Source organism: Protomyctophum parallelum (genome assembly GCF_964188405.1).
Source record: "Protomyctophum parallelum genome assembly, chromosome: 18".
Taxonomy (NCBI): Eukaryota; Metazoa; Chordata; class Actinopteri; order Myctophiformes; family Myctophidae; genus Protomyctophum; species Protomyctophum parallelum.
In genome coordinates this window covers 33979744-34051832 of record NC_139716.1, presented here as the reverse complement: position 1 = coordinate 34051832, position 72089 = coordinate 33979744, and the positions used below count along the sequence as shown (strand labels likewise).

Below are 72089 nucleotides of genomic sequence, written 5' to 3'. Positions count from 1 at the left end.
TGAGGATTTGAAAAAATGAAGAAAAAAAAACGATGGGCCCATTGTTTTTTTTTTTTTTTTTTTTTTTTCAAATCCTCAAAAATGATGAAAAACGGCTTGCTATAGTATGCCGTACAGTATGGGCTATAGCCCATGGTCAAAAATGGGATAAAAAACGTCTAAAAATAGACGTCTAAAACACGTCTATTTTTAGACGTGTTTTAGACGTCTATTTTTAGACATTTTTATCCCATTTTTAGACTCTCGTCTAATAGCCCATACTGTACGGCATACTATAGCACGCCGTTTTTCATAATTTTTGAGGATTTGAAAAAAAAGAAAAAAAAAACGATGGGTTATAGCCCATCGTTTTTCTTTTTTTTTTTTTTTTTTCAAATCCTCAAAAATGATGAAAAACGGCTTGCTATAGTATGCCGTACAGTATGGGCTATAGCCCATGGTCAAAAATGGGATAAAAAACATCTAAAAATAGACGTCTAAAACACGTCTATTTTTAGACGTGTTTTAGACGTCTATTTTTTTATGTTTTTATCCCATTTTTAGACGCTCGTCTAATAGCCCATACTGTACGGCATACTATAGCACGCCGTTTTTCATCATTTTTGAGGATTTGAAAAAAATGAAAAAAAAACAAAACGATGGGTTATAGCCCATCGTTTTTTTTTTTTTTCTTTTTCTTTTTTAATCCTCAAAAATGATGAAAAACGGCTTGCTATAGTATGCCGTACAGTATGGGCTATAGCCCATGGTCAAAAATGGGATAAAAAACATCTAAAAATAGACGTCTAAAACACATCTATTTTTAGACGTGTTTTAGACGTCTATTTTTAGACATTTTTATCCCATTTTTAGACGCTCGTCTAATAGCCCATACTGTACGGCATACTATAGCACGCCGTTTTTCATCATTTTTGAGGATTTGAAAAAAATGAAGAAAAAAAAACGATGGGTTATAGCCCATTGTTTTTTTTTTTTTTTTTTTTTTTTCAAATCCTCAAAAATGATGAAAAACGGCTTGCTATAGTATGCCGTACAGTATGGGCTATAGCCCATGGTCAAAAATGGGATGAAAAACATCTAAAAATAGACGTCTAAAACACGTCTATTTTTAGACGTGTTTTAGACGTCTATTTTCAGACATTTTTATCCCATTTTTAGACGCTCGTCTAATAGCCCATACTGTACGGCATACTATAGCACGCCGTTTTTCATAATTTTTGAGGATTTAAAAAAAATGGAAAAAAAAACGATGGGTTATAGCCCATCGTATTTTTTTTTTTTTTTTTTTTTTTCAAATCCTCAAAAATGATGAAAAACGGCTTGCTATAGTATGCCGTACAGTATGGGCTATAGCCCATGGTCAAAAATGGGATAAAAAACGTCTAAAAATAGACGTCTAAAACACGTCTATTTTTAGACGTGTTTTAGACGTCTATTTTTTGACATTTTTATCCCATTTTTAAACGCTCGTCTAATAGCCCATACTGTACGGCATACTATAGCACGCCGTTTTTCATCATTTTTGAGGATTTGAAAAAAAAAAAAAAAAAAAAAAAAAAAAAAAACGATGGGTTATAGCCCATTGTTTTTTTTTTTTTTTTTTTTTTAAATCCTCAAAAATGATGAAAAACGGCTTGCTATAGTATGCCGTACAGTATGGGCTATAGCCTATGGTCAAAAATGGGATAAAAAACATCTAAAAATAGACGTCTAAAACACGTCTATTTTTAGACGTGTTTTAGACGTCTATTTTCAGACATTTTTATCCCATTTTTAGACGCTCGTCTAATAGCCCATACTGTACGGCATACTATAGCACGCCGTTTTTCATCATTTTTGAGGATTTGAAAAAAATGGAAAAAAAAACGATGGGTTATAGCCCATCGTTTTTTTTTTTTTTCTTCAAATCCTCAAAAATGATGAAAAACGGCTTGCTATAGTATGCCGTACAGTATGGGCTATAGCCCATGGTAAAAAATGGGATAAAAAACGTCTAAAAATAGACGTCTAAAACACGTCTATTTTTAGACGTGTTTTAGACGTCTATTTTTTGACATTTTTATCCCATTTTTAGACTCTCGTCTAATAGCCCATACTGTACGGCATACTATAGCACGCCGTTTTTCATCATTTTTGAGGATTTGAAAAAAATGGAGAAAAAAAACGATGGGTTATAGCCCATCGTTTTTTGTTTTTTTTTCTTTTTCTTCAAATCCTCAAAAATGATGAAAAACGGCTTGCTATAGTATGCCGTACAGTATGGGCTATAGCCCATGGTAAAAAATGGGATAAAAAACGTCTAAAAATAGACGTCTAAAACACGTCTATTTTTAGACGTGTTTTAGACGTCTATTTTTAGACATTTTTATCCCATTTTTAGACGCTCGTCTAATAGCCCATACTGTACGGCATACTATAGCACGCCGTTTTTCATCATTTTTGAGGATTTGAAAAAAATGAAAAAAAAACAAAAAAAACGATGGGTTATAGCCCATCGTTTTTTTATTTTTTATTTTTTTCAAATCCTCAAAAATAATGAAAAACGGCTTGCTATAGTATGCCATACAGTATGGGCTATAGCCCATGGTCAAAAATGGGATAAAAAACGTCTAAAAATAGACGTCTAAAACACGTCTATTTTTAGACGTGTTTTAGACGTCTATTTTTTGACATTTTTATCCCATTTTTAGACTCTCGTCTAATAGCCCATACTGTACGGCATACTATAGCACGCCGTTTTTCATCATTTTTGAGGATTTGAAAAAAATGAAAAAAAAAAAAACGATGGGTTATAGCCCATTGTTTTTTTTTTTGTTTTTTTTTTTTTTTCAAATCCTCAAAAATGATGAAAAACGGCTTGCTATAGTATGCCGTACAGTATGGGCTATAGCCCATGGTCAAAAATGGGATAAAAAACATCTAAAAATAGACGTCTAAAACACGTCTATTTTTAGACGTGTTTTAGACGTCTATTTTCAGACATTTTTATCCCATTTTTAGACGCTCGTCTAATAGCCCATACTGTACGGCATACTATAGCACGCCGTTTTTCATCATTTTTGAGGATTTGAAAAAAATGGAAAAAAAAAAACGATGGGTTATAGCCCATCGTTTTTTTTTATTTTATTTTTTTCAAATCCTCAAAAATGATGAAAAACGGCTTGCTATAGTATGCCGTACAGTATGGGCTATAGCCCATGGTCAAAAATGGGATAAAAAACGTCTAAAAATAGACGTCTAAAACACGTCTATTTTTAGACGTGTTTTAGACGTCTATTTTTTGACATTTTTATCCCATTTTTAAACGCTCGTCTAATAGCCCATACTGTACGGCATACTATAGCACGCCGTTTTTCATCATTTTTGAGGATTTGAAAAAAAAGAAAAATGGAAAAAAAAAAAAAAAAACGATGGGTTATAGCCCATTGTTTTTTTTTTTTTTTTTTTTTTTTTTCAAATCCTCAAAAATGATGAAAAACGGCTTGCTATAGTATGCCGTACAGTATGGGCTATAGCCCATGGTCAAAAATGGGATAAAAACATCTAAAAATAGACGTCTAAAACACGTCTATTTTTAGACGTGTTTTAGACGTCTATTTTCAGACATTTTTATCCCATTTTTAGACGCTCGTCTAATAGCCCATACTGTACGGCATACTATAGCACGCCGTTTTTCATCATTTTTGAGGATTTGAAAAAATGGAAAAAAAAACGATGGGTTATAGCCCATCGTTTTTTTTTTTTTTTTTTTTTTTTTTTAAATCCTCAAAAATGATGAAAAACGGCTTGCTATAGTATGCCGTACAGTATGGGCTATAGCCCATGGTCAAAAATGGGATAAAAAACGTCTAAAAATAGACGTCTAAAACACGTCTATTTTTAGACGTGTTTTAGACGTCTATTTTTTGACATTTTTATCCCATTTTTAAACGCTCGTCTAATAGCCCATACTGTACGGCATACTATAGCACGCCGTTTTTCATCATTTTTGAGGATTTGAAAAAAAAGAAAAAAAAAACGATGGGTTATAGCCCATTGTTTTTTTTTTTTTTTTTTTTTTTTTTAAATCCTCAAAAATGATGAAAAACGGCGTGCTATAGTATGCCGTACAGTATGGGCTATAGCCTATGGTCAAAAATGGGATAAAAAACATCTAAAAATAGACGTCTAAAACACGTCTATTTTTAGACGTGTTTTAGACGTCTATTTTCAGACATTTTTATCCCATTTTTAGACGCTCGTCTAATAGCCCATACTGTACGGCATACTATAGCACGCCGTTTTTCATCATTTTTGAGGATTTGAAAAAATGGAAAAAAAACGATGGGTTATAGCCCATTGTTTTTTTTTTGTTTGTTTTTTTTTAAATCCTCAAAAATGATGAAAAACGGCTTGCTATAGTATGCCGTACAGTATGGGCTATCGCCCATGGTCAAAAATGGGATAAAAAACGTCTAAAAATAGACGTCTAAAACACGTCTATTTTTAGACGTGTTTTAGACGTCTATTTTTAGACATTTTTATCCCATTTTTAAACGCTCGTCTAATAGCCCATACTGTACGGGATACTATAGCACGCCGTTTTTCATCATTTTTGAGGATTTGAAAAAAAAAAAACGATGGGTTATATAGCCCATCGTATTTTTTTTTTTTTTTCTAATCCTCAAAAATGATGAAAAATGGCTTGCTATAGTATGCCGTACAGTATGGGCTATAGCCCATGGTCAAAAATGGGATAAAAAACGCCTAAAAATAGACGTCTAAAACACGTCTATTTTTAGACGTGTTTTAGACGTCTATTTTCAGACATTTTTATCCCATTTTTAGACGCTCGTCTAATAGCCCATACTGTACGGCATACTATAGCACGCCGTTTTTCATCATTTTTGAGGATTTGAAAAAAATGGAAAAAAAACGATGGGTTATAGCCCATTGTTTTTTTTTTGTTTTTTTTTTTTTTAATCCTCAAAAATGATGAAAAACGGCTTGCTATAGTATGCCGTACAGTATGGGCTATCGCCCATGGTCAAAAATGGGATAAAAAACGTCTAAAAATAGACGTCTAAAACACGTCTATTTTTAGACGTGTTTTAGACGTCTATTTTTAGACATTTTTATCCCATTTTTAAACGCTCGTCTAATAGCCCATACTGTACGGGATACTATAGCACGCCGTTTTTCATCATTTTTGAGGATTTGAAAAAAAAAAAAAAAAAAAAACGATGGGTTATATAGCCCATCGTGTTTTTTTTTTCAAATCCTCAAAAATGATGAAAAACGTCTTGCTATAGTATGCCGTACAGTATGGGCTATAGCCCATGGTCAAAAATGGGATAAAAAACGTCTAAAAATAGACGTCTAAAACACGTCTATTTTTAGACGTGTTTTAGACGTCTATTTTTAGACATTTTTATCCAATTTTTATACGCTCGTCTAATAGCCCATACTGTACGGCATACTATAGCACGCCGTTTTTCATCATTTTTGAGGATTTGAAAAAAATGAAAAAAAAAAAACGATGGGTTATAGCCCATCGTTTTTTTTTCTTTTTCCAAATCCTCAAAAATGATGAAAAACGGCCTGCTATAGTATGCCCTACAGTATGGGCTATAGCCCATGGTCAAAAATGGGATAAAAAACGTCTAAAAATAGACGTCTAAAACACGTCTATTTTTAGACGTGTTTTAGACGTCTATTTTTAGACATTTTTATCCCATTTTTGACCATGGGCTATACCATACTATAGCACGCCGTTTTTCATCATTTTTGAGGATTTGAAAAAAATGAAAAAAAAAAAAAAAACATGGGTTATAGCCCATTGTTTTTTTTTTTTTTTTTTTTTTTTTTTTTTTTCAAATCCTCAAAAATGATGAAAAACGGCTTGCTATAGTATGCCGTACAGTATGGGCTATAGCCTATGGTCAAAAATGGGATAAAAAACATCTAAAAATAGACGTCTAAAACACGTCTATTTTTAGACGTGTTTTAGACGTCTATTTTCAGACATTTTTATCCCATTTTTAGACGCTCGTCTAATAGCCCATACTGTACGGCATACTATAGCACGCCGTTTTTCATCATTTTTGAGGATTTGAAAAAAATGGAAAAAAAAACGATGGGTTATAGCCCATTGTTTTTTTTTTTTTTTTTTTTTTTAAATCCTCAAAAATTATGAAAAACGGCTTGCTATAGTATGCCGTACAGTATGGGCTATCGCCCATGGTCAAAAATGGGATAAAAAACGTCTAAAAATAGACGTCTAAAACACGTCTATTTTTAGACGTGTTTTAGACGTCTATTTTTAGACATTTTTATCCCATTTTTAAACGCTCGTCTAATAGCCCATACTGTACGGGATACTATAGCACGCCGTTTTTCATCATTTTTGAGGATTTGAAAAAACGAAAAAAAAAAAAAACGATGGGTTATATAGCCCATCGTGTTTTTTTTTTCAAATCCTCAAAAATGATGAAAAACGTCTTGCTATAGTATGCCGTACAGTATGGGCTATAGCCCATGGTCAAAAATGGGATAAAAAACGTCTAAAAATAGACGTCTAAAACACGTCTATTTTTAGACGTGTTTTAGACGTCTATTTTTAGACATTTTTATCCAATTTTTATACGCTCGTCTAATAGCCCATACTGTACGGCATACTATAGCACGCCGTTTTTCATCATTTTTGAGGATTTGAAAAAAATGAAAAAAAAAAAACGATGGGTTATAGCCCATCGTTTTTTTTTCTTTTTCCAAATCCTCAAAAATGATGAAAAACGGCCTGCTATAGTATGCCCTACAGTATGGGCTATAGCCCATGGTCAAAAATGGGATAAAAAACGTCTAAAAATAGACGTCTAAAACACGTCTATTTTTAGACGTGTTTTAGACGTCTATTTTTAGACATTTTTATCCCATTTTTGACCATGGGCTATACCATACTATAGCACGCCGTTTTTCATCATTTTTGAGGATTTGAAAAAAATGAAAAAAAAAAAAAAAACATGGGTTATAGCCCATCTTTTTTTTTTTTTTTTTTTTTTTTTTTCAAATCCTCAAAAATGATGAAAAACGGCTTGCTATAGTATGCCGTACAGTATGGGCTATAGCCCATGGTCAAAAATGGGATAAAAAACATCTAAAAATAGACGTCTAAAACACGTCTAAAAATAGACGTGTTTTAGACGTCTATTTTCAGACATTTTTATCCCATTTTTAGACGCTCGTCTAATAGCCCATACTGTACGGCATACTATAGCACGCCGTTTTTCATCATTTTTGAGGATTTGAAAAAAATGGAAAAAAAACGATGGGTTATAGCCCATCGTTTTTTTTTTTTTTTTTTTTTTTTTAACCTCGTTTTTCATTATTTTTGACCATGGGCTATAGCCCATACCGTACGGCATACTATAGCACGCCGTTTTTCATCATTTTTGAGGATTTGAAAAAAATGAAAAAAAAAAAAAAAACATGGGTTATAGCCCATCGTTTTTTTATTTATTTTTTTAGCTCACAGCCTCAGCCTGATGACCTCAAAAGTCTCATGTCTCCCCTGAGCCATAGGCAGTTGCTTTGGCTTAGTGGTTAAGATGTTGGCCTTCAGTGCAGGTGACCTGTGTTCGATTCCTGGGTGTTACACTCTGATGAACGTGATTCTATGTTCAACTCTTGATTCTTTCAACTTTACTATCTGAAGGCTAACATACAAAAGATCGCTTCAACAGTACAAAGAGGCAGATGTTACTGAGTGATGGTGTAGTAGGGGTTATTCCGCACAGAGAGTTCATTTTCAAATCCCACTCTTCCTAAAGTTTAATGCTAGTTATTGAGCTTCATTTACTGCTATTCTAGCAGTGGCTCACAGCCTCAGCCTCAGCCTGACTACCTCAAAACTCTAATTGTCGTAGTGGTTAAGATGTTGGCTTTCCACGTGGGAGACCAGGGTTCGATTCCCGGCTGTTACACTATCATACAAAAGAAGACCTCAACAGCGCTAAGAAACATCTGATTAATATGATGCTGTGTTATTTAAACTTTACGAACTGAAGGCTAACGAACAAAAGATCACTTCAAAATTACCAGGAGACTTTGCCTGAGAGTGTCTGACTGATGGTGCAGTGGTCTAATCATCAGGCTTTCAGTACAGACATTCCATGTTCAAGGCCTGTTCCTCCCACAGCTCAATGCTGCAGTAATTTGAACTTTTCAAGGCTTGAATAAAAAATAAAAACTCAAAAGCACCAGGAGAAATCTCCTGAATGCCCCAAGGTGCCTTGGCTCAATGGTGTGGAGCGCTTGACCCGTTGCCTCTGCTACAGACAGTTGGCAGGTTCAAGTCCCATGTCATGACGTCAAGGTGCTGGGAAGGACCATCGGGAGACGGTGCTCTCTCCCCCTGTTTCCTGAGATGTAACGGTTGGGGCTTATGTCTGAAAGAACCCTGTCCAGCTGACCTTTTACCATGGAAATGTCGATTAAAAAAAAGGTGAAAATGATTAAGCAAATATACTATAGTGTGTAGTTTTTTCATTGTCAAAAGTCAAGAAAATGACATTGCCATTGTCCAGGATTATAATCGGGCTCCAGTATGCAAATACACAGACTATCCTGTCAGATGATGTACCAAAATGCATTGCTATTTTATTTTTAAACATTTGACCTAATTCTCATCTGTAAAACTTTACGTGGACAGGGTTCTTTCAAACATAACCCCCGACCGTTACATCTCAGGAAACAGGGGGAGAGAGCACCGTCTCCCGATGGTCCTTCCCAGCACCTTGATGTCATGACATGGGACTTGAACCTGCCAACTGTCTGTAGCAGAGGCAACGGGTCAAGTGCTCCACACCATTGAGCCAAGGCACCTTGGGGCATTCAGGAGATTTCTCCTGGTGCTTTTGAGTTAAACAGAGCTAGAATGTTTAAACAGTACTGCTTCGGATCATGTTAAAAGCACCATCGTCCCCGAGGTGGATTCGAACCAACAACCTCTTTGTTTACAGCCAAGCGCACTAGCCCACAGCGCCACACAAGGCTGTTGAGTGTTGAAGCAAAAGTGTGTGTATTGAATATGGATTCGGAGTCCCAGGGGCTTTACTATCTGAAGGCTAACATACAAAAGATCGCTTCAACAGTACAAAGAGGCAGATGTTACTGAGTGATGGTGTAGTAGGGGTTATTCAGCACAGAGAGTTCATGTTCAAATCCCACTCTTCCTAAAGTTTAATGCTAGAGTTATTGAGCTTCATTTACTGCTATTCTAGCAGTGGCTCACAGCCTCAGCCTCAGCCTCAGCCTGACTAACTCAAAACTCTAATTGTCGTAGTGGTTAAGATGTTGGCTTTCCACGTGGGAGACCAGGGTTCGATTCCCGGCTATACTATATCACGCAGTTTTTCATCATTTTTGAGGATTTGAAAAAAAAAAAAAAAACATGGGTTATAGCCCATCGTTTTTTGAAATTTTGAATTTGTCTTTTAACCTCGTTTTTCATCATTTTTGACCAAGGGCTATAGCCCATACCGTACGGCATACTATAGCACGCCGTTTCTCATCATTTTTGAGGATTTGAAAAAAATGAAAAAAAGAAAAAAAACATGGGTTATAGCCCATCGTTTTTTGAATTTTTGAAAAAAAAAATTAACCTCGTTTTTCATCATTTTTGACCATGGGCTATAGCCCATACCGTACGGCATACTATAGCACGCCGTTTTTCATCATTTTTGAGGATTTGAAAATAATGAAAAAAAAAAAAAAAACATGGGTTATAGCCCATCGTTTTTTGAATTTTTGAATTTTTTGTTTAACCTCGTTTTTCATCATTTTTGACCATGGGCTATAGCCCATACCGTACGGCATACTATAGCACGCCGTTTTTCACCATTTTTGAGGATTTGAAAAAAATGAAAAAAAAAAAAAACATGGGTTATAGCCCATCGTTTTTTGAATTTTTGAAAAAAAAAGAAAACATGGGTTATAGCCCATCGTTTTTTGAATTTTTGAAAAAAAAATGTAACCTCGTTTTTCATCATTTTTGACCATGGGCTATAGCCCATACCGTACGGCATACTATAGCACGCCATTTTTCATCATTTTTGAGGATTTGAAAAAAAAAAAAAAAACATGGGTTATAGCCCATCGTTTTTTGATTTTTTTTTTTTTTTTTTTACCTCGTTTTTCATCATTTTTGACCATGGGCTATAGCCCATACCGTACGGCATACTATAGCATGCCGTTTTTCATCGTTTTTGAGGATTTGAAAAAAATGGAAAAAAAACAAACATGGGTTATAGCCCATCGTTTTTTGAATTTTTGAATTTTTTTTTAACCTCGTCTTTCATCATTTTTGACCATGGGCTATAGCCCATACCGTACGGCATACTATAGCACGCCGTTTTTCATCATTTTTGAGGATTTGAAAAAAATGAAAAAAAAAAAAAAAACATGGGTTATAGCCCATCGTTTAAAAAAAAAATTTTTTAGCTCACAGCCTCAGCCTGATGACCTCAAAAGTCTCATGTCTCCCCTGAGCCATAGGCAGTTGCTTTGGCTTAGTGGTTAAGATGTTGGCCTTCAGTGCAGGTGACCTGTGTTCGATTCCTGGGTGTTACACTCTGATGAACGTGATTCTATGTTCAACTCTTGATTCTTTCAACTTTACTATCTGAAGGCTAACATACAAAAGATCGCTTCAACAGTACAAAGAGGCAGATGTTACTGAGTGATGGTGTAGTAGGGGTTATTCCGCACAGAGAGTTCATTTTCAAATCCCACTCTTCCTAAAGTTTAATGCTAGTTATTGAGCTTCATTTACTGCTATTCTAGCAGTGGCTCACAGCCTCAGCCTCAGCCTGACTACCTCAAAACTCTAATTGTCGTAGTGGTTAAGATGTTGGCTTTCCACGTGGGAGACCAGGGTTCGATTCCCGGCTGTTACACTATCATACAAAAGAAGACCTCAACAGCGCTAAGAAACATCTGATTAATATGATGCTGTGTTATTTAAACTTTACGAACTGAAGGCTAACGAACAAAAGATCACTTCAAAATTACCAGGAGACTTTGCCTGAGAGTGTCTGACTGATGGTGCAGTGGTCTAATCATCAGGCTTTCAGTACAGACATTCCATGTTCAAGGCCTGTTCCTCCCACAGCTCAATGCTGCAGTAATTTGAACTTTTCAAGGCTTGAATAAAAAATAAAAACTCAAAAGCACCAGGAGAAATCTCCTGAATGCCCCAAGGTGCCTTGGCTCAATGGTGTGGAGCGCTTGACCCGTTGCCTCTGCTACAGACAGTTGGCAGGTTCAAGTCCCATGTCATGACGTCAAGGTGCTGGGAAGGACCATCGGGAGACGGTGCTCTCTCCCCCTGTTTCCTGAGATGTAACGGTTGGGGCTTATGTCTGAAAGAACCCTGTCCAGCTGACCTTTTACCATGGAAATGTCGATTAAAAAAAAGGTGAAAATGATTAAGCAAATATACTATAGTGTGTAGTTTTTTCATTGTCAAAAGTCAAGAAAATGACATTGCCATTGTCCAGGATTATAATCGGGCTCCAGTATGCAAATACACAGACTATCCTGTCAGATGATGTACCAAAATGCATTGCTATTTTATTTTTAAACATTTGACCTAATTCTCATCTGTAAAACTTTACGTGGACAGGGTTCTTTCAAACATAACCCCCGACCGTTACATCTCAGGAAACAGGGGGAGAGAGCACCGTCTCCCGATGGTCCTTCCCAGCACCTTGATGTCATGACATGGGACTTGAACCTGCCAACTGTCTGTAGCAGAGGCAACGGGTCAAGTGCTCCACACCATTGAGCCAAGGCACCTTGGGGCATTCAGGAGATTTCTCCTGGTGCTTTTGAGTTAAACAGAGCTAGAATGTTTAAACAGTACTGCTTCGGATCATGTTAAAAGCACCATCGTCCCCGAGGTGGATTCGAACCAACAACCTCTTTGTTTACAGCCAAGCGCACTAGCCCACAGCGCCACACAAGGCTGTTGAGTGTTGAAGCAAAAGTGTGTGTATTGAATATGGATTCGGAGTCCCAGGGGCTTTACTATCTGAAGGCTAACATACAAAAGATCGCTTCAACAGTACAAAGAGGCAGATGTTACTGAGTGATGGTGTAGTAGGGGTTATTCAGCACAGAGAGTTCATGTTCAAATCCCACTCTTCCTAAAGTTTAATGCTAGAGTTATTGAGCTTCATTTACTGCTATTCTAGCAGTGGCTCACAGCCTCAGCCTCAGCCTCAGCCTGACTAACTCAAAACTCTAATTGTCGTAGTGGTTAAGATGTTGGCTTTCCACGTGGGAGACCAGGGTTCGATTCCCGGCTATACTATATCACGCAGTTTTTCATCATTTTTGAGGATTTGAAAAAAAAAAAAAAAACATGGGTTATAGCCCATCGTTTTTTGAAATTTTGAATTTGTCTTTTAACCTCGTTTTTCATCATTTTTGACCAAGGGCTATAGCCCATACCGTACGGCATACTATAGCACGCCGTTTCTCATCATTTTTGAGGATTTGAAAAAAATGAAAAAAAGAAAAAAAACATGGGTTATAGCCCATCGTTTTTTGAATTTTTGAAAAAAAAAATTAACCTCGTTTTTCATCATTTTTGACCATGGGCTATAGCCCATACCGTACGGCATACTATAGCACGCCGTTTTTCATCATTTTTGAGGATTTGAAAATAATGAAAAAAAAAAAAAAAACATGGGTTATAGCCCATCGTTTTTTGAATTTTTGAATTTTTTTTTTAACCTCGTTTTTCATCATTTTTGACCATGGGCTATAGCCCATACCGTACGGCATACTATAGCACGCCGTTTTTCACCATTTTTGAGGATTTGAAAAAAATGAAAAAAAAAAAAAACATGGGTTATAGCCCATCGTTTTTTGAATTTTTGAAAAAAAAAGAAAACATGGGTTATAGCCCATCGTTTTTTGAATTTTTGAAAAAAAAATGTAACCTCGTTTTTCATCATTTTTGACCATGGGCTATAGCCCATACCGTACGGCATACTATAGCACGCCATTTTTCATCATTTTTGAGGATTTGAAAAAAAAAAAAAAAACATGGGTTATAGCCCATCGTTTTTTGATTTTTTTTTTTTTTTTTTTACCTCGTTTTTCATCATTTTTGACCATGGGCTATAGCCCATACCGTACGGCATACTATAGCATGCCGTTTTTCATCGTTTTTGAGGATTTGAAAAAAATGGAAAAAAAACAAACATGGGTTATAGCCCATCGTTTTTTGAATTTTTGAATTTTTTTTTAACCTCGTCTTTCATCATTTTTGACCATGGGCTATAGCCCATACCGTACGGCATACTATAGCACGCCGTTTTTCATCATTTTTGAGGATTTGAAAAAAATGAAAAAAAAAAAAAAAACATGGGTTATAGCCCATCGTTTTAAAAAAAAATTTTTTAGCTCACAGCCTCAGCCTGATGACCTCAAAAGTCTCATGTCTCCCCTGAGCCATAGGCAGTTGCTTTGGCTTAGTGGTTAAGATGTTGGCCTTCAGTGCAGGTGACCTGTGTTCGATTCCTGGGTGTTACACTCTGATGAACGTGATTCTATGTTCAACTCTTGATTCTTTCAACTTTACTATCTGAAGGCTAACATACAAAAGATCGCTTCAACAGTACAAAGAGGCAGATGTTACTGAGTGATGGTGTAGTAGGGGTTATTCCGCACAGAGAGTTCATTTTCAAATCCCACTCTTCCTAAAGTTTAATGCTAGTTATTGAGCTTCATTTACTGCTATTCTAGCAGTGGCTCACAGCCTCAGCCTCAGCCTGACTACCTCAAAACTCTAATTGTCGTAGTGGTTAAGATGTTGGCTTTCCACGTGGGAGACCAGGGTTCGATTCCCGGCTGTTACACTATCATACAAAAGAAGACCTCAACAGCGCTAAGAAACATCTGATTAATATGATGCTGTGTTATTTAAACTTTACGAACTGAAGGCTAACGAACAAAAGATCACTTCAAAATTACCAGGAGACTTTGCCTGAGAGTGTCTGACTGATGGTGCAGTGGTCTAATCATCAGGCTTTCAGTACAGACATTCCATGTTCAAGGCCTGTTCCTCCCACAGCTCAATGCTGCAGTAATTTGAACTTTTCAAGGCTTGAATAAAAAATAAAAACTCAAAAGCACCAGGAGAAATCTCCTGAATGCCCCAAGGTGCCTTGGCTCAATGGTGTGGAGCGCTTGACCCGTTGCCTCTGCTACAGACAGTTGGCAGGTTCAAGTCCCATGTCATGACGTCAAGGTGCTGGGAAGGACCATCGGGAGACGGTGCTCTCTCCCCCTGTTTCCTGAGATGTAACGGTTGGGGCTTATGTCTGAAAGAACCCTGTCCAGCTGACCTTTTACCATGGAAATGTCGATTAAAAAAAAGGTGAAAATGATTAAGCAAATATACTATAGTGTGTAGTTTTTTCATTGTCAAAAGTCAAGAAAATGACATTGCCATTGTCCAGGATTATAATCGGGCTCCAGTATGCAAATACACAGACTATCCTGTCAGATGATGTACCAAAATGCATTGCTATTTTATTTTTAAACATTTGACCTAATTCTCATCTGTAAAACTTTACGTGGACAGGGTTCTTTCAAACATAACCCCCGACCGTTACATCTCAGGAAACAGGGGGAGAGAGCACCGTCTCCCGATGGTCCTTCCCAGCACCTTGATGTCATGACATGGGACTTGAACCTGCCAACTGTCTGTAGCAGAGGCAACGGGTCAAGTGCTCCACACCATTGAGCCAAGGCACCTTGGGGCATTCAGGAGATTTCTCCTGGTGCTTTTGAGTTAAACAGAGCTAGAATGTTTAAACAGTACTGCTTCGGATCATGTTAAAAGCACCATCGTCCCCGAGGTGGATTCGAACCAACAACCTCTTTGTTTACAGCCAAGCGCACTAGCCCACAGCGCCACACAAGGCTGTTGAGTGTTGAAGCAAAAGTGTGTGTATTGAATATGGATTCGGAGTCCCAGGGGCTTTACTATCTGAAGGCTAACATACAAAAGATCGCTTCAACAGTACAAAGAGGCAGATGTTACTGAGTGATGGTGTAGTAGGGGTTATTCAGCACAGAGAGTTCATGTTCAAATCCCACTCTTCCTAAAGTTTAATGCTAGAGTTATTGAGCTTCATTTACTGCTATTCTAGCAGTGGCTCACAGCCTCAGCCTCAGCCTCAGCCTGACTAACTCAAAACTCTAATTGTCGTAGTGGTTAAGATGTTGGCTTTCCACGTGGGAGACCAGGGTTCGATTCCCGGCTATACTATATCACGCAGTTTTTCATCATTTTTGAGGATTTGAAAAAAAAAAAAAAAAACATGGGTTATAGCCCATCGTTTTTTGAAATTTTGAATTTGTCTTTTAACCTCGTTTTTCATCATTTTTGACCAAGGGCTATAGCCCATACCGTACGGCATACTATAGCACGCCGTTTCTCATCATTTTTGAGGATTTGAAAAAAATGAAAAAAAGAAAAAAAACATGGGTTATAGCCCATCGTTTTTTGAATTTTTGAAAAAAAAAATTTAACCTCGTTTTTCATCATTTTTGACCATGGGCTATAGCCCATACCGTACGGCATACTATAGCACGCCGTTTTTCATCATTTTTGAGGATTTGAAAATAATGAAAAAAAAAAAAAAAACATGGGTTATAGCCCATCGTTTTTTGAATTTTTGAATTTTTTTTTTAACCTCGTTTTTCATCATTTTTGACCATGGGCTATAGCCCATACCGTACGGCATACTATAGCACGCCGTTTTTCATCATTTTTGAGGATTTGAAAAAAATGAAAAAAAAAAAAAAAAACATGGGTTATAGCCCATCGTTTTTTGAATTTTTGATTTTTTTTTTTAACCTCGTTTTTCATCATTTTTGACCATGGGCTATAGCCCATACCGTACGGCATACTATAGCACGCCGTTTTTCACCATTTTTGAGGATTTGAAAAAAATGAAAAAAAAAAAAAACATGGGTTATAGCCCATCGTTTTTTGAATTTTTGAAAAAAAAAGAAAACATGGGTTATAGCCCATCGTTTTTTGAATTTTTGAAAAAAAAATGTAACCTCGTTTTTCATCATTTTTGACCATGGGCTATAGCCCATACCGTACGGCATACTATAGCACGCCATTTTTCATCATTTTTGAGGATTTGAAAAAAGAAAAAAAAACATGGGTTATAGCCCATCGTTTTTTGATTTTTTTATTTTTTTTTTTTACCTCGTTTTTCATCATTTTTGACCATGGGCTATAGCCCATACCGTACGGCATACTATAGCATGCCGTTTTTCATCGTTTTTGAGGATTTGAAAAAAATGGAAAAAAAACAAACATGGGTTATAGCCCATCGTTTTTTGAATTTTTGAATTTTTTTTTAACCTCGTTTTTCATCATTTTTGACCATGGGCTATAGCCCATACCGTATGGCATACTATAGCACGCCGTTTTTCATCATTTTTGAGGATTTGAAAAAAATGAAAAAAAAAAAAAAAACATGGGTTATAGCCCATCGTTTTTTTAATTTTTTTTTTAGCTCACAGCCTCAGCCTGATGACCTCAAAAGTCTCATGTCTCCCCTGAGCCATAGGCAGTTGCTTTGGCTTAGTGGTTAAGATGTTGGCCTTCAGTGCAGGTGACCTGTGTTCGATTCCTGGGTGTTACACTCTGATGAACGTGATTCTATGTTCAACTCTTGATTCTTTCAACTTTACTATCTGAAGGCTAACATACAAAAGATCGCTTCAACAGTACAAAGAGGCAGATGTTACTGAGTGATGGTGTAGTAGGGGTTATTCCGCACAGAGAGTTCATTTTCAAATCCCACTCTTCCTAAAGTTTAATGCTAGTTATTGAGCTTCATTTACTGCTATTCTAGCAGTGGCTCACAGCCTCAGCCTCAGCCTGACTACCTCAAAACTCTAATTGTCGTAGTGGTTAAGATGTTGGCTTTCCACGTGGGAGACCAGGGTTCGATTCCCGGCTGTTACACTATCATACAAAAGAAGACCTCAACAGCGCTAAGAAACATCTGATTAATATGATGCTGTGTTATTTAAACTTTACGAACTGAAGGCTAACGAACAAAAGATCACTTCAAAATTACCAGGAGACTTTGCCTGAGAGTGTCTGACTGATGGTGCAGTGGTCTAATCATCAGGCTTTCAGTACAGACATTCCATGTTCAAGGCCTGTTCCTCCCACAGCTCAATGCTGCAGTAATTTGAACTTTTCAAGGCTTGAATAAAAAATAAAAACTCAAAAGCACCAGGAGAAATCTCCTGAATGCCCCAAGGTGCCTTGGCTCAATGGTGTGGAGCGCTTGACCCGTTGCCTCTGCTACAGACAGTTGGCAGGTTCAAGTCCCATGTCATGACGTCAAGGTGCTGGGAAGGACCATCGGGAGACGGTGCTCTCTCCCCCTGTTTCCTGAGATGTAACGGTTGGGGCTTATGTCTGAAAGAACCCTGTCCAGCTGACCTTTTACCATGGAAATGTCGATTAAAAAAAAGGTGAAAATGATTAAGCAAATATACTATAGTGTGTAGTTTTTTCATTGTCAAAAGTCAAGAAAATGACATTGCCATTGTCCAGGATTATAATCGGGCTCCAGTATGCAAATACACAGACTATCCTGTCAGATGATGTACCAAAATGCATTGCTATTTTATTTTTAAACATTTGACCTAATTCTCATCTGTAAAACTTTACGTGGACAGGGTTCTTTCAAACATAACCCCCGACCGTTACATCTCAGGAAACAGGGGGAGAGAGCACCGTCTCCCGATGGTCCTTCCCAGCACCTTGATGTCATGACATGGGACTTGAACCTGCCAACTGTCTGTAGCAGAGGCAACGGGTCAAGCGCTCCACACCATTGAGCCAAGGCACCTTGGGGCATTCAGGAGATTTCTCCTGGTGCTTTTGAGTTAAACAGAGCTAGAATGTTTAAACAGTACTGCTTCGGATCATGTTAAAAGCACCATCGTCCCCGAGGTGGATTCGAACCAACAACCTCTTTGTTTACAGCCAAGCGCACTAGCCCACAGCGCCACACAAGGCTGTTGAGTGTTGAAGCAAAAGTGTGTGTATTGAATATGGATTCGGAGTCCCAGGGGCTTTACTATCTGAAGGCTAACATACAAAAGATCGCTTCAACAGTACAAAGAGGCAGATGTTACTGAGTGATGGTGTAGTAGGGGTTATTCAGCACAGAGAGTTCATGTTCAAATCCCACTCTTCCTAAAGTTTAATGCTAGAGTTATTGAGCTTCATTTACTGCTATTCTAGCAGTGGCTCACAGCCTCAGCCTCAGCCTCAGCCTGACTAACTCAAAACTCTAATTGTCGTAGTGGTTAAGATGTTGGCTTTCCACGTGGGAGACCAGGGTTCGATTCCCGGCTATACTATATCACGCAGTTTTTCATCATTTTTGAGGATTTGAAAAAAAAAAAAAAAACATGGGTTATAGCCCATCGTTTTTTGAAAATTTGAATTTGTCTTTTAACCTCGTTTTTCATCATTTTTGACCAAGGGCTATAGCCCATACCGTACGGCATACTATAGCACGCCGTTTCTCATCATTTTTGAGGATTTGAAAAAAATGAAAAAATGAAAAAAAACATGGGTTATAGCCCATCGTTTTTTGAATTTTTGAAAAAAAAAATTTAACCTCGTTTTTCATCATTTTTGACCATGGGCTATAGCCCATACCGTACGGCATACTATAGCACGCCGTTTTTCACCATTTTTGAGGATTTGAAAAAAATGAAAAAAAAAAAAAACATGGGTTATAGCCCATCGTTTTTTGAATTTTTGAAAAAAAAAGAAAACATGGGTTATAGCCCATCGTTTTTTGAATTTTTGAAAAAAAAATGTAACCTCGTTTTTCATCATTTTTGACCATGGGCTATAGCCCATACCGTACGGCATACTATAGCACGCCATTTTTCATCATTTTTGAGGATTTGAAAAAAAAAAAAAAAACATGGGTTATAGCCCATCGTTTTTTGATTTTTTTATTTTTTTTTTTTACCTCGTTTTTCATCATTTTTGACCATGGGCTATAGCCCATACCGTACGGCATACTATAGCATGCCGTTTTTCATCGTTTTTGAGGATTTGAAAAAAATGGAAAAAAAACAAACATGGGTTATAGCCCATCGTTTTTTGAATTTTTGAATTTTTTTTTAACCTCGTTTTTCATCATTTTTGACCATGGGCTATAGCCCATACCGTATGGCATACTATAGCACGCCGTTTTTCATCATTTTTGAGGATTTGAAAAAAATGAAAAAAAAAAAAAAAACATGGGTTATAGCCCATCGTTTTTTAAATTTTTTTTTTAGCTCACAGCCTCAGCCTGATGACCTCAAAAGTCTCATGTCTCCCCTGAGCCATAGGCAGTTGCTTTGGCTTAGTGGTTAAGATGTTGGCCTTCAGTGCAGGTGACCTGTGTTCGATTCCTGGGTGTTACACTCTGATGAACGTGATTCTATGTTCAACTCTTGATTCTTTCAACTTTACTATCTGAAGGCTAACATACAAAAGATCGCTTCAACAGTACAAAGAGGCAGATGTTACTGAGTGATGGTGTAGTAGGGGTTATTCCGCACAGAGAGTTCATTTTCAAATCCCACTCTTCCTAAAGTTTAATGCTAGTTATTGAGCTTCATTTACTGCTATTCTAGCAGTGGCTCACAGCCTCAGCCTCAGCCTGACTACCTCAAAACTCTAATTGTCGTAGTGGTTAAGATGTTGGCTTTCCACGTGGGAGACCAGGGTTCGATTCCCGGCTGTTACACTATCATACAAAAGAAGACCTCAACAGCGCTAAGAAACATCTGATTAATATGATGCTGTGTTATTTAAACTTTACGAACTGAAGGCTAACGAACAAAAGATCACTTCAAAATTACCAGGAGACTTTGCCTGAGAGTGTCTGACTGATGGTGCAGTGGTCTAATCATCAGGCTTTCAGTACAGACATTCCATGTTCAAGGCCTGTTCCTCCCACAGCTCAATGCTGCAGTAATTTGAACTTTTCAAGGCTTGAATAAAAAATAAAAACTCAAAAGCACCAGGAGAAATCTCCTGAATGCCCCAAGGTGCCTTGGCTCAATGGTGTGGAGCGCTTGACCCGTTGCCTCTGCTACAGACAGTTGGCAGGTTCAAGTCCCATGTCATGACGTCAAGGTGCTGGGAAGGACCATCGGGAGACGGTGCTCTCTCCCCCTGTTTCCTGAGATGTAACGGTTGGGGCTTATGTCTGAAAGAACCCTGTCCAGCTGACCTTTTACCATGGAAATGTCGATTAAAAAAAAGGTGAAAATGATTAAGCAAATATACTATAGTGTGTAGTTTTTTCATTGTCAAAAGTCAAGAAAATGACATTGCCATTGTCCAGGATTATAATCGGGCTCCAGTATGCAAATACACAGACTATCCTGTCAGATGATGTACCAAAATGCATTGCTATTTTATTTTTAAACATTTGACCTAATTCTCATCTGTAAAACTTTACGTGGACAGGGTTCTTTCAAACATAACCCCCGACCGTTACATCTCAGGAAACAGGGGGAGAGAGCACCGTCTCCCGATGGTCCTTCCCAGCACCTTGATGTCATGACATGGGACTTGAACCTGCCAACTGTCTGTAGCAGAGGCAACGGGTCAAGCGCTCCACACCATTGAGCCAAGGCACCTTGGGGCATTCAGGAGATTTCTCCTGGTGCTTTTGAGTTAAACAGAGCTAGAATGTTTAAACAGTACTGCTTCGGATCATGTTAAAAGCACCATCGTCCCCGAGGTGGATTCGAACCAACAACCTCTTTGTTTACAGCCAAGCGCACTAGCCCACAGCGCCACACAAGGCTGTTGAGTGTTGAAGCAAAAGTGTGTGTATTGAATATGGATTCGGAGTCCCAGGGGCTTTACTATCTGAAGGCTAACATACAAAAGATCGCTTCAACAGTACAAAGAGGCAGATGTTACTGAGTGATGGTGTAGTAGGGGTTATTCAGCACAGAGAGTTCATGTTCAAATCCCACTCTTCCTAAAGTTTAATGCTAGAGTTATTGAGCTTCATTTACTGCTATTCTAGCAGTGGCTCACAGCCTCAGCCTCAGCCTCAGCCTGACTAACTCAAAACTCTAATTGTCGTAGTGGTTAAGATGTTGGCTTTCCACGTGGGAGACCAGGGTTCGATTCCCGGCTATACTATATCACGCAGTTTTTCATCATTTTTGAGGATTTGAAAAAAAAAAAAAAAACATGGGTTATAGCCCATCGTTTTTTGAAATTTTGAATTTGTCTTTTAACCTCGTTTTTCATCATTTTTGACCAAGGGCTATAGCCCATACCGTACGGCATACTATAGCACGCCGTTTCTCATCATTTTTGAGGATTTGAAAAAAATGAAAAAAAGAAAAAAAACATGGGTTATAGCCCATCGTTTTTTGAATTTTTGAAAAAAAAAATTTAACCTCGTTTTTCATCATTTTTGACCATGGGCTATAGCCCATACCGTACGGCATACTATAGCACGCCGTTTTTCATCATTTTTGAGGATTTGAAAATAATGAAAAAAAAACAAAAAACATGGGTTATAGCCCATCGTTTTTTGAATTTTTGAATTTTTTTTTTAACCTCGTTTTTCATCATTTTTGACCATGGGCTATAGCCCATACCGTACGGCATACTATAGCACGCCGTTTTTCATCATTTTTGAGGATTTGAAAAAAATGAAAAAAAAAAAAAAAAACATGGGTTATAGCCCATCGTTTTTTGAATTTTTGATTTTTTTTTTTAACCTCGTTTTTCATCATTTTTGACCATGGGCTATAGCCCATACCGTACGGCATACTATAGCACGCCGTTTTTCACCATTTTTGAGGATTTGAAAAAAATGAAAAAAAAAAAAAACATGGGTTATAGCCCATCGTTTTTTGAATTTTTGAAAAAAAAAGAAAACATGGGTTATAGCCCATCGTTTTTTGAATTTTTGAAAAAAAAATGTAACCTCGTTTTTCATCATTTTTGACCATGGGCTATAGCCCATACCGTACGGCATACTATAGCACGCCATTTTTCATCATTTTTGAGGATTTGAAAAAAAAAAAAAAAACATGGGTTATAGCCCATCGTTTTTTGATTTTTTGATTATTTTTTTTTACCTCGTTTTTCATCATTTTTGACCATGGGCTATAGCCCATACCGTACGGCATACTATAGCATGCCGTTTTTCATCGTTTTTGAGGATTTGAAAAAAATGGAAAAAAAACAAACATGGGTTATAGCCCATCGTTTTTTGAATTTTTGAATTTTTTTTTAACCTCGTTTTTCATCATTTTTGACCATGGGCTATAGCCCATACCGTACGGCATACTATAGCACGCCGTTTTTCATCATTTTTGAGGATTTGAAAAAAATGAAAAAAAAAAAAAAAACATGGGTTATAGCCCATCGTTTAAAAAAAAAAAAAATTAGCTCACAGCCTCAGCCTGATGACCTCAAAAGTCTCATGTCTCCCCTGAGCCATAGGCAGTTGCTTTGGCTTAGTGGTTAAGATGTTGGCCTTCAGTGCAGGTGACCTGTGTTCGATTCCTGGGTGTTACACTCTGATGAACGTGATTCTATGTTCAACTCTTGATTCTTTCAACTTTACTATCTGAAGGCTAACATACAAAAGATCGCTTCAACAGTACAAAGAGGCAGATGTTACTGAGTGATGGTGTAGTAGGGGTTATTCCGCACAGAGAGTTCATTTTCAAATCCCACTCTTCCTAAAGTTTAATGCTAGTTATTGAGCTTCATTTACTGCTATTCTAGCAGTGGCTCACAGCCTCAGCCTCAGCCTGACTACCTCAAAACTCTAATTGTCGTAGTGGTTAAGATGTTGGCTTTCCACGTGGGAGACCAGGGTTCGATTCCCGGCTGTTACACTATCATACAAAAGAAGACCTCAACAGCGCTAAGAAACATCTGATTAATATGATGCTGTGTTATTTAAACTTTACGAACTGAAGGCTAACGAACAAAAGATCACTTCAAAATTACCAGGAGACTTTGCCTGAGAGTGTCTGACTGATGGTGCAGTGGTCTAATCATCAGGCTTTCAGTACAGACATTCCATGTTCAAGGCCTGTTCCTCCCACAGCTCAATGCTGCAGTAATTTGAACTTTTCAAGGCTTGAATAAAAAATAAAAACTCAAAAGCACCAGGAGAAATCTCCTGAATGCCCCAAGGTGCCTTGGCTCAATGGTGTGGAGCGCTTGACCCGTTGCCTCTGCTACAGACAGTTGGCAGGTTCAAGTCCCATGTCATGACGTCAAGGTGCTGGGAAGGACCATCGGGAGACGGTGCTCTCTCCCCCTGTTTCCTGAGATGTAACGGTTGGGGCTTATGTCTGAAAGAACCCTGTCCAGCTGACCTTTTACCATGAAAATGTCGATTAAAAAAAAGGTGAAAATGATTAAACAAATATACTATAGTGTGTAGTTTTTTCATTGTCAAAAGTCAAGAAAATGACATTGCCATTGTCCAGGATTATAATCGGGCTCCAGTATGCAAATACACAGACTATCCTGTCAGATGATGTACCAAAATGCATTGCTATTTTATTTTTAAACATTTGACCTAATTCTCATCTGTAAAACTTTACGTGGACAGTGTTCTTTCAAACATAACCCCCGACCGTTACATCTCAGGAAACAGGGGGAGAGAGCACCGTCTCCCGATGGTCCTTCCCAGCACCTTGATGTCATGACATGGGACTTGAACCTGCCAACTGTCTGTAGCAGAGGCAACGGGTCAAGCGCTCCACACCATTGAGCCAAGGCACCTTGGGGCATTCAGGAGATCTCTCCTGGTGCTTTTGAGTTAAACAGAGCTAGAATGTTTAAACAGTACTGCTTCGGATCATGTTAAAAGCACCATCGTCCCCGAGGTGGATTCGAACCAACAACCTCTTTGTTTACAGCCAAGCGCACTAGCCCACAGCGCCACACAAGGCTGTTGAGTGTTGAAGCAAAAGTGTGTGTATTGAATATGGATTCGGAGTCCCAGGGGCTTTACTATCTGAAGGCTAACATACAAAAGATCGCTTCAACAGTACAAAGAGGCAGATGTTACTGAGTGATGGTGTAGTAGGGGTTATTCAGCACAGAGAGTTCATGTTCAAATCCCACTCTTCCTAAAGTTTAATGCTAGAGTTATTGAGCTTCATTTACTGCTATTCTAGCAGTGGCTCACAGCCTCAGCCTCAGCCTCAGCCTGACTAACTCAAAACTCTAATTGTCGTAGTGGTTAAGATGTTGGCTTTCCACGTGGGAGACCAGGGTTCGATTCCCGGCTATACTATATCACGCAGTTTTTCATCATTTTTGAGGATTTGAAAAAAAAAAGAAAACATGGGTTATAGCCCATCGTTTTTTGAAATTTTGAAATTTTCTTTTAACCTCGTTTTTCATCATTTTTGACCAAGGGCTATAGCCCATACCGTACGGCATACTATAGCACGCCGTTTCTCATCATTTTTGAGGATTTGAAAAAAATGAAAAAAAACATGGGTTATAGCCCATCGTTTTTTGAATTTTAGATATATATTTTTTTAACCTCGTTTTTCATCATTTTTGACCATGGGCTATAGCCCATACCGTACGGCATACTATAGCACGCCGTTTTTCATCATTTTTGAGGATTTGAAAATAATGAAAAAAAACAAAAAAACATGGGTTATAGCCCATCGTTTTTTGAATTTAAAAAAAAAAAATTTAACCTCGTTTTTCATCATTTTTGACCATGGGCTATAGCCCATACCGTACGGCATACTATAGCACGCCATTTTTCATCATTTTTGAGGATTTGAAAAAAAAAAAAAAAACATGGGTTATAGCCCATCGTTTTTTGATTTTTTTTTTTTTTTTTTTACCTCGTTTTTCATCATTTTTGACCATGGGCTATAGCCCATACCGTACGGCATACTATAGCATGCCGTTTTTCATCGTTTTTGAGGATTTGAAAAAAATGGAAAAAAAACAAACATGGGTTATAGCCCATCGTTTTTTGAATTTTTGAATTTTTTTTTAACCTCGTTTTTCATCATTTTTGACCATGGGCTATAGCCCATACCGTACGGCATACTATAGCACGCCGTTTTTCATCATTTTTGAGGATTTGAAAAAAATGAAAAAAAAAAAAAAAACATGGGTTATAGCCCATCGTTTTTTAAATTTTTTTTTTAGCTCACAGCCTCAGCCTGATGACCTCAAAAGTCTCATGTCTCCCCTGAGCCATAGGCAGTTGCTTTGGCTTAGTGGTTAAGATGTTGGCCTTCAGTGCAGGTGACCTGTGTTCGATTCCTGGGTGTTACACTCTGATGAACGTGATTCTATGTTCAACTCTTGATTCTTTCAACTTTACTATCTGAAGGCTAACATACAAAAGATCGCTTCAACAGTACAAAGAGGCAGATGTTACTGAGTGATGGTGTAGTAGGGGTTATTCCGCACAGAGAGTTCATTTTCAAATCCCACTCTTCCTAAAGTTTAATGCTAGTTATTGAGCTTCATTTACTGCTATTCTAGCAGTGGCTCACAGCCTCAGCCTCAGCCTGACTACCTCAAAACTCTAATTGTCGTAGTGGTTAAGATGTTGGCTTTCCACGTGGGAGACCAGGGTTCGATTCCCGGCTGTTACACTATCATACAAAAGAAGACCTCAACAGCGCTAAGAAACATCTGATTAATATGATGCTGTGTTATTTAAACTTTACGAACTGAAGGCTAACGAACAAAAGATCACTTCAAAATTACCAGGAGACTTTGCCTGAGAGTGTCTGACTGATGGTGCAGTGGTCTAATCATCAGGCTTTCAGTACAGACATTCCATGTTCAAGGCCTGTTCCTCCCACAGCTCAATGCTGCAGTAATTTGAACTTTTCAAGGCTTGAATAAAAAATAAAAACTCAAAAGCACCAGGAGAAATCTCCTGAATGCCCCAAGGTGCCTTGGCTCAATGGTGTGGAGCGCTTGACCCGTTGCCTCTGCTACAGACAGTTGGCAGGTTCAAGTCCCATGTCATGACGTCAAGGTGCTGGGAAGGACCATCGGGAGACGGTGCTCTCTCCCCCTGTTTCCTGAGATGTAACGGTTGGGGCTTATGTCTGAAAGAACCCTGTCCAGCTGACCTTTTACCATGAAAATGTCGATTAAAAAAAAGGTGAAAATGATTAAACAAATATACTATAGTGTGTAGTTTTTTCATTGTCAAAAGTCAAGAAAATGACATTGCCATTGTCCAGGATTATAATCGGGCTCCAGTATGCAAATACACAGACTATCCTGTCAGATGATGTACCAAAATGCATTGCTATTTTATTTTTAAACATTTGACCTAATTCTCATCTGTAAAACTTTACGTGGACAGTGTTCTTTCAAACATAACCCCCGACCGTTACATCTCAGGAAACAGGGGGAGAGAGCACCGTCTCCCGATGGTCCTTCCCAGCACCTTGATGTCATGACATGGGACTTGAACCTGCCAACTGTCTGTAGCAGAGGCAACGGGTCAAGCGCTCCACACCATTGAGCCAAGGCACCTTGGGGCATTCAGGAGATTTCTCCTGGTGCTTTTGAGTTAAACAGAGCTAGAATGTTTAAACAGTACTGCTTCGGATCATGTTAAAAGCACCATCGTCCCCGAGGTGGATTCGAACCAACAACCTCTTTGTTTACAGCCAAGCGCACTAGCCCACAGCGCCACACAAGGCTGTTGAGTGTTGAAGCAAAAGTGTGTGTATTGAATATGGATTCGGAGTCCCAGGGGCTTTACTATCTGAAGGCTAACATACAAAAGATCGCTTCAACAGTACAAAGAGGCAGATGTTACTGAGTGATGGTGTAGTAGGGGTTATTCAGCACAGAGAGTTCATGTTCAAATCCCACTCTTCCTAAAGTTTAATGCTAGAGTTATTGAGCTTCATTTACTGCTATTCTAGCAGTGGCTCACAGCCTCAGCCTCAGCCTCAGCCTGACTAACTCAAAACTCTAATTGTCGTAGTGGTTAAGATGTTGGCTTTCCACGTGGGAGACCAGGGTTCGATTCCCGGCTATACTATATCACGCAGTTTTTCATCATTTTTGAGGATTTGAAAAAAAAAAGAAAACATGGGTTATAGCCCATCGTTTTTTGAAATTTTGAATTTTTCTTTTAACCTCGTTTTTCATCATTTTTGACCAAGGGCTATAGCCCATACCGTACGGCATACTATAGCACGCCGTTTCTCATCATTTTTGAGGATTTGAAAAAAATGAAAAAAAACATGGGTTATAGCCCATCGTTTTTTGAATTTTAGATATATATTTTTTTAACCTCGTTTTTCATCATTTTTGACCATGGGCTATAGCCCATACCGTACGGCATACTATAGCACGCCGTTTTTCATCATTTTTGAGGATTTGAAAATAATGAAAAAAAACAAAAAAACATGGGTTATAGCCCATCGTTTTTTGAATTAAAAAAAAAAAAAATTAACCTCGTTTTTCATCATTTTTGACCATGGGCTATAGCCCATACCGTACGGCATACTATAGCACGCCGTTTTTCATCATTTTTGAGGATTTGAAAATAATGAAAAAAAACAAAAAAACATGGGTTATAGCCCATCGTTTTTTGAATTAAAAAAAAAAAAATTTAACCTCGTTTTTCATCATTTTTGACCATGGGCTATAGCCCATACCGTACGGCATACTATAGCACGCCGTTTTTCATCATTTTTGAGGATTTGAAAAAAATGAAAAAAAAAAAAAAACATGGGTTATAGCCCATCGTTTTTTGAATTTTTGAAAAAAAAATTAACCTCGTTTTTCATCATTTTTGACCATGGGCTATAGCCCATACCGTACGGCATACTATAGCACGCCGTTTTTCATCATTTTTGAGGATTTGAAAATAATGAAAAAAAAAACAAACATGGGTTATAGCCCATCGTTTTTTGAATTTTTGAATTTTTTTTTACCTCGTTTTTCATCATTTTTGACCATGGGCTATAGCCCATACCGTACGGCATACTATAGCACGCCATTTTTCATCATTTTTGAGGATTTGAAAAAAAAAAAAACATGGGTTATAGCCCATCGTTTTTTGAATTTTTGATTATTTTTTTTTACCTCGTTTTTCATCATTTTTGACCATGGGCTATAGCCCATACCGTACGGCATACTATAGCACGCCGTTTTTCACCATTTTTGAGGATTTGAAAAAAATGAAAAAAAAACAAAACATGGGTTATAGCCCATCGTTTTTTGAATTTTTGAATTTTTTTTTTACCTCGTTTTTCATCATTTTTGACCATGGGCTATAGCCCATACCGTACGGCATACTATAGCACGCCGTTTTTCATCATTTTTAAGGATTTGAAAAAAATGAAAAAAAAAAAAAACATGGGTTATAGCCCATCGTTTTTTGAATTTTTGAAAAAAAAATGTAACCTCGTTTTTCATCATTTTTGACCATGGGCTATAGCCCATACCGTACGGCATACTATAGCACGCCATTTTTCATCATTTTTGAGGATTTAAAAAAAAAAAAACATGGGTTATAGCCCATCGTTTTTTGAATTTTTGATTTTTTTTTTTTTACCTCGTTTTTCATCATTTTTGACCATGGGCTATAGCCCATACCGTACGGCATACTATAGCACGCCGTTTTTCATCATTTTTAAGGATTTGAAAAAAATAAAAATAAAAAAAAACATGGGTTATAGCCCATCGTTTTTTGAATTTTTGAAAAAAAAATGTAACCTCGTTTTTCATCATTTTTGACCATGGGCTATAGCCCATACCGTACGGCATACTATAGCACGCCATTTTTCATCATTTTTGAGGATTTAAAAACAAAAAAAAAAAAAAAAAAAAAAACATGGGTTATAGCCCATCGTTTTTTGATTTTTTGATTATTATTTTTTACCTCGTTTTTCATCATTTTTGACCATGGGCTATAGCCCATACCGTACGGCATACTATAGCATGCCGTTTTTCATCGTTTTTGAGGATTTGAAAAAAATGAAAAAAAAAAAAACATGGGTTATAGCCCATCGTTTTTTGAATTTTTGAAAAAAAAAGAACCTTGTTTTTCATCATTTTTGACCATGGGCTATAGCCCATACCGTACGGCATACTATAGCACGCCGTTTTTCATCATTTTTGAGGATTTGAAAATAATGAAAAAAAAACAAAAAACATGGGTTATAGCCCATCGTTTTTTGAATTTTTGAATTTTTTTTTTAACCTCGTTTTTCATCATTTTTGACCATGGGCTATAGCCCATACCGTACGGCATACTATAGCACGCCGTTTTTCATCATTTTTGAGGATTTGAAAAAAATGAAAAAAAAAAAAAAAAACATGGGTTATAGCCCATCGTTTTTTGAATTTTTGATTTTTTTTTTTAACCTCGTTTTTCATCATTTTTGACCATGGGCTATAGCCCATACCGTACGGCATACTATAGCACGCCGTTTTTCACCATTTTTGAGGATTTGAAAAAAATGAAAAAAAAAAAAAACATGGGTTATAGCCCATCGTTTTTTGAATTTTTGAAAAAAAAAGAAAACATGGGTTATAGCCCATCGTTTTTTGAATTTTTGAAAAAAAAATGTAACCTCGTTTTTCATCATTTTTGACCATGGGCTATAGCCCATACCGTACGGCATACTATAGCACGCCATTTTTCATCATTTTTGAGGATTTGAAAAAAAAAAAAAAAACATGGGTTATAGCCCATCGTTTTTTGATTTTTTGATTTTTTTTTTTTACCTCGTTTTTCATCATTTTTGACCATGGGCTATAGCCCATACCGTACGGCATACTATAGCATGCCGTTTTTCATCGTTTTTGAGGATTTGAAAAAAATGGAAAAAAAACAAACATGGGTTATAGCCCATCGTTTTTTGAATTTTTGAATTTTTTTTTAACCTCGTTTTTCATCATTTTTGACCATGGGCTATAGCCCATACCGTACGGCATACTATAGCACGCCGTTTTTCATCATTTTTGAGGATTTGAAAAAAATGAAAAAAAAAAAAAAAACATGGGTTATAGCCCATCGTTTAAAAAAAAAAAAATTTAGCTCACAGCCTCAGCCTGATGACCTCAAAAGTCTCATGTCTCCCCTGAGCCATAGGCAGTTGCTTTGGCTTAGTGGTTAAGATGTTGGCCTTCAGTGCAGGTGACCTGTGTTCGATTCCTGGGTGTTACACTCTGATGAACGTGATTCTATGTTCAACTCTTGATTCTTTCAACTTTACTATCTGAAGGCTAACATACAAAAGATCGCTTCAACAGTACAAAGAGGCAGATGTTACTGAGTGATGGTGTAGTAGGGGTTATTCCGCACAGAGAGTTCATTTTCAAATCCCACTCTTCCTAAAGTTTAATGCTAGTTATTGAGCTTCATTTACTGCTATTCTAGCAGTGGCTCACAGCCTCAGCCTCAGCCTGACTACCTCAAAACTCTAATTGTCGTAGTGGTTAAGATGTTGGCTTTCCACGTGGGAGACCAGGGTTCGATTCCCGGCTGTTACACTATCATACAAAAGAAGACCTCAACAGCGCTAAGAAACATCTGATTAATATGATGCTGTGTTATTTAAACTTTACGAACTGAAGGCTAACGAACAAAAGATCACTTCAAAATTACCAGGAGACTTTGCCTGAGAGTGTCTGACTGATGGTGCAGTGGTCTAATCATCAGGCTTTCAGTACAGACATTCCATGTTCAAGGCCTGTTCCTCCCACAGCTCAATGCTGCAGTAATTTGAACTTTTCAAGGCTTGAATAAAAAATAAAAACTCAAAAGCACCAGGAGAAATCTCCTGAATGCCCCAAGGTGCCTTGGCTCAATGGTGTGGAGCGCTTGACCCGTTGCCTCTGCTACAGACAGTTGGCAGGTTCAAGTCCCATGTCATGACGTCAAGGTGCTGGGAAGGACCATCGGGAGACGGTGCTCTCTCCCCCTGTTTCCTGAGATGTAACGGTTGGGGCTTATGTCTGAAAGAACCCTGTCCAGCTGACCTTTTACCATGAAAATGTCGATTAAAAAAAAGGTGAAAATGATTAAACAAATATACTATAGTGTGTAGTTTTTTCATTGTCAAAAGTCAAGAAAATGACATTGCCATTGTCCAGGATTATAATCGGGCTCCAGTATGCAAATACACAGACTATCCTGTCAGATGATGTACCAAAATGCATTGCTATTTTATTTTTAAACATTTGACCTAATTCTCATCTGTAAAACTTTACGTGGACAGTGTTCTTTCAAACATAACCCCCGACCGTTACATCTCAGGAAACAGGGGGAGAGAGCACCGTCTCCCGATGGTCCTTCCCAGCACCTTGATGTCATGACATGGGACTTGAACCTGCCAACTGTCTGTAGCAGAGGCAACGGGTCAAGCGCTCCACACCATTGAGCCAAGGCACCTTGGGGCATTCAGGAGATCTCTCCTGGTGCTTTTGAGTTAAACAGAGCTAGAATGTTTAAACAGTACTGCTTCGGATCATGTTAAAAGCACCATCGTCCCCGAGGTGGATTCGAACCAACAACCTCTTTGTTTACAGCCAAGCGCACTAGCCCACAGCGCCACACAAGGCTGTTGAGTGTTGAAGCAAAAGTGTGTGTATTGAATATGGATTCGGAGTCCCAGGGGCTTTACTATCTGAAGGCTAACATACAAAAGATCGCTTCAACAGTACAAAGAGGCAGATGTTACTGAGTGATGGTGTAGTAGGGGTTATTCAGCACAGAGAGTTCATGTTCAAATCCCACTCTTCCTAAAGTTTAATGCTAGAGTTATTGAGCTTCATTTACTGCTATTCTAGCAGTGGCTCACAGCCTCAGCCTCAGCCTCAGCCTGACTAACTCAAAACTCTAATTGTCGTAGTGGTTAAGATGTTGGCTTTCCACGTGGGAGACCAGGGTTCGATTCCCGGCTATACTATATCACGCAGTTTTTCATCATTTTTGAGGATTTGAAAAAAAAAAGAAAACATGGGTTATAGCCCATCGTTTTTTGAAATTTTGAAATTTTCTTTTAACCTCGTTTTTCATCATTTTTGACCAAGGGCTATAGCCCATACCGTACGGCATACTATAGCACGCCGTTTCTCATCATTTTTGAGGATTTGAAAAAAATGAAAAAAAACATGGGTTATAGCCCATCGTTTTTTGAATTTTAGATATATATTTTTTTAACCTCGTTTTTCATCATTTTTGACCATGGGCTATAGCCCATACCGTACGGCATACTATAGCACGCCGTTTTTCATCATTTTTGAGGATTTGAAAATAATGAAAAAAAACAAAAAAACATGGGTTATAGCCCATCGTTTTTTGAATTTAAAAAAAAAAAATTTAACCTCGTTTTTCATCATTTTTGACCATGGGCTATAGCCCATACCGTACGGCATACTATAGCACGCCATTTTTCATCATTTTTGAGGATTTGAAAAAAAAAAAAAAAACATGGGTTATAGCCCATCGTTTTTTGATTTTTTTTTTTTTTTTTTACCTCGTTTTTCATCATTTTTGACCATGGGCTATAGCCCATACCGTACGGCATACTATAGCATGCCGTTTTTCATCGTTTTTGAGGATTTGAAAAAAATGGAAAAAAAACAAACATGGGTTATAGCCCATCGTTTTTTGAATTTTTGAATTTTTTTTTAACCTCGTTTTTCATCATTTTTGACCATGGGCTATAGCCCATACCGTACGGCATACTATAGCACGCCGTTTTTCATCATTTTTGAGGATTTGAAAAAAATGAAAAAAAAAAAAAAAACATGGGTTATAGCCCATCGTTTTTTTAATTTTTTTTTTAGCTCACAGCCTCAGCCTGATGACCTCAAAAGTCTCATGTCTCCCCTGAGCCATAGGCAGTTGCTTTGGCTTAGTGGTTAAGATGTTGGCCTTCAGTGCAGGTGACCTGTGTTCGATTCCTGGGTGTTACACTCTGATGAACGTGATTCTATGTTCAACTCTTGATTCTTTCAACTTTACTATCTGAAGGCTAACATACAAAAGATCGCTTCAACAGTACAAAGAGGCAGATGTTACTGAGTGATGGTGTAGTAGGGGTTATTCCGCACAGAGAGTTCATTTTCAAATCCCACTCTTCCTAAAGTTTAATGCTAGTTATTGAGCTTCATTTACTGCTATTCTAGCAGTGGCTCACAGCCTCAGCCTCAGCCTGACTACCTCAAAACTCTAATTGTCGTAGTGGTTAAGATGTTGGCTTTCCACGTGGGAGACCAGGGTTCGATTCCCGGCTGTTACACTATCATACAAAAGAAGACCTCAACAGCGCTAAGAAACATCTGATTAATATGATGCTGTGTTATTTAAACTTTACGAACTGAAGGCTAACGAACAAAAGATCACTTCAAAATTACCAGGAGACTTTGCCTGAGAGTGTCTGACTGATGGTGCAGTGGTCTAATCATCAGGCTTTCAGTACAGACATTCCATGTTCAAGGCCTGTTCCTCCCACAGCTCAATGCTGCAGTAATTTGAACTTTTCAAGGCTTGAATAAAAAATAAAAACTCAAAAGCACCAGGAGAAATCTCCTGAATGCCCCAAGGTGCCTTGGCTCAATGGTGTGGAGCGCTTGACCCGTTGCCTCTGCTACAGACAGTTGGCAGGTTCAAGTCCCATGTCATGACGTCAAGGTGCTGGGAAGGACCATCGGGAGACGGTGCTCTCTCCCCCTGTTTCCTGAGATGTAACGGTTGGGGCTTATGTCTGAAAGAACCCTGTCCAGCTGACCTTTTACCATGAAAATGTCGATTAAAAAAAAGGTGAAAATGATTAAACAAATATACTATAGTGTGTAGTTTTTTCATTGTCAAAAGTCAAGAAAATGACATTGCCATTGTCCAGGATTATAATCGGGCTCCAGTATGCAAATACACAGACTATCCTGTCAGATGATGTACCAAAATGCATTGCTATTTTATTTTTAAACATTTGACCTAATTCTCATCTGTAAAACTTTACGTGGACAGTGTTCTTTCAAACATAACCCCCGACCGTTACATCTCAGGAAACAGGGGGAGAGAGCACCGTCTCCCGATGGTCCTTCCCAGCACCTTGATGTCATGACATGGGACTTGAACCTGCCAACTGTCTGTAGCAGAGGCAACGGGTCAAGCGCTCCACACCATTGAGCCAAGGCACCTTGGGGCATTCAGGAGATTTCTCCTGGTGCTTTTGAGTTAAACAGAGCTAGAATGTTTAAACAGTACTGCTTCGGATCATGTTAAAAGCACCATCGTCCCCGAGGTGGATTCGAACCAACAACCTCTTTGTTTACAGCCAAGCGCACTAGCCCACAGCGCCACACAAGGCTGTTGAGTGTTGAAGCAAAAGTGTGTGTATTGAATATGGATTCGGAGTCCCAGGGGCTTTACTATCTGAAGGCTAACATACAAAAGATCGCTTCAACAGTACAAAGAGGCAGATGTTACTGAGTGATGGTGTAGTAGGGGTTATTCAGCACAGAGAGTTCATGTTCAAATCCCACTCTTCCTAAAGTTTAATGCTAGAGTTATTGAGCTTCATTTACTGCTATTCTAGCAGTGGCTCACAGCCTCAGCCTCAGCCTCAGCCTGACTAACTCAAAACTCTAATTGTCGTAGTGGTTAAGATGTTGGCTTTCCACGTGGGAGACCAGGGTTCGATTCCCGGCTATACTATATCACGCAGTTTTTCATCATTTTTGAGGATTTGAAAAAAAAAAGAAAACATGGGTTATAGCCCATCGTTTTTTGAAATTTTGAATTTTTCTTTTAACCTCGTTTTTCATCATTTTTGACCAAGGGCTATAGCCCATACCGTACGGCATACTATAGCACGCCGTTTCTCATCATTTTTGAGGATTTGAAAAAAATGAAAAAAAACATGGGTTATAGCCCATCGTTTTTTGAATTTTAGATATATATTTTTTTAACCTCGTTTTTCATCATTTTTGACCATGGGCTATAGCCCATACCGTACGGCATACTATAGCACGCCGTTTTTCATCATTTTTGAGGATTTGAAAATAATGAAAAAAAACAAAAAAACATGGGTTATAGCCCATCGTTTTTTGAATTAAAAAAAAAAAAAATTAACCTCGTTTTTCATCATTTTTGACCATGGGCTATAGCCCATACCGTACGGCATACTATAGCACGCCGTTTTTCATCATTTTTGAGGATTTGAAAATAATGAAAAAAAACAAAAAAACATGGGTTATAGCCCATCGTTTTTTGAATTTAAAAAAAAAAAATTTAACCTCGTTTTTCATCATTTTTGACCATGGGCTATAGCCCATACCGTACGGCATACTATAGCACGCCGTTTTTCATCATTTTTGAGGATTTGAAAAAAATGAAAAAAAAAAAAAAACATGGGTTATAGCCCATCGTTTTTTGAATTTTTGAAAAAAAAATTAACCTCGTTTTTCATCATTTTTGACCATGGGCTATAGCCCATACCGTACGGCATACTATAGCACGCCGTTTTTCATCATTTTTGAGGATTTGAAAATAATGAAAAAAAAAACAAACATGGGTTATAGCCCATCGTTTTTTGAATTTTTGAATTTTTTTTTACCTCGTTTTTCATCATTTTTGACCATGGGCTATAGCCCATACCGTACGGCATACTATAGCACGCCATTTTTCATCATTTTTGAGGATTTGAAAAAAAAAAAAACATGGGTTATAGCCCATCGTTTTTTGAATTTTTGATTTTTTTTTTTTACCTCGTTTTTCATCATTTTTGACCATGGGCTATAGCCCATACCGTACGGCATACTATAGCACGCCGTTTTTCACCATTTTTGAGGATTTGAAAAAAATGAAAAAAAAACAAAACATGGGTTATAGCCCATCGTTTTTTGAATTTTTGATTTTTTTTTTTACCTCGTTTTTCATCATTTTTGACCATGGGCTATAGCCCATACCGTACGGCATACTATAGCACGCCGTTTTTCATCATTTTTAAGGATTTGAAAAAAATGAAAAAAAAAAAAAACATGGGTTATAGCCCATCGTTTTTTGAATTTTTGAAAAAAAAATGTAACCTCGTTTTTCATCATTTTTGACCATGGGCTATAGCCCATACCGTACGGCATACTATAGCACGCCATTTTTCATCATTTTTGAGGATTTAAAAAAAAAAAAAAAAAAAAAAAAAAAACATGGGTTATAGCCCATCGTTTTTTGAATTTTTGATTTTTTTTTTTTTACCTCGTTTTTCATCATTTTTGACCATGGGCTATAGCCCATACCGTACGGCATACTATAGCACGCCGTTTTTCATCATTTTTAAGGATTTGAAAAAAATAAAAATAAAAAAAAACATGGGTTATAGCCCATCGTTTTTTTAATTTTTGAAAAAAAAATGTAACCTCGTTTTTCATCATTTTTGACCATGGGCTATAGCCCATACCGTACGGCATACTATAGCACGCCATTTTTCATCATTTTTGAGGATTTAAAAACAAAAAAAAAAAAAAAAAAAAAAACATGGGTTATAGCCCATCGTTTTTTGATTTTTTGATTATTATTTTTTACCTCGTTTTTCATCATTTTTGACCATGGGCTATAGCCCATACCGTACGGCATACTATAGCATGCCGTTTTTCATCGTTTTTGAGGATTTGAAAAAAATGAAAAAAAAAAAAACATGGGTTATAGCCCATCGTTTTTTGAATTTTTGAAAAAAAAAATAACCTTGTTTTTCATCATTTTTGACCATGGGCTATAGCCCATACCGTACGGCGAGAGAGCGATAGAGAGAGAGAGCGATAGAGAGAGAGAGCGATAGAGAGAGAGCGATAGAGAGAGAGAGTGATAGAGAGCGATAGAGAGAGAGCGATAGAGAGAGAGAGCGATAGAGAGAGAGCGATAGAGAGAGAGAGCGATAGAGAGAGAGAGCGATAGAGAGAGAGAGCGATAGAGAGAGAGCGATAGAGAGAGAGCGATAGAGAGAGAGAGCGATAGAGAGAGAGAGCGATAGAGAGCGATAGAGAGAGAGAGCGATAGAGAGAGAGCGATAGAGAGAGAGAGCGATAGAGAGAGAGAGCGATAGAGAGAGAGCGATAGAGAGAGAGAGCGATAGAGAGAGAGAGCGATAGAGAGCGATAGAGAGAGAGAGCGATAGAGAGAGAGCGATAGAGAGAGAGCGATAGAGAGAGAGAGCGATAGAGAGAGAGAGCGATAGAGAGCGATAGAGAGAGAGAGCGATAGAGAGAGAGAGCGATAGAGAGAGAGAGCGATAGAGAGAGAGCGATAGAGAGAGAGCGATAGAGAGCGATAGAGAGAGAGCGATAGAGAGAGAGAGCGATAGAGAGAGAGAGCGATAGAGAGAGAGCGATAGAGAGAGAGAGCGATAGAGAGAGAGAGCGATAGAGAGAGAGAGCGATAGAGAGAGAGCGATAGAGAGAGAGCGATAGAGAGAGAGCGATAGAGAGCGATAGAGAGAGTGCGATAGAGAGAGAGAGCGATAGAGAGCGATAGAGAGAGAGCGATAGAGAGCGATAGAGAGCGATAGAGAGAGAGAGCGATAGAGAGCGATAGAGAGAGAGCGGTAGAGAGCGATAGAGAGAGAGAGCGATAGAGAGAGAGAGCGATAGAGAGAGAGATAGAGAGAGAGAGAGCGATAGAGAGAGAGCGATAGAGAGAGAGAGCGATAGAGAGAGAGAGCGATAGAGAGAGAGAGCGATAGAGAGCGATAGAGAGAGAGAGCGATAGAGAGAGAGCGATAGAGAGAGAGCGATAGAGAGAGAGAGCGATAGAGAGAGAGAGCGATAGAGAGCGATAGAGAGAGAGAGCGATAGAGAGAGAGAGCGATAGAGAGAGAGAGCGATAGAGAGAGAGCGATAGAGAGCGATAGAGAGAGAGAGCGATAGAGAGAGAGAGCGATAGAGAGAGAGAGCGATAGAGAGCGATAGAGAGAGAGCGATAGAGAGCGATAGAGAGAGAGAGCGATAGAGAGAGAGAGCGATAGAGAGAGAGAGCGATAGAGAGAGAGAGCGATAGAGAGCGATAGAGAGAGAGCGATAGAGAGAGAGCGATAGAGAGAGAGTGCGATAGAGAGAGAGCGATAGAGAGAGAGAGCGATAGAGAGAGAGAGCGATAGAGAGCGATAGAGAGAGAGCGATAGAGAGCGATAGAGAGAGAGCGATAGAGAGAGAGAGCGATAGAGAGAGAGAGCGATAGAGAGAGAGAGCGATAGAGAGCGATAGAGAGAGAGCGATAGAGAGAGAGAGCGATAGAGAGAGAGAGCGATAGAGAGAGAGAGCGATAGAGAGAGAACGATAGAGAGAGAGAGCGATAGAGAGAGAGAGCGATAGAGCGATAGAGAGAGAGAGCGATAGAGAGAGAGAGCGATAGAGAGCGATAGAGAGCGATAGAGAGCGATAGAGAGAGAGCGATAGAGAGAGAGAGCGATAGAGAGCGATAGAGAGAGCGATAGAGAGAGAGAGCGATAGAGAGCGATAGAGAGAGAGAGAGAGCGATAGAGAGAGAGAGCGATAGAGAGCGATAGAGAGAGAGAGCGATAGAGAGAGAGAGCGATAGAGAGAGAGAGCGATAGAGAGCGATATCGCTCTCTCTCTCTATCGCTCTCTCTCTATCGCTCTCTATCGCTCTCTCTCTCTATCGCTCTCTCTCTCTATCGCTCTCTATCGCTCTCTCTCTCTATCGCTCTCTCTCTATCGCTCTCTATCGCTCTCTCTCTATCGCTCTCTATTTTTTATCCCATTTTTGACCATGGGCTATAGCCCATACCGTACGGCCTACTATAGCACGCCGTTTTTCATCATTTTTGAGGATTTGAAAAAAATCAAAAAAATCAAAAAATGATGGGCTATAACCCATCGTTTTCTTTTCTTAATTTTTTTCAAATCCTCAAGAATGATGAAAAACGGCATGCTATAGTATGCCGTACGGTATGGGCTATAGCCCATGGTCAAAAATGGGATTAAAACGTCTAAAAATAGACGTCTAAAACACGTCTAAAAATAGACGTGTTTTAGACGTCTATTTTTAGACGTTTTAATCCCATTTTTAGACGCTCGTCTAATAGCCCATATCGTACGGCATACTATAGCACGCCGTTTTTCATAATTTTTGCCATTGAGCCCCATTGTAATTTTGAAAAAGAAAAAAGATTAACCTAGTTTTTCATCATTTTTGACCATGGGCTATGGCCCATACCGTACGGCATACTATAGCACGCCGTTTTTCATCATTTTTGTGGATTTGAAAAAAAAGAAAAAAAACATGGGTTATAGCCCATCTTTTTTTTAATTTTTGAAGAAAAAAAATTAACCTCTTTTTTCATCATTTTTGACCATGGGCTATAGCCCCTACCGTACGGGTCCACCCGGCTAGGGTACGTGCATCTAAAAATGGGATAAAAAACGTCTAAAAATAGACGTCTAAAAAACAGCACTATATTTCTAAAACTATGAAACATTTCAAAGATTCCTTTTCAGGCAAAAATGTCCACCGTAAGATGAACCTAAGTAGGCTAGAATGGGGTTGCTAGGTGTAAGTATGTAGGACTAGTAGCATGCCAAAGTTTGTGCTATTGCCATAGAGAATGCATTGGGTGTTGCGGAGGATGAGAGATCTCTCATCCTCCGCAACACCCATTCTCATACACCGCTATACACCGCGAGGATATGGGCTATAGCCCATATCGTACGGCATACTATAGCACGCCGTTTTTCATCATTTTTGAGGATTTGAAAAAAATTAAAAACCCGATGGGTTATAGCCCATCGTTTTTTCCGTTTTTCATTTTTTTTTTTTTATCCTCGTTTTTCATCATTTTGGAGCATGGGCTATAGCCCATATCGTACGGCATACTATAGCACGCCATTTTTCATCATTTTTGAGGATTTGAAAAAAATTAAAAAATTAAAAAAACGATGGGTATAGCCCATCGTTTTTTGAATTTTAGATTTTTTTTTTAACATCGTTTTTCATCATTTTGGACCATATCGTATGGCATACTATAGCGCGCCGTTTATCATTTTTGAGGATTTGAAAAAAATGAAAAAACAAAACAAAAAACACATGGGTTATAGCCCATCGTTTTTTTAATTTTTGGAGAAAAAAAAATAACCTAGTTTTTCATCATTTTTGAACATGGGCTATAGCCCATACCGTACGGCATACTATAGCACGCAGTTGAGCCCCATGGTAAAAGTCTCAATTTTGAAAGCACTATATTTCCAAAAACGATGACACCTTTCAAAGATTCCTTTTCAGTTCAGTTTATTTTTTTAAATGGCACTTTTCTCTTTCTTGATGTATAGGATGTATATGTAGGATCAAGGAGTGTCTTCCATGTCCTTGTGAAGTTCCACTGGACTGGCTGCATTCCAATATCGCATGGTGGTTTATAAATGACAACTTAAGTGTGAATAAATAAGTTTAGTAAGTTTGTTTGAGAACAGTGCAGTTCAGGATTTTTATCTACAGATCCTAGCCTATATATAGCATTTCACTTTCCCAAAACGATCATGATTCATGACCGACTACTGCAATTCTCTGATTTTGTCATAGATAGCAATCGAGAACACAGCAACTGATTCAATGTTTGTTCACTGGAACAGTTTCCCAATCAATAAATCCGTCTTTTGTGCTTATTGTAGCTATTTTCAGATTGACATGGAAGAATAAACCAAACGCCCAATAGTGTATGCTATTCAAAATCAAACACTTTATTTTTTAACACCAATTGTGGCAATTCTTCATACATAGAAAACAATATACAAAATAAAGCAGCATTTTGAGATTTACATGGACTGTGCACCACTGTTGCAAATGTAAATCTACTAGTGTTTGAGTGAATTATGTGTTAGGTGATGGATTTTAAAGAATAAGACTAGACTGCAAAAAAGACCCAAATCAAAATGACTTTTCAACTTATAAGTTATGGTCCTTGTAGCCAACACCAGGTGTAGCTCTCTGCAGCAAAAAATACCAGATCTACAAGCTCACAATGTGTTGCAAGGCATCACTTTTTGGGCTAGTAGATCTGCTAATTTCACCATTGACATACAACCATGCACCGCATATCGGGTTTAAGTGGTTAAGACTCGAGAGTAAACTTTTTCTTTCATGGCATAGAGATGAGGTCCGATCTTTACATCACCATTGACCGAGAGTGTGGCAACTCGTGTGCAATCTCCTCTGGGGTTGAGACAGGCTTGGACAGCTTCAGCTTGCTGATCACAGCATGCACAGCTCTCCACAAGGTTGGCTCCTTTGCCGATGGTGTAAAAGCCCTTCTTTGCCGGGGCACGTGCCAGTCTCGTGTAGCCAGACAACTACACCTCCCGAAATTAAAAAAAGAGAACCTCCAGTAATCCGTTTGTCATTTCCGTTCACAAAAATAAATTTTTTAAATATATTTTTCAATTCTGCTAAGCTGCAAGCTATATACTGTATGCTTAGATGATTTCTAACTATATTAGGATTGATTTGCGGGAGGAGGCTGTATGACGGAAGAAAATTGAGAGAGGTAACAGTGTGGCAACATGAGACCACACATGCCAGGGCCACGGCGGTGCCATCAACAGCCTCCTCGAGTAGTCCTCGTTGGGTGTTGTTGGCGTGTGTGTGTGTGTGTGTGTGTGTGTGTGTGTGTGTGTGTGTGTGTGTGTGTGTGTGTGTGTGTGTGTCTATGACAATGGTCCTTGGGTAGAGTACAGTTGGTAGACGGTTCTGCTCAGAGCTGGCCCGAGATTCCTGAAGAAACAAAACAAAAAAAACAAAAGCAGGTTTCTCAAAAAGCAACAGTGGTAATGTCGAGGTGTGCATAGAAGTAGTAATCGATTTAGTTGATTTAAAAAAATACATAGAAAATGTATTAGAATTGTTTCATGTCAATTCGTTGATATACAGCTCATTCTAATCTAGAATATTATGGAAAAGTTCATTTTTACTCCATAATATAATTCAAAATGTGATCCTTTCATGTATTCTAGATTCATTGTGCATGAAGTGAAATATTTAAAACCTATTTTTGTTTGAATCTTGACATTATGGCATACAGCTCATCAAAAAATCCTATATCTATACTGAGATAGCAATACTGAAGCATGTGTGCTTCAGTATGTTGACAAGCTATATGGAGATGCCGATTTTCCTTTTCCAGCAGTACTTGGCACCTGCCCACAGAGCCAAAACTACAGTAACAGTAATAGGTGTACTGACCATGGTATTTCTGTGCTTAACTGACCAGCAAATTGGCCGGACCTGAACCCCACAGAGAATCTAGGTTTGTATTGTCAAGAATGAGCGGTTATCAAAGAAAACTTGGGCTTCCATAACACCTCAACAGTGCCACAGGCTTATCACCTCCATGCCACACCCCATTGATGAAATAATTTGTTAAAATGTATGATCATGGAGGAAAATGAACTTTTCCATAATATTAAATTTTTAAGGAGCTGTATATAAGAAAACCTGCTTCTCGATTTTCCGTTTATAAGTCTGTTATTGGTTAAAACTGTCAGTTTGTAATATATTTGCGGTTAATTCCCCAGCCCTACCCGGAACTCACATCCCACCATGAAGAACGATACATTATGGGCCAGCTTGGTGAGAACTGAGAAGGACTGCATTCATGCATTGTCAAAAAATAAATATGCAATGCAGCACAGAGCATAATAACAACAATGGAATGGAACCAAAGTGAATCCTGCAAACCTTTTGAGTTTCCCGTATCGGATAGAGGAGAGAAGTTTCTCTTTCTCTGCTTCACTCCTGCATTGTTCATAGGCTGTGAGAAGACTGGACACACACACAGAGAGAGAGAGAGAGAGAGAGAATAAGTGATTACAGTACATGTACAATAAATCTGTGTAAATGTGTCTCTTCTGTCTGTTTGCATCTCTTTTACATGACCAATAAATGCTTATGTACAGGTCAGGGAAACGTTTCTTTTGTTTTCCAACCGCTATAGTTGTAACCGCAAATGTGAGCGCTCTCCACTGGAACAAGAAATTCATCCCGGATTTTCCAAACATGTTCATGTGCTCATCCCTGCAAATACAAGAACGCTCCCCTCAAAACAGTCGCACATAGAGTGTGAATCCCGGTTATTCCTGACCTTAACATCAGTAAAACGGTGGCAAAGTCCAACGCTATTCCTAAACGTAACCGCAGAAAACCTATGCCTAACCCTAAACTTATTTCTAACCTTATCCTCAGTAAAAAAAAACCTCACTAATTCTTGTACCAGTTGCCGTGGGCTCTCCCGCGCCTCCCCCCCCCCCCCCCCCAACAATATCACAGAGACAGTTTGTTTGCTTTTGGAACACAATTCTTATACGAGACAATTTAAGATGACCCCAATGATATTCTCCATAGAGAAAAACTTCAGTGAACCAGGGGATGAGCGAGTGACATCAGGACTTTGGCGCTTTATAATAAATTAGAGAGGTCCTGTGGGGCCTCTACGGCGGTGCCCGTTGGGCACTGGCCAATTTGGAATGATGCAAGTTGGAAATTAATGCCCCACCCAGATATTATGTGTGTGTTGCTACTAATACTATAATGCTTTACAAACACATCAACCAGCATTGGACCTATAATATCTATATAATTTATATCGCTCGTTGCGACACGGGAGAGTGCACGGAAACTGGTACGAGAATTTGTGAGTCGCATCCCAGCTACCAGAAGACAGTGGAGAAGCGTTTACACACGCATTTACATTTCTATACATTCAGAAGATTCAGAAGGTGAAAACACATTTATGTATTGCAAATGCTGATGACAGCATATACAGTACTTCATTGATTCATTCACTGTGACCATGAGGATACACTCGCCCAGTGTATTACCTGTGTGGCGTTTGGTATAGTTCCAGTATAGCAGCAGCCTTGTCACCAGACAGACCACTGACCTGCATCAACTGTCTTGCAAACACCTCCGTCACTGTCTGGCACTGAGACACAAACATGAAGGGAAGGTTACACACAGGCACAAGCATGCACGTGTGCACAAAAACACTCACACTGGATGCATCACAGCAGTGTTCATTTTGACAGAAATCTTTGATTTAGTTTGGTCTTAAAACATTTCAGATACAATATGACTAAAACTAAATATTTTTAAATTTTATTCAAGTTTTTATTCAAGTTTTAGTCAAGTAAGATTTTAGTCGACTAAATCAACAGTTGATTTAGTCAACAAAAATGTATTTCGATGGCGTCGTAATGGCTGATTTGATACTTTGTTTCATGCTGAAAATAGCTACAAAGCTATATCTAGAAGCTCACAACAGGGTTTTCATAATGTCGATGAAATGAACACTGGACGCAGTACCTCTGCCAAACAAATTGTGTTCGTATAAAGATGCTCGGCCTAGCAGAAAGCATAATGAAGGATTCAAACGGATGCTATTACTGTCCTGGTACTTCACCCCTGCGCCATTTATTCATGTGCTAAAACGTGTTATAATGTATTTTGTTCATTACTTCATTTCCGTGCGGCACGTGGAATAACGAGGCTTCATGGTGAATCTCTAGATTCTGCACCACATCACGTACGCTGCAGAAAAAAGGTGGTCTTTTGTGTTCCACGCATGGCGCTTCAAAGAAACGATAGCCAGCACTCATCTTCTGTCCTTTCAGTTTATTACTAAAGCAGTAAAAGCACCCGGCAAGTTTGTTTCATATCGTTATTGTGACTGGCGTTTGTGCACGCATTTCTTCCGGTTTCGAAAGAAACATGACAAGAAAGTTTACAATTATGTACATGACTACACGGCGTCGCACACACACACCTTGTTCTTGAGCGACCCGAGGTTGAACTCGGCGAAGGAGATGAGAGAGGAGGAAGGGTTTTCTCTGGCCTCTTCTACCTCACTCCCTCCGTCCACCTCCAGCTCTCTGGAATGACAGAACAGGGTCTTGTTCTGGAGGAGAGGACATTAAGAAAGAGGACGAAAAGAGAGTGTTTGAATTGTATATCAGTTGATACTGTTGTGTGTGTGTGTGTGTGTGTGTGTGTGTGTGTGTGTGTGTGTGTGTGTGTGTGCGCGTGCGTGCGTGTGTGTGCGTGTGTGCGTGCGTGCGTGCGTGCGTGCGTGCGTGCGTGCGTGCGTGCACGAGAAAGAGACAGTTACCTGGTACAGTTTGGTCAGGTATCGGGTCATGACAGTCAAGTAGGCTACAGACTCCTTCACATCCTGTACTCTCTTCACAAAGAAACCGTCCACCACCTAACACACATGCAAACGCACACACACAATGTTATCTTTTTAAGATCTTTTGTAAGTGCACAATTCACTGCACAATTAATTTAAACTGAGTGTGTGTGTGTGTGTGTGTGTGTGTGTGTACCTGTGTGTTGATAATAGCTTGTTGTAAAGTGCTCTCCGGTATGCTCAGGTGAGAGGCTGCAGCGCCACACTCCTCCACTAGGTAGATGGGTTTATGTAGACCACACCTCTTCAGGCGAAACTGAGGATGAGAGAGAGAGAGAGACTTGCCATCATCAATTCATTCATTGGAGAATAAACAAGCTGAGATAGGTAAAGTACATTCACATGCACTCTTTCACATGTGCACACGCACAGACACACACATACACTAGGGCCGGAAATCTCTAGGTACCTGGCGATCCGACTCGATTCCAATTCAGAGGTTTACGATTCGATTATGAATCGATGCATCTTGATTCCAATACATGATTTATTTCCTCTTCACTGTGTAACTAAACAGTAAGTAACAGAGAGGCTAATATTGTCGGTATCAGCCAGGGTGCCGGGAGTCTGTCACTGTTTCAATGCGCTAGACCTCTGGGGGATGGAATGCTGAGGTGAAGCGCAACACCTAATATCAGCTCCCAGTACTTACCACACGACATCAAGCCGTGCTACTCATACGACGAGTTGCCGATGTCTGGGATCGGACACATGACCTTGTGGTCGAAAGGCGAGTGCTCTACCGACTGAGCTACCTAGACAAATAAACACTTACATCCATACTCTATACCTCCAAACATTAAGCAGCTTTATTTATTTATTTTAAAACACACAATTCTGCCACCAACATACAAATAATTTTTGTGAATCGATTCATAATAATCCATGATGTCGGCATTGCGATTAACGCATTTTGACCTGAGATCAGTCTTCTACATTCTGACAGTTTTCTGGAAAAGCTATGTTTCTAGGTCAGTCGTTCTTCGAGTTTTCAAAAATAGCAGACCTACAAGCTCGTAGCGTGCCACTCGGTGGCGTGCTATGAGCTTGTAGATCTTCTATTTTTCAATAGCTAAAGCATAACATAATGCTAACACCAAAAGGGGTTCCCGCCCAAAATGGGTTTTTAATCTATGAATCTAACACACACACACACCTTCTGTTCTCTGAAGCGTCCATCGATGATGCTTCCGCACAGGTCATCGATCCTCTTCCTCTCGATGATGTAATCAAGAACCAGCTCCCTGCTGGGGGGAGCACGCAGCTGGCCTGTGGACAGAGACACAAGCAAGGCCTCTCATTCAGTGTTGACGTCGTCGACTAAAACTATGACGAAAAACATTCGTCGAATACCTTTTTCAACTGACGAAAACTAAATAAAAGCTATGAATAAAAACTAAGCTATGATGATTAAATATACTGACAATTTCGTCGACAAATAAAAACTGGACTAAAATGTTAGGGAGGGACTAGTGGAGAACGGTTGGCTTGTAGATATTTACCAATGCTATCTACCAATTTACAAAGTGTAAAATCAGGCGTTACGAGTACGACGCCATCAAGGCCCACCAAAACACACTTTAGTCGACAAAATCAACTGTATATTTAGTCGACTAAAACAAACATTTAAGATGACCGGGACATCCCTAAATGCAATAGATTGATTTTCTTTCTTTATAATGACTACTTATGAGAAATATATCCAGGACCAACCGATAGAAGGCAGACTACTTGGAATTGTTAGCACAAGAATAAAAGCAATATCTCAATCGAGAGGCCAAACAAATGCACTGCAGTGCCATTTCAATTGGAGACACTAGAAATGGTACACAAAAGGTACAAATGGTCTCCTAAGGCGCCGTCTGATCTCACAAGCTTCCCAGGTTTACTGGGGCTAGATCCAGCGAGAGTGAGTTGCCGGGACAGAGAAAGGTCAATAATAAAGTACATATTCTCCCGATTGGTCCCCTTTAGTATGAAAATCTTGGGAAGATTGTGTGGCTAAAGAATGGTTCAGAAGCTGTGTTCACCAACGCCTGCTTCCAGTCTCGTAAAAAAGGCGGCCACGTATACTTCACGCAGATACAGGAAGTTAACTGTAGATGGCATGTCTTTTCTTTTCGTCTTGGATTGAAGCTCCATTCCGTGTGCATGCGTTACCTGGTACAGGTGCGACCTTCTCCCGGGCCACCCACAGGAAGTCTCCGATGTTTAGCTTCCTGACGTCGAAGGTCACGCCGTTCTTCTGAAGCTCTTTGACCAAATCCTGTTTACAATTGCCAATGCCACTACACACACACACACACACACACACACACACACACACACAGTGAAACAGCCAAAAAGCCCATAGTGATTTTGCTTGCATCATATTCAACACTGCTGTTGAATATGATTCTGTAGTTTTCCTAACCACCGCGGTAGTCACCTTATCACCTAAAACTGGAGTATGAGTAGGCATTAAGACTATCCTAGGCTCACTAATGTCATAGTTGACGAAAAAACATTTCTCTTACCCAGTTGTTTCAATGAAGTCGACACAGAGGACGATGTCATATCTGCCGGGTAAGAGATATGCTGCATCCGGCCTCCTGGTCGTCGTCTCTGGAGCCCGGGACCGTCCTGGGCAGCTCAGCCCAGGCACCTCACTCCGAAGCTGGGTGAAACCGCCAGGCTTCTCTGTGGGGCTACGGAAGTAATAGTGTGTGATCTACTTAAAGTCGACTCAAGTATAATTAGGAAGTAGGAGGAACATCTGCAATACTAGAGCCAATCTATTTTCCCCGTTTATTATTATTTCTTTGTGCACCTTTTTAGAATAGTTTGTTTTAGGTATTTCTTTAACCAATTCTGGGCGGGAACCCCTTTTGATGTTTTAACTAAGCATTATGTTATACTTTAGCTATTGAAAAATCGTAAAAATGCGGCACAAATCTTTGAATATATATATTTATTTCAGGCCTAAATGAGTTTTAAACACTCACCATAACATGTCCGCCATCTCCTCTTCCTCCTCTTCCTGTGTTAGGTCTACAACTCTTGCTCCGCCTCCTTCCTCCTCGTCCCGCTGCTCCTCATCCTCTCCTGCATTCATCCCGTCCTCCTCCTCCTCCTCTCCACCCCTCCCTCTCTCCTGTCCAGTGTTGCTTCCTGGTTCCCCATCGTCCAGTCGCTCTGCCAAAGCCATGCCCTGCTCTGTGAGAGAATACCTCAAAGAGAGAGAGAGAGAGAGAGAGAGAGAGAGAGAGAGAGTATTATTCTTCTGCTTATTGGACTTATTCTTATTTCAAACATTTTCGTGAACGGAAATGACGAACAGATGCCAGCTTCCGGAATAGGCTTTCAGGGTGCTTAGTTTCAGACTCTATATACATGTAGCATTCGGAGATAGTGGAATAATATTCTGGCTATAAGAGAGTAGACTAGGGTCAGGTCATGTTTGTATGATCAGAACTATGCAGACCTTAAGACAGCTGTCCTGTGGCTGGCTGTGCCTTTTTTTCACAAAAGTCAACTCGGCTCTGCAACTTCCGACGCACCTCAAAGGAGGCACAATGTGTGTGTGTGTGTGTGTGTGTGTGTGTGTGTGTGTGTGTGTGTGTGTGTGTGTGTGTGTGTGTGCATGTGTGAGTGTGAGTGTGCGAGTGTGCGTGTGTGTGTGTATAGGTTTTCTCCATGCCTACCTTGCAGGATTGTGAGTCTTCAGAACAAGATCCTTAAGAACCAGCGTGCTGACTGAAGACCAGGCAGTGTATTTACTACCTAAATCTGGCTGCAGAGAAAGAGAAAATGAGCCACGGGTATACATTTTTATACTTTACTAGGGAAGGAGGGTGTGTGTGCATGTTTGTTTATATATGTACTTGTATGCAAGTTGTGCATGTGTGTATGTGTAACCCACTCACCAAAGTGAATGACTTGTCACATAGATGCTGGGCCTCCGCTTGAAGTTCCAACTTCAACATATAGTCTTTATTACCTGGGATCTGGAGAGATGAGATGACATTAAATGACACTAAACAGTGACAGTAGAACAGTGGCGTTAAGACTTTATGTTCAATCCACCAAATATCTACCGGTAGTCTAGAGTGTGTCACATAATGGTCGTGTGAAAGATAAGAAACTTGCTCACTTATTGCTGAGCTTTGTTCAATGGTGGTGCCGGTACCTTCTTCAGCAGAACATTTGTCCAGTATTATGTTTTGGCATTCTGTAATATCAGTAGATTTCTATATAAAACACTATATACACTAATAGAGTACCAAAGCCTGACATCAGTGCTGGGTCACGGAGTAATTATTTTCGATTAGAAAATCTTAGAGATATAAGAATTGTTCCAAAAATAAAAAAAACTCACACCGGCGATTTTACTCATATGGATATATTATGAAGCATACATCGGTATCAGGACATCAGTAATCTATAGCGACAATAGCGTGAATATTTTCCCAATACATTACACATTTACAACATTATAAACAGCGTTTATCCATTCATTTGTACCAGACAGCTTATGTTAAATTTGCTATTTTCCTATCTATATATTGTACATCATATCAATCTCTACAAGTCATTGGGTCCAAAATTAGAAGAGAAAGTGTGGAGAGACAGAATGCGACCTTGAAGTCAAAGCCTGGAGCACTGCAGTGCATTGTTCATCTCTGTGGAAAATTACGGGGTATATTTTGCAGGGCTAAATTTCTTTTTTTTAGTCAGTCTTTTGAATACAATTTAATTTGGTTTTAGACATATTTGAGTCATCTGAAATGTTTTAGTTTTAGTCCAATTTTAGTCGACTAAATATCGTAAGATTTTATCACCTAAATCTACAGTTGATTTTGTCTTGATGGTGTCCTGATGCCTGATTTTACAATTGGTTGCATGCTGAAAATAGCTCATCTACAAGCTCACAACGCTCTGATGAAGGCTCATAGCCGAAACGCGTAAGCATTCATTTTTGGTGTGTGCCAATAAATAAATGGAAATGTGAGTACTTTGTCCGCCAGTTACCATATAATTGTTTTTGGATGTGCTACCTTTTTTGATGTATACTGGATTTGGGTTTAGCACTCCACTGCAAACCATTGCTGATGCGTAACCTCTTTTTCTCATTTACTCACAATTCGCATTGGAATCTTTTAAGTTCACTTATTTTCTCATACTTGGATGTCAGCCTCTACTACTACTAAGGGAAGGAACTTAAATGCGTTTACCTATAAAATTATTTTAGTTCTACTGGATCTTTTCTCCACTAGTCCCTCCCTACTATTAGTCACATTTGTTGGCGAAATTGTCAACATATATATAAGTCTTAGTCATCAATAATAGCTTAGCTTTTATTTAGTTTTCGTAGTCGACAGCCAATTTTCATCAGTCTCAGACTCTCAGTTGACCAAATCACCAGTGGAACAGGTGTACCTGGTTGTGTCTGTAATCACCAGTGGAACAGGTGTACCTGGTTGTGTCTGTAATCACCAGTGGAACAAGTGTACCTGGTTGTGTCTGTAATCACCAGTGGAACAGGTGTACCTGGTTGTGTCTGTAATCACCAGTGGAACAGGTGTACCTGGTTGTGTCTGTAATCACCAGTGGAACAGGTGTACCTGGTTGTGTCTGTAATCACCAGTGGAACAGGTGTACCTGGTTGTGTCTGTAATCACCAGTGGAACAGGTGTACCTGGTTGTGTCTGTAATCACCAGTGGAACAGGTGTACCTGGTTGTGTCTGTAATCACCAGTGGAACAGGTGTACCTGGTTGTGTCTGTAATCACCAGTGGAACAGGTGTACCTGGTTGTGTCTGTAGAGAGTGAGGAGGACCGCGTAGCCCCCAGACCTCTTCTGGGGAACATATTCCCTCTTCTTCCTGCTCCCAGCCCCTCCTCCGCCTCCTTTCTCCTTCCCTCCATTCGACGGGGCATTCTTCTGCAACGATAGACGCCAATTTAATTGGTTTTGGCATTGAACATTGGAACCTAATGAATAGAAACGACCATTCCGTTTGTTGTAATTCTGGGGGGAATTGTATACTTTAAAAGGCTGAAATAGCTGATCTACAAGCTTAAAACACGTCACATCATGGAGGAAATCGAATGAAGCTTTAATATGGAGAAAGCCGAGCCATTTTCTTTTTTATATTATTATTATTAATAATTTATTTTTGTCACTTCGCTACTCAACAAAACGACAAAACAAATCCACAGAAAGTAGTAAATCAGGCTGGAACCCAGGCCAGCTTCAGCAGCAAACCAAAATGAGCTGTGTAGTGTAGAATGCTGCACAATACCTCAAAGTATACTGCAGTTACTGTAAGCGACCTAATCAATTTAATTATTGATTATGAAAAACATTATTGCATTTTAAAAATTTATACATTTGTTTTTCCACTAGTAAATAGCCGATCTACAAGCTCACAATGTGACGCATTGTGTTTGTAGAAAGCTTGTAGAAAAACCCTCTGCATACATTTTGCATAAAACCCATTCCACAGCACATGTTTTGACTTAAGGCCAGTCCAGACCAAAGATTCACATTGCAACGACTTGCATCTTGAAAACAGAATCCTACAACTGTGGTTTGCAACTGTAGATCTGCTATTTTTAAATGGCTGAGCCTGAAATGTATATAGGACTGAAGTGGTTAGTATGTATGTTTTGTAATAATAATCAAAATCTACAAAGTAACTGGTACAGTAACTCAAATTTTCAAATAAGCGTAGTGGAGTTAAAGTACAATATTTGGACCAAGATGGAAGGGTAAAAAAACTCAAAAGTGTACTCTTTACTCAAGTACAGTACTTAAGAGAATGTACTTAGTTACTTTCCACCACTACAAAATTACAAATATGACATAGCTGTACACTGTACACTGTCCATTCTCCAATTCGTCACTCCATTTTGAGCGCCACACACACACACACACACACACACACACACACACTTTACTTTTTTGTTGGGTTCCAGATTGTTATTCTGTCCACCGGGAGGGGGCGCTCCTTTAGGGAGAGAGTGGATTGGAGCGTCTGGTCCTACAGCAGAGGCAGAGAGGATGCAGGATGAGTACTAATGCACACGTTTTATGGTGAACCCAATATTCCAGTGGTTTTCAACCAGTGGTCCTTGAAGGGGTTCCATGTGATGATGGACAGTTAACAAAATGGACCCTTTAATCTTTAACTTTTGAGAGTGTAAATTGAAAACAAATGGGCCTGAGTTAAAATATTGTCAAACATCTGCATTACTTATGTTAATGTAGAGAATTCTATGCAATTAGAGAATGTAGAATAATTGTTATTTCGACGTTTGCCTGCTGTCTCTCCTATGGTGCCACATACATACATGCATGGGATTTTGGACACAATCGTATCCAACGAAAACAAAATATATTCTTTAGTTTAGGCTCTGAGGCCCTCATTTATCAATCGAGTGTAAAATCTGCCACAGATTCGAGTGCAGGTTTCGTAGTACACCCACGGCATTTATAAAGTGATCGCAAACAGCTGATCCTTCCTTAATTTCGTTCCGACGTTAATAAATGTGACGGCTGAAATCTATCTGGCACGCCCTATGAAATCAAGCCTCGCCCTCGTTTTTGCGACATGAACGTTCTGCAATACGACCAAACAACTCATGGTAACCTAGTTACACAATGGAAAAAGCAAATAAAAAAGTTTCCCCTTACTGCCCGCCTCACCCCCCTCTCACACACACACACACACACACACACACACACACACACACACACACAGGCGCACACAAGCACACGCAACTTGCAAGCCCAACTGGTGTGTTATTGTATCTTAAATATATAAAGAACGAACACCTGCATGAATTAAATAAAGGCCTACCCTGTCTGTTTCTCCTCTCACCTCGCTTGCCTTTCTGGTTAGTAAACCACAGCATGCAAGCTGCCTTTGTTTTAAATGGTCCCCCAAACCGTCCACACTTCACACCTAATGGCCGGGGATGCGCCCCACATGTATTATTAGTTTTATACATTTTAGGAGTGAAAACATATATATGTTTAGATGCCTGTGACAGCCTCTCAGCTGGTCAAACAATGCTGCTCCGCTGTTCTACGACAGAAAAACAGCCGAGGGCCCAGGCGGTGGTGTAACCGTCTGGGCACCCGACTGGTAATCCAGTCGCAGTGTGCCGCGGGTTCGACTCCCGAGCCCGACACGGCCTTTACTGCATGTCTTCCCCCATCTCTCTCCCGTTTCCTGTCAGCCTAATGTCTGTCCCTTCAAAAAAGCCAATAAAAGGCGTAAGCCGCAAAAAAAAAAAAAAGAAAACAGCCTAGGACAAAGCTCCCGACAGCTCCCGACCAGACGTGACTTTTTGTCCTACTCAAGTTCAATTTCAAGCTTTGGCGGAAATGGTAAATGCCGAAAATGTCGGTAATTTCTGCGTGCACCCATATTTTGGCGTACGCACGGTTGATAAATGAGGGCCTGAGAGCCTAAATCAGGCTAAATCATCAAATGCCCAATAAATAATGGGCCTCGAAAAAGGTTGAAAACCACTGCTCTATTCATTTCCATCCCTCTCGTACCGTTCTCTCTGTAGTACTTCTGTAGTTTGTCATCCAATATTTTACAGATTCCGTCCCCAAAGTTCTGCAGGATCTTGGCCTCTCTTGCGTTCTGCAGCGGCAGAGGGTACCTCGTCAAGGAGCCAAGTGCCTGGCGAAGAGACACAATTAACCCATTAAGACCTGAGGTTTTTTTTTTCTGAAAAACCTATGTTTCTATATCAGTGGTGCTCAAACCTTTTCATGTCAAGGACCCCCAGAAGTATCTGTATTTGGCTGTGGACCCCAATCTGAAAATATTTTGTTCTAGGGACCAAAGATTTGAGTTTAAAACGTTCTCTGTTAAAGAATATATATATTCAAACTTTCAAAGATTTGCACACATTTTCACGTTTTTTCAAAAATAGCAGATCTACAAGCTCGAGTAAGGTTTAAGTCAAGCACTTTGATGTTTAAAGCCACTGTAGTTGGCTCCAGCAGGTGCCACATTTTGAATGTAGTAATGTTCAACAACTACAGTACAGACAAATCTTTTCATGGAAAAAATGAGAATCGTGTGATCTCAATTGTTGAGGAGGAAAATCAAGATTCACATTTGAGCAAGAATCGTGCAGCACCATAGTCCATGGCACGAAGAATTTTCAGATGGGGGTCCGCAGCCAAATATACATGTCAACGTGGGGGTCCTCCTTGACGTGAAAAACATTGAGGAACACTGTGTGCTAGGCGGGGACCGCATCAGAACATACTTTGTTATAGGTGTGCTGGGTCTTCAGTCCTTTCTCCCGGGCCTGGTCTCGCAGCTCGGTGACCCACTGTAGAAACAGGGGGTTCGGACACACCGGCAGGGCTCGCTTCCGACCCAGCAGAACCCGTCCCGACGATGACATCACTTTGGTCCTCCTGCGAGACAACGGGTTAAAAAATAAAACCCGTCAGAACCAGGCGGTGACTGACGGCAACGAACTGCAATTGTGGTTCAGTGGTTAGGGGCTGTCACGATGATGACATTTTGCATGACGACTAATTGTCAGGTAATTAATTGCGACTAATTTAACTAAAATTACATTTCTGTTTGGCTTTTTTGATGTATGCTGCAGATGTGACAAATAACCATACACAATTACACATACTGTACAAGGATATGACTGACTTTTTTTATTATCATTAATGGTGAAAATAGCAAATTTACAAGATCACAACGAGCTTGTAGATCTGCTATGAGCCTATTTCCATTATGTTTTAAGTCAATGGCAAAAATAATACACTTTCACTTTTTATGCCCCTGTGGGCCTAAAACAAAGGCCCCTGTGATGTCATGTGGGCCAATATACACATCATCATCATCATGACAACATGGAAACGATTATGACAATCATGCAAAATAATTGCTTTAATCTCAAATAGTAATAATTGTGGCCTAATCAGTGATAATCAACGTGGGGGCCCGGGGACCGCCAGGGGACGTTTCAGGGCTACCAATGTAATCAAAAAGGTCAACCAAAGAACACGATTCCTGTACAGGATCTCCTCACTGGTCATCAAAAACACCTTGAAGACCCGAACAGGAGCCCTCCTAGGCCTACAAGGTTTCTTCGACTATGCATGCACCTCTTGGTACCACAGCACCTCAAAGGCCCTTAAAACAATGCTCCAGAGTCCAGACATCCCAAAACAAACTAGTCAGGCTACTACTTTCCCTAACTCCCAGAACCCACCTCACCCCTGCCCGTTTTGATAGGCTGGAATGGCTTAGGGTTGACGACAGGGTACAGAAACTTTTAAGTCTACAAGATCCGCTACACTAATATACCCATGTACAGTACCTGTCAAAATACTTCCTTAATGTCAATGAAGTCCACGATCACAACACCAGAGGGAGTTCCACAAACCACGTGCAACCCAGATTCAGCTCAAACAAGGGGTTAAATTAATTTAGCTCCTATGCCACTAAAATGTGGAACGTCCTACCAACAGACGTTAAGAAATGTGAATCACTAGCCTCCTTCAAAACAGCTCTCAAATAGCACTTACAGGTGGCTGCAATTCGAAACTGGCCCCTGTAAAAAGGTTTAAGTTCCCCCCTTAAAATTTCTATTTAGCATAAGTCTTAGTGCTTAGTGCTTTTTCTGGTTTAATCCTCGTAGCAGATTTTGTATTGACCTGTACTGTACCCATTCTACAAACTAGCTGTTTCAAAAAAGTTCAATCAATCAATCCCCAGCTAAATGATTGAGTTAGGAAACAAATTGATTTAGTCTCAAATTAAGTCTGAGAGTGTACAAACTTTTGAGTTGTAAGTTGTATTCTGAATGTACTAAAGCCATCTCAACTTTTACAACAGAACTGCCACAGTCAGTGTGCTCATATTGGGGTCCGGTTATTATTATTATATACAACAAGGCTTATGTTATTAATGTTCGCGCTTGCCTGTACAAGTTGCAACTTTACTACACAACACAAACATTAGCCCTGAAACATGACTGCCATGGCTACACAAACATGAGCCAAAGTCAACAAGCTAAGGTTTAGCTCTCTCGCTAGCACAGGCCATCTACCACAATCTGATTCTGCTCTTTATGAAAGACTGCGCAAACAAACTCATATGTACAACAACGAAACAAACCCCGACTTAAAACAAAGTTGAAGTCATAATAGTCAAATTCAATGTGTATGTAAAATAAACATATACAACCGCTTGCCTTTCAATGGATGTAGCTCATTACTCTATGATGTAGCTGCCGCCTTGAGTTCAAAAGTACAACTTCTGGTCTCAACAAAGAATTCCGGTCCAACAGTGGCACCTTGTGGCCAGGAGGGGAACAACCGCTACTGCTATTTCACTTGTCTTTTTTTGCTGTTAGGCCTGCTATGTGTCTGTGAGTTGAAAATAAATTATGTTACCAAAATGCACAAACTGTAATTAAATGATGAAAGGTTCTAATAAATAAAATACACAAAATACACATATTAACTCTTTACTTTGAATCAAACCGAACTAACTGACTGTACTTTGTCCTGTAGGCTACTTAGTTACTTTCCTCCACTGGGTAACACACAGCTGTTTCCCCCTCCAGTGTTTGCTGCTCCCAGACCGTTATTTCAGTGCCCCCCAGGCGAGTACCGTTAGAACTTATAGAATGTCTCGCTGGAAGGATCCCGCTGGATTCCATCAACAAGACTGGACAAAGACCTGGAATTTTACCTTAACACACACTGAGCCTCTACTCCCTTCTCCACCCACCACCATCTCTCTCCCCCTCTCTGGAAATTGCCATAATTGCCTTTGACTCCCGGTTACAAATGAATTACAGAGGCTAAAATAAACAGAGAAAAACATATTTATTGTTAGAAAACCAAGCAGCCATTTTGGACTGAAAGTCTCCCTGAGACTTTGTATACAATCATAACAGTCTTCTATACACACACACACACACACACACACACACACACACACACACACACACACACACACACACACACACACACACACACACACACACACACACACACACACACACACACACACACACTCACACACTCACACACACACACACACACACACACAATCAAAACTCCATACATTTAATTAGAAGTGACACATTGGAGATAGGCAGGGCAGTCTCTACTAGGTAGGGAATGGGTATTGGACAGTATGCTTGGGCAAATCTATGGCAAAAGCAGGTGTCAGGTGATGAGAAAGAAGGATGTATACAAAATAAAAACATGAGGAAGAGAAATAAATTAATGGAAACAAAGTGCAGAAGAGGGCTCAAAGAACGTACAGTAGAAAAACTCAGATAGGCTCATATACACAACTCTCACATCTAGGTTAACATACCGGTACATCCTAATAATCACCAACATCTTTCATTAGCCTATTGGGAACAGGACACAGGGATTTTGGCCCTAGCTCAAAAAGGTACCAAAAGTATCAAAGTAGTCAAATTTTCCAGCCATCACAACTTTTACAATAGAATAGGAACAAAAGTACCTGCCACCCCTCCACATGTGCTCATATTGGATAATCTTGCCTTCAGCAGGAATGTAAACTGGCAAATATGGAACAAAAATCTCTGATATGTGTATAAAGGAAGATAAGAGAAAGGCACTTTGAGATATCCACCTAATAACAAATGAGAGAAGGTGAAATTACAAAGAACATATTTACATAATACAAAATTCCCATATGCACAAAGGTTACAGAGCCAAAACAAAAACAATGGCAGCATTCTGCAAAAATATGTCAACTTCTCAAGAGTTGAAAAAAAAAACTGCATAAATCTCTGACAGATACAGTAAGTAGTATATTTGACATTCTGTAGTGCTTTATCAGTTACCAAGTAGACTCAGTAGTGTGAGAATCAATTCCATACAAATGTCCACTATTCAAAATGTCAAAACAACATATTACAGGCATGTGTTCACTCTCACCAATTCACCTAGGCATGAAACATAACAGTTGAACTCGATTTCCAAGTGGGGAATTGAATTCATTTCCCCAACTCTTGCACATATAGGCCTACTTCTGTTCAAATAAAGAAGTGCACAGCAGAGCATAGCCTACTGTGCAGCACTGACAAATAAAGAAAGTATATTCAAACACAAAATAGTCCACTTTGCCAGTATAATGGTACAGTCATGTAAACATTACTGGCCTCTAAAGTTACTCTGTCTCACACAGTCAAGACTGTGACCCGTAATGTGCAAGAGATGAGAGAGTCTCCTTTGTGTCTCCATAGGGAACCATTGGTGGTCATCAAATTATTGGCTTAGGAATGAGATAAAAACAAAAGAAAACAAAGAAAAATTACATATCCATGAATTCAAGTTTCCCCGGGGTGAGTAATCGATGGAAAAAAGTCATTTTAGGGGCGAATTCTTCCCTATAGTAAAGCAACTGTATAAAGAAATAATAAAGCAATAATAAAGAGCTTTGAACATTGTAAAGTAGTCATAATATGTGCAACCTAGAGCAAGGCACTTAACGACTTTCAACCTGGCATTCCTTTTTTTGGGGCATTTCATTATAGGCGTAAATGTTCAAAAGTGTTCACAAACTGCCAGAAATCTTCAAAAAATAGTCGATCCTGCAAGCTAACGTGTCATGATGGGACACGTTGTGAGCTTGTAAATTGGATTTAGCTTATTTTATTACTCTTGAAATAGGGCCAGGTGGTTAACGAGCCACTCAGTGACCAATGGTAGAAGACTGGGTTCACACCGTGCTGACTCCAGGCCTTCCCACAATGCAATGGCGAGTTTGGATGCTTTGAATTGTGTGACAGTGGTTAAATGGTGAGAATTACTTGGAAAACTGCATCCAGTCTCGCCAAAAGCAATGTGGATATAGAAGTGGATAGCAGACCAATTAGCATTTAATAACATCTTACGCCTATATTTGACCCCCAGGAGGAAATTACTTTTCTGCATTTTACATTTTGAGTTGCTAATGTAAGAACAAAAACATACAATAAAGCTGTTATATTCTTCCAAATAAAAGTACAGTACACCATGAACCCACACGGTATAATAGATTACAAAATACATTCTCCAGTGTATATATATATATATATTACTCCCTTTAATGTTTCATAGAAGAAAAAAAACTTCTCTCGCTATACAGAAAACCCTGTTGGAAATATTTACACAAAACACAATTACACGAAAATAGAATTACCAGAAATAGAGGAACCCTATGTTCCGATTGTCAGGCATTTTCTACAGTGGAGTGACTACGAGTAATAATAATAATATCACATATAATCTCACGAATAAATCAATCTCCAACTTGGCCGTAGTGTTTCCTATGAGGTATATGACAGTACATCATGTCCAACCATACATCCAATCCATCCATACTTTCTTGATGTATCCATCAATGCAGACACAAACACACTCAAATATGTGTGCATGATACATTCATCGTACTTCTAGCACATCTTGATAATTTTGTCGAGTCTATTTGACAGGCTTTTTTATTTAAAGTCTCGACTCCATCCATCCATCCATCCATCCACATCCCTCCCTACTGTCCTCCAGAACCTGTCGTATCATCACTATCGTCACCCTGCGGTGATCCCGGCCCGGACCCTTCACCTCCCATCCCTCCTTCCTCTCCATCATCATCACCACCTCCTCCTCTTTCTGCTCCCCTGCCTCCTCCTCCTCCTGTCTTCCTGGCGGTCTTCCCCTTGAGGAAGGGGCTGCCGGGGTGAAGGGTCTGCAGGTGGACCAGCAGCACGTCCTGGCTCGGGACGGTGTGGCCGCACTCCTCGCAGACGTAGAGCTTGTTGCGGCGCTCCTTGTAGGCGTACTTCTGCGTGACGCCGTGGATCTTCTTCATGTGCGACTCCAGCGAGCAGCGCTGGGTGAAGGCCTTGTCGCACAGACTGCACTTGTAGGGACGGACTCCTGTCAAACACAGAGAAGGGGGGGGAAGGGTTAGAATTAGATTTGGGCAGTTGTTGCTTTATTCCTCAACCTTTTTCATATCAAGGATCCCCAAATCTATTATGTATTTGGCCACGGAACCCTATCTGAATATCCGTGTTTAAAATAGAATTCATATTCACTCGATATTTTTCAATTGTTTGTCAAAAATAGTAGATGTACAAGCTCACAGAGCAGCACAAAGTGACACGCTGTGAGCTTGCACTAGATCTGGTCTTTTTTTATAGCCAATTAACATATACATGGATAAAGTGGTAAAAATTTTGACGCTGAACATATACATATTTTGCTGGGGACCATACAATTACATGTAATTGCTTGGGATACATTACAATAAATCTTGTGTTCGATCATGCGCTGTCAGCTTTACCACCAGTAATTTCTCTTGTTTGTTTGATATGAAATACAGAAACAAATGAAGACGGGTCACTTTGATACAAAGCGAGCAAAAAATATGATACTTCACGTCACAGCAAGCAATTAAATAACGCAGAAACATCAACCATCAACATCAATAAATCCGCAGAGCTTTATACCTACACAAAAAAAACAAATTGTGAATTTTGGCAGCATGATAAAACTTCAGAATGAAGCTAACAGCCACAATTATTAACATGTGCTTGTTTTTGTTTTGCAGGCAGCCATGTATTACAATTTCTCAAACTACTACATGATTGCTAAGTCTTGTACAACAGAGGGTTGTAATGGCTGAATGTAATTTATTGTACATTTAATAGACATTATGTCTATTTGCTCAGACAATAATAACGTAAAATTGTCCATTCATTCCGTTTGTGTAGGACAAACTTTGTGGACAGACACCAAAAGCTGGATATAGGAGGGGCGCCCCTAAAAAATCACACTTGTGTGAAGTGAGGGGTGATCTTATCATCATACATCACATTACGTGCTCAACCAATCAAATCATCACATTCCATTCTACAAATACGGCTCATACAAACAAACACAGCTGTGCATAGGTAGCACTGCTCAAACATACATTCAATTCAATGTAGTCATTTCGTTTCTTTGAATGCTTCCAAAGAAGTAAATCCTTTGCATTTTGTTAATTTGCATTGAAATGTCTTTGCCTGATTGTCCCTCATATTTGGACAAGACTGACATAATCAGCATGATGTCATTAACATGACATCCGAGATCCACATGGCAGCCACACTGATTTCACCTGCTTGTAAAAAAAAATATGAAAAGAAATGATGAAAAGGACCATCATCCCCATGTTATGCTGTCTGCAGTGAGTCAAACCAAAGTCTTAAGTCCTTCTTGTCAAAGCAGGGCTATACTTTGGTGGAATGTATTCTTATTAACTTTAAACCAACTGCACTGTTGCTGCCTGTAGGTAACCCTGCAGGTAATGGAGGGCCTCTGCATCCATATTGGTGCTCAGCATTGATGGAACCCGTCCCGGACACGCGGTAGAGAGCTTGTGGAGGGATTGGGCGAGAAGGATCTTAGGGTTGCCAACAGCAATGTGATCATGTTTCTTCTTCCCGGCAAAGGCCAGCGGTGAGAAAGCGGTCTGGTAACCTGGTGTGTCCTCTGTGTCGAAGGTGTGCTCGTCCAATGGGACGCTGTTGTCCTCTGGCAACTCAAAGAGGCCGATGAGAGCCTGAAGCAGGGGGGTCCAGAGCTTGGTGTATTCTGTGTCCATCATGGCCGGGCATTCGGTGAGGACTTTGGTGATGCCAACAGCACAGATCATCTTGTCCACGGTGCCAGACACCTTCTGGACCTCGGGGATGACTATTTTCTCCAACACCGTGCCAAACATTTGTGGCCGAATACTGTCGAAAACCTCCTGAAGAGCAACTGCTCCATATTTGACTACATAGAGATTGATGAACACCAAAAAACTCTTGATGAATTGAGTGGTTTTGGAATTCTGGAGCCTCTGGAAGAGCAAACCGAAGATCTGTTCCCGGTACTGAGTAATGGATTTGGGAGGCATGTGCTCTACAATGCTTTTAAGAAGGCAAAAACCTTGCTGGTCGTTGACCTTGGAGGTAATAAGCTTCTGGAAGATCCCCAACAAGGCAGGGATTTTATCTGGCGCAGAGCTGGCAATGTTGTCTCCGCCCTTCTCTAGGTAGGCCTGGAGCAGGCGTACCAGAGGGGGGATGTTTCCCGAGCTCTCCCACAACACAGGCTGCAGCAAATGGGGGAACAGGGCTATGTAGGAGGAAGGGATGGAGTCGTCGTGGATCTCCAGGAGCAGGGACATCACCTGGAACACGTACGGAACGAATTCCTGGACGTCACTCTGAAGGATCTCGGCAAAGACAGGGAAGAGAGCCTCCTCAAAGCTGTTGACAGTGGTGGGGTTGGCCTTGCAGGTGATCTGGATGGACAGGCACAGGGCTTCGAACAAGGAGTGGTTAAAGTTCGGCTTGCTGGGATTCTTGCTGACTACACTGAGCTTTTGGGTGAGCTGACCAATCAGTGTGGGAATGTAGGGAACAATCGCCTCTTGCAGAAGGGAGAAGGTGCGCATGATAGCCTTCATGACATATTCATTTTCGGAGGAGTCGGGATGAGCTAGGGACTTGAACAAGTTGTTGAGCAGCTGTTCAGTGAAGGGTGCCATCTCTGCTGCCATGATAAGTGTAGAGTTGTTTGGCCCTCTCATAGCAAACAGCGTCTCCAAGGCATGTGCAGCATGAGTGTGCTGCACTGGGCTCTCTGCCTGCAGGTGAGCTACTAGTAGAGGAATAGCCTGGAGCAGGTGATCTTTAGGTAACTGACTTCTGAACATCCGGATGTACTTGATGGCATCCGTCTTCAGCACTGGGAACTCGTTGACATTAGGGGACTTGAGGTCTGTCAGAATGTGGTTGACGAAGAACTCTGTGTGATTCACCAACTCATTTGCTTGTGTTATTCCATGCCTTTGAGTCTGCGCTTTAGACGCAAGAGATGTGACCAGACAGATGGCAGTGTCTTTGTGCTTCCAGTTTACTCCGGGGTTCTTGGCAAACTTCCCCAACATGGAGTTCACGTAGCCAGATAGAATCTCTGTGACGGGGCCTTCAAACAACATACACAGGCGTTGTACCAGGTCACATGCAGATTTGCGGCGCGTATACAAGTCGGATCCTTCAAGGTCCCTTCGGATGTATTCCTCAGCGTTGTTCTCAAATGCCTCCTCATCGGCACTTCTGAGCTCCATGTTGGGCACGATGACTTTCTCACAAATGCTAGTGAGTATGTTCTGGTCCTGAAACAAATCCTTGCGCTTTTCACACACAGATATCAAGAACTGGATGGCGTTGCTTACAAGCAGGTCAAACTTAACCTCCTGTCCAGTGGACACCAGAAGGTTCCAGATGGCAGTGACGAAGCGAGGCAAATATGGTTCAAATTCCTTATCGTACTTCTGAGCGTACAGAGTGGCGTTGTCGCAGACCTGAGATTTCAACAGTTCTAGGAGGCCAGCTTCCTCCTCGTTGTCTATACGTAAAAGCTTGTTGTCCACCAACAGCAGGTCATGAAAATTAGACATCCAAATCTCCATGTTGTCTTCAAAGAACTCGGGGAGGTCCTGAACGTTGAGACTATAGAAGACCTTTGAGATCAGCGTGAGCAAGGAGAAAAGGACCTTCAAGGCTTTGGCGTCTGTAGCGTGAGTCTGACACAACTCAATGGTGGCATTGAACAGTTCTGTGAGAGGTTGCGCAAACGTGTCCAGCACCAGCTTGATCTGCAACCAAAGGTCATTTGACTTCTCCTCGTGCCGATATCTCTTGAAGAGGGAGTGGGCTGTCCGGAGCACTCCATTGATGATATGGAAGTCGCCACTTTGGAAGCGGTTCACCATTTCGGTTAGAAGATCGGGCCATTTTTGGGGGAAATCATCTCTTCCAATGATGCTGACGGCATCACTAAGCTGTCTTTGAATCTGTTCCGGGCTGCTCAACATCAGGTTTACAATTTTGGCTTTGATTGTCGTTCGGTCCAGATCTGAGATTTTATTCGGTCCATCGACAACTATACGCCAGTTCCTCTTGATGTAGTTCTTGAACGTCACTGCGGCACAGACCCGGATCACACTTTCCTGGGATGTCTCCAATAAGGCGAGAAGTAATACAGGATAGTTCTGGTTTCCCTCAACGGACTCTAGAAACCTCTCAGCTGGACGTCGTACTGTTGGGTCTGCGTTCAACGTTTTCCTCATGAACTCGGTGAGGGTTTGAAGGTTAGCGTCATTCAACTCCATGCTGGTTCCGTTACTAGTGCAGCAGTGAGCGTATTGTGTTGATAGAACGCCTTTTATGCATGCCTGTATGTATGCATCAACCCCTAGTGCATGTGCATATGTGCACTACAAACGCACGCATGCCTTATAAGTACATTCTGTACACACAATGACAAGACATGATGGGTCTGACATCGGCTTGGTTTTATTCCCAAATACGGACATGACTGACGTCATAGACTGTCTAGTGGCTAGGACTGTCACAATTTTTATTATAATTGCCTAATTGCAATTATTAGAGATAATCGCAATTATTTTTGCATAATCGTCAATCGTTTCCATGTTGAAAAATGTCCATACACAAAAAATATAAAGAGAAAAAGAAGTAGCAGATCTACAAGCTTACAACACGTCCCAAAGTGACAATAGCTGATCACCTATTTGAACAACTATTTCCGCTATTTTGTAAAGTGTTTAAATGTGTCTGTGATTTCTTTGTATATTTGAGTTATTTGTCATACGAAGCCTAAAAGGCAAACAGAAATGCAAATTGTAATGTTCTAATGTTAAATGCAAAAAACACAATTCAATCGTTACTCGAAATTATTGTGACAATTAATCGTCAACTTGAAATCATAACAGCCCTAAGACTAGCCATCACAGATTTGAGTACAATAGTAACTACTCTGACACAATTTGTTGCGTCTGTTTTGTTTGTGTGTGTGTGTGTGTGTGTGTGTGTGTGTGTGTGTGTGTGTGTGTGTGTGTGTGTGTGTGTGTGTGTGTGTGTGTGTGTGCGTGCACGTGTGCGTGTGTTCTCACCAGTGTGTGTGCGCACGTGTCTCTTGAGGTCAAAGGTGTCGTTGAATCCTTTCCCACAGAAGGTGCAGAGGTGCTTCTTTGTGTCGTTGTGGCACTTAACATGTCTGTTCAGCATCCTCTGGTACTGGAACGTTTTGTCACAAATCTACACGCACACACGGAAACAGACAGAATCAGGTTAGCATTTTTTAAACTTCAGCTTTTCAAATTAATCGTCACTGGGTACTGCACAATGGACTGGTGCAGCACCCATTATCAAAGGTACTTGGATGTCCGCGCTATGGTGACACCTGAATTTGAATCATCAAAATCAACTAACATGACATTTACATGTCAAACGGATAGTGAGTGTATTTTGGCCACGGACCACCATCTGAAAAGCTTTTGGTGCCAAGGACTATAAGAGAAGATTTGTGAAATTCTTTTCAAAAAGATTTTAAGAAATGTCACATTCATTTAGAAAATATGACACGTCGCGATGCATTGCATTGTGAGCTTGTAGATCTGCTATTAAGTATAAATTGGTCAAACTGGTTTTAATGCTATAATAACCCTTTTTCAAGGAGCACCCCTGTGGGTCATCTGACCCACACTTCAAAAATAAATGCTGTTCCCTCTTAATGTCTCAACTTTAGAACATACCTGGCATGAATATAAACTCTGACCTCCCGCCGACCTTGTTGCCGGGGCGACCACTGCCAGGGTGGTGTCAGGGGTGCTGGTGGTGGTGGTCGCCGGGGAGACGGAAGTCATAGAGACGTCCTGGACGGAGCACGGTTCGGCAGGGAACACGGGAAGAAACAGGGGAAGAGGAGCAGGAGGAGGGGGAGGAGGAGGAAGAGCGGAGATTACAGGTAACTCACCAGTAGTTACCTGTGAGAAGAGAGGGATAGGAAAAAGAAAGGAGAGCGTGAGCTACAAACGGAAATGAAACAATTACAATTTGGGCATTTAGCAGACGCTCTTGTCCAGAGCGCCTTACAAGAGAGGTGTTTATTGAACTCTATAATAATGAGTTTTCATCTCTCCATTATCACTGGAGGCATGATAAAAGCTTATCATAGCGATTTTTGGATATAGAGGGTATGCACTATGCGGGTATGCGCGTGACGTCGTCATCATACCCGGAAGTTTTGCGGGAACGTCTATAGGTGACAAAAAACTACTTTCTGGCATTGACAGCCCATACATCCACACAGAAAAGTCCTATCTGACTGCATTAAACAACGTATAATTCGCTTTTCCACTCGATTTCACCACTCACTCACGCATACGCTCTATTCTAAATTTCAGTCCGTGACGGATTTATCCGCCCCTGCATCAAACCCCAACCTGCAATGGCATGTGGAGAGAGGGACTTCACCTTGATTTTGGAACGGACGTAAGTGGAGCCACCCTGTGGCCTCCTCCTGATCTCCGACCGCTCCTCTGACAGCAGCGAGGGGCTGGGGGGTCGCCCCAGCACGGTGCAGGACGGCAGCTCGGGGTGCGCGTTGCTGTCGGACACAAAGTGTGCGTGCTTGGTGAGGCAAAGCGGCGTGCTCTCGGCAGGCGTGGCCTCAGCTCCCATCATTAGGAAGGACGGAGGGAAGATGGACACTGGGGAGAGAAATGACATCTTCAGATGGGGAGCGTGTGACGCAGTGGTTGTTGCCTGCTGTATCAACGTCAGGTCTGCTCATGAGGGGCGCGACTCGTGCTGCGTAAAAACAAAAGCTCAACACAATCCAGGTCTAGTCAATTTCACAGGCCCTCAACTTCTCTCTGCGTACACAAAAACGCAGGCCTCTCATTGAAAATGAATTACTAGGCACGTTTATCGCTACCCATCTGATAGAACCTATAGACACTTTTTTAGGATGGAGTACCAACATTTAGAGACCTACTAACTATAAAAGATATTTGCAATACTTCAGATAGAGGAGAGTGGTACGTGATTCTGTTTATTCCAAATTAATATAAATATAAATTGAAGACTCAATGTGTAGGTGTGTGGTCTTGCCGTCTGGGAAATGATAGCAAACCACTTCAAAAACGGTGGGAGAGAACAAGCATGACAGAACGAGAGAAAGAAAGAAATAAAATGGGGTCCAACAGCTGCATGGCACCTACAGCTGCAACCAACCATCAATTATTTTCTTAGATACTTTGATACTTCATTAATTTATCAAATAATCAAAAGGTGTTTTTGAAAACATAAGACATAGGGACAAAATAGGGATCAACAACTAGATCCCTTTGATAAAATCATTGCATTTTTCTAAATAATAAATTAAATTGATTAGATGAACCGTTAACTGCACCCCTAAACATGCGTCAACTTTATGATCTATGCTGTCGGGCAGAAACCTCTTATCTCCATATTCTAACTTTTTTTAAACACGTCATTTTGCACTGCGTTTCAAGCTGGTACATATTTAGCCATTTTTTAATTTGAATCCTGAAAAGTAACAGTTTTGGACATATGGGGTTTCTCCATATTATTTGGGCAAGGTTTCAGCCTTGGGAAGATTTCAAAATATATATATATAAAACTAAAGTGAAACAAATGCAGGGAGGTACTCGTTTGGCAATGTGACAAGAAATGCAGTGCTGAATGGTCCAGCAGGATTAACCCTCGGACAAACACACACACACACACACACACACACACACACTCACAGACCCTCTTCTAGATGGCTCGCCTAATAGAGCCATGGCGTAAAAAGAGCAAATGAGAGAGAGGTACATAGAGATTAAGCCTAGACGTTTTAAATGTCTCAATCGCAGCATGCGTGCCCGGTCCATATTTACACAATCTGTTAATTAGCAAACACGCAGGCTTCAATATTGCGTGCGTGTGTGCTTAATGCTTATAGTGCAATTGCCAAAAACAAAAGGTTGCTCGCTCTCACACACGCACGCACACATACACACACACAGACACACAAGCCAGACTTGTCAGACCAGACAAGCTTGTGGCACAAGCCCTGCGTCTTCCTCAAACAATACACCTCCGCAGGGCTGTGTGTGTGTGTGTGTGTGTGTGTGTGTGTGTGTGTGTGTGTGTGTGTGTGTGTGTGTGTGTGTGTGTGTGTGTGTGTGGGTGCGTGCGTGCGTGTGTGTGTGTGTGTGCCACCACTCAAGCCTTAACTGTAGGCTATGACTATGTGTCACTCAAGAGACAACGAATCTGTACAGTCTTGTGGCCTCTGGGCGAGGAGCCTCAGCCGGATAGGAACGCAAATGAGCATGCAAATGAACACTGAGGCCCCATAACGGGTCAGATGCACAGGACCATATCTGGACACTAAATAGGTATACAGAAGTATAGTTTGTTGAATTAACGGGAGAGAGAGAGAGAGAGAGAGAGAGAGAGAGGGAGGGAGAGAGACAGAGAGACAGAGAGAGACAGAGAGAGACAGAGAGACAGAGATGAGACAGTATGAGAGACCTGTGCAGCATTGTTGATTTCGTCACTACGAAGATTTTCTTTTTTGTCGATTACCTTTTTTCACTGACGAAAACTAAACGGTGATGATGAAATGATGAAAACTAAGCTATGATGACTAAAAATAAGACTAAATATATTGACACTTTCGTCAACAAATACAACTACAATTATAGGGAGGGAGTAGTCGAGAACAGATCCAGTAGAACTAAAAGCCAAGTCATTTTGTGGTTGGTTGCGCTCTGAAAATAGCCTGAAAGCTTGTGAGCTTATAGATCGGCTATTTTCACCATGCAACCAAGTGTGAAATCAGGCATTATGAATATGATGCCATCAAGGCCTTCCAAAATAATTTTTTGTCAACAAAATCATCTGTAGATTTAATTTAAAAAGATCGTATGATATTTAGTCGACCAAAAGACAAACTAAAATATGATGATGACTCAAATATAACTAAAACTAAATGGAATATTAATTCAACAGACTATGACTAAAACTAAATCTAATTTTCCTGTCAAAATCAACACTACTATGCAGGCTACCGTATATGCAACTAAAGCCGCAGGTATGTTGTGCTCATGCTCAGTAAATTGCAGATCTACAAGCTCACAACGGGTTACAAATGTCCCGTTCTATAACTATATCTACTATTTACGGCATGCAACACCAACGTGCAACAAAGTATGAATCAGGCTTAACCCATTCAGGAGTGACCTCGAAATTAAAAGAAAATCTTCTAAATCCGCCAGTTTTCTGAAATAAATATTTTCACGATTTTTCAAAAATAGCAGACCTACAAGCTCGTAGCAGATCATGTAGACACACGTCTTTTAATTTGACCTGCAATGATGTCGATCTGCTATGAGCTTGTAGATCTGCTATTTTTGGTGATCAAGTTTGAAGGAGGTCCACAGTATTCATGTATTTTACTCTGCATTTATTTTAGTTATTTTCTTTTTAATTTACACATAATGTTCACACACGTCTTTTAATTTGACCTGCAATGATGTCGATCTGCAAGTTCAAATTAATTGCAGTAAATTGTGTATGCTGCCATGAACTTTAGCCTGCAATTAACTATATAAAAAGGCAGCTTATTGGCATTTTCAACCAATTGGATTCAACATAGTTTGCAACTTTGCATGCATGCATCTATGATGTAACAAAAATGTAGAGCGACGAGATTTACTGTAAAGGGGTTTACTGTAGAGTGGGAAAAAGAATGCCAACCCCAGGCCAAACTTTACTATTATAGAGGTTTCAAGTGTAAAATATTTTACCTATAATAATGACATGCTCTAAATATGGATGCCGGGTTCAAAGTCGTTATTAATTTTTTCATATTGTTTAAAGGCGGAAATAACGCGCCATTGTGTGTCACGCATGTTGTAATCTGGTCCCGGTTGTTTGCTCAGCTCACGCACCACTCCTTCTGCCCACAGCCGGTCAATACAGAGGACCGGCCAGACAGGTAGGTGTGTGTGGGGGGCCTAATCGCCTCATTGATTTCAAGATCCCACCCAATAAACAATGGGTTGAAAGAGAGAACTGTTAGACAGCTGTTTAGTGTTTACACATGTCTTAATTCTACTGGGCCTACATTTTCATTACATCTCATCATTTATTTATTTATGTTTTGCTTTGTATGTTTTACAATGCAAAAAAAACCTCCCTTGGACATTATTTCAAGCGGGTCTGAGCAAAAGCACGCTTTTGTAGGCTAGAACAATACACCAATACACATTACAATTTTTGACAGCAGGTCAACAATGTGTGGAAAGAGGAAGAGAGAGAGACAGGGTTACTCCCTCTGAATTTAGTAAGCCCACATTCTCTCTAGTACATTATTCTTGACATGTCATGATGGCTTGGAGGAGGGTCAACAACCAGCAAATAGATTTATCAAATGTGTGTGTGTGCATGCGTGCGTGCATGTGTGTGCGACTGTGCGTGTGCGTGTGTGTGTTTGCCAAGGGTGTAATGAATGCAATAGACTTGCTTTTAACTCCAGGGAAGACAAGTTGGCGGGCGCTCGTGTGTCCGAAAGGGTCCGTTATATTTCCTGTTCTATAAACATTAACCCAGGGTGGCGTTACTAATACTTAACTAAATAATATGGGCTACGATTATTAAATGACGGCAATGAATTAAGCAAACAAATAGATTAAGATGTATTTCTAAAAGGGATTAAAGTTTAATGGTGATACGGAAATGGTTTAATCATAAAACCATTTCCGTATCACCATTCTGAAACATAACACAATTTGTGAAGTGAGAAAATGAAAATTACTGTTCACAGAAAATAAAAAAATATTTATATAGGATAGGCTACAGTAGGTGAACTATATGCATTAATATGCAATGTATATAAGAGGATTGGTCATGGTATATAAAAATATCAAAAACAAGTTAAATTGCAGTAAACATTTGTTGCCGTTTTGGAGACCAGGCCAGGATTATATCATAAGCTATTTATTCATTTCAAAAGGGTATTTGGTAAAGAATGACACAAGATTGTACCTGATGTATTATTATATTGATTAATTAATTGATAATGTAAAACATTGAGACACACCACAATGTCAAAATAATAACCAGGCTTATAGTCAAAATAAATAAGCCATTTGCTTCGTGATAAACTAACCTGCCTACTGTTCATAAAACTATTTAACACACCTTCGTCTGAGAGCCATTATCATACTTTGTGTGTGTGACTGTGTGTGTGTGTGACTGTGTGTGTGTGTGTGTGTGTGTGTGTGTGTGTGTGTGTGTGTGTGTGTGTGTGTGTGTGTGTGTGTGAGACACAGGTTGGGCAGGTACATCAAGTAACGGCACATGCCAGAGACCGTTGCTATGGTGATTAAGGTGGCGACCGTCAACCTCCAAATGCTGCCTTCACATCAGCTGTCAATATACTCAATAACATAAGTGTGCATTCAAAAGTTGAATGTAGCCTGATAGATTACTATTGATTGATTGATTGATTGAATACATTAACAGTTTTTTAAGAGGCGAGTAGAGTTTAATAGTTCAATACAAGGTCTATCATGTTACCTGTATGTATGCAACTGTTTTAAGTCATTATATTTGTTGATCTCACGTTGAACGGATTCTATGCTGTTACAAGCACAAGGTAATCTAGGCCTAACTGAGATCTCTCTGAAAATATAAGAAAAACTGATATTAAAACGCCTTTGATCTGTCAATATAAAGTAAGCATGTATAAGGAATGTTCCAATGAGCATTTGGGTTTCTTCTGTGGGTAGGCTATAGAAAAGAGGCTAGTGGACACAAGTCTA

At 39.9% G+C, this 72089-nt stretch overlaps 3 protein-coding genes across 3 annotated transcripts in view; all 3 read right to left on the bottom strand.

Moving 5' to 3' along the window:
- Nucleotides 1-41763: 41763 nt before the first annotated feature.
- mus81 (MUS81 structure-specific endonuclease subunit) lies at nucleotides 41764-56629 on the bottom strand. Its single transcript, XM_083788801.1, has 17 exons — nucleotides 56575-56629; nucleotides 54622-54775; nucleotides 53894-54023; nucleotides 52285-52367; nucleotides 51131-51265; nucleotides 49248-49328; nucleotides 49026-49114; nucleotides 48327-48551; nucleotides 47859-48029; nucleotides 47503-47630; nucleotides 46499-46611; nucleotides 45479-45598; nucleotides 45262-45357; nucleotides 44920-45051; nucleotides 43976-44079; nucleotides 42837-42920; nucleotides 41764-41873 (listed from the first exon to the last, which is right to left on the bottom strand). The coding sequence occupies exons 2-17, from the start codon at nucleotides 54760-54762 to the stop codon at nucleotides 41807-41809; spliced, it is 1899 nt and encodes a 632-aa protein (XP_083644927.1). The 5' UTR covers nucleotides 54763-54775; nucleotides 56575-56629; the 3' UTR covers nucleotides 41764-41806.
- Nucleotides 56630-59439: 2810 nt separating this feature from the next.
- The window catches only part of ovol1a (ovo-like zinc finger 1a), a 14753-nt gene continuing 2103 nt past the window's right edge, over nucleotides 59440-72089 (bottom strand). The window contains exons 2-5 of the mRNA XM_083788800.1: nucleotides 66724-66959; nucleotides 66003-66233; nucleotides 65361-65505; nucleotides 59440-60286 (exon numbers count right to left, since the gene is read on the bottom strand). Of these exons, the coding sequence (XP_083644926.1) occupies nucleotides 59901-60286; nucleotides 65361-65505; nucleotides 66003-66233; nucleotides 66724-66959 (998 nt within the window). The 3' untranslated portion in view covers nucleotides 59440-59900. The remainder of the gene's footprint in view (nucleotides 60287-65360; nucleotides 65506-66002; nucleotides 66234-66723; nucleotides 66960-72089) is intronic.
- Nucleotides 61656-64559, bottom strand: LOC310875527 (exportin-2-like; the record flags this gene model as incomplete). Its single annotated transcript, XM_083788799.1, has 1 exon — nucleotides 61656-64559. The coding sequence occupies one exon, from the start codon at nucleotides 64557-64559 to the stop codon at nucleotides 61656-61658; it is 2904 nt and encodes a 967-aa protein (XP_083644925.1).

Coding starts and splice junctions, on each gene's coding strand:
- mus81 (XM_083788801.1), bottom strand. CDS start 54,762: ATGTCATCGTCGGGACGGGTTCTGCTGGGTCGGAAGCGAGCCCTGCCG. Junction 52,368..53,893: donor GAAGTACTACAGAGAGAACG/GTACGAGAGGGA, acceptor CCTCTGCTGTAG/GACCAGACGCTCCAATCCAC. Junction 48,552..49,025: donor AAGACTCACAATCCTGCAAG/GTAGGCATGGAG, acceptor TCTCTCTTTGAG/GTATTCTCTCACAGAGCAGG.